This window comes from Puma concolor, chromosome D4 (genome assembly GCF_028749965.1).
Source record: "Puma concolor isolate L17-30 chromosome D4, mPumCon1.1.hap2, whole genome shotgun sequence".
Lineage (NCBI taxonomy): Eukaryota > Metazoa > Chordata > Mammalia > Carnivora > Felidae > Puma > Puma concolor.
Genome location: NC_141679.1, coordinates 2,355,518 through 2,426,256, shown reverse-complemented (window position 1 = coordinate 2,426,256; position 70,739 = coordinate 2,355,518). Strand labels below are relative to the sequence as shown.

The following is a 70,739-nucleotide window of genomic DNA, read 5'->3' as shown; positions in this document are numbered from 1 at the left end:
TTTTAAAGTTTTGTTCATACAGGTCTTCTTCATTTCTTTTTTTTTTTTTTTAATGTTTATTTATTTATTTTGAGAAAGAGAGAGAGAGAGAGAGCACGAGCAGGGGAAGAGCAAAGAAAGAGGGAGAGAATCCCAAGCAGGCTCCCCTCAGCGTGGAGCCTGACGTGGGGCTCGATGCCACCACCGTGAGATCGTGACCTGAGCCAAAATCAAGAGCAGGAGGCTCAACCCACTGAGCCACCCAGGCACCCCTGGGTCTTCTTCATTTCTTGATAAGCACATTTCTAGATGTTTCTAATTAGGTTATAATCAATGGGACATTTTCAAAAGTGGGTGTTGCTGGCAAATAAAGACATCAACGATTCTTATCTTGGCTCCACCACTTACCAGCTGTGGGCAAATTAGTAACTTCTTTGTGCCCCCGTTTCCTGTTCTGTAAAGCCGGGACAGTGAGAACCATGTCTACCTCATAGATTGTTATGACAATGAAACCAGTTCCTATATAAGAAATACTGGGCACGGTGCCTGGCACACGGTTAACAATTACATGACAGTCATGATCCAGCCATCTTGCTGACTTCTTTTTTCCTTGTAATAAAATTTGTATTCTTTAAGGCTTTCTAGGCGTATAATCTTATCACATACAAATAAGCATATTCTTGCCTTCTTCTTTCCTATGATTATATTTTCTTTCTTTTGTCTAACAATTAATAATTTAATAATAAAAATGATATTAAATAATGGAAAAAGTGCATACCATATGTGCCCAATTTTAATGTCACATTTCACCATTAAGTAGTATATATTCATACATTTATCTTATTGAGTGATTGAAATATTCTTCCATTCCTATGCACTTATGACTTCAATCAAGAATAAATTTTGAAATGATCATTTGGTTTTTCTCTTTGACTTTTAATATGGTTATTTACACTGGTAGATTTCCTGATACTGAACCATCTTTGAATCAATGCGTCAATTCTCTACTTGGCTATGGTTTTATAATGTACTGATGAACTCTGCTAACAATTAATATCTTACTAGGACTTTGCATTAATATTTTAGGTGGGATCAGTCTGTTGTTCTCTTGATCCTTTTCAACACCTTCCTCTACTCTCTGCATTTCCCATAGATGACTAGTAAGTAGGATCTAGGGACTTAATTGGATTCTGGCTTGATTATTTGGACAGGCGTGTGTCATAAGGGCGATGCTCCTCCACTGGAAAGCCTATTATCTCTGGCTATCTCTCTCTTCTTGTGGTGTTAGCTGCCACCGATGCCCGCTGCTTAGATCCTCTAATTCATTAGGGATTGCAGAATAGTGATATTCTCTCAGCCTTTATCTTCATTTACTAGCTGGAATACTAGCTTCTCATCTCTATAAAGAAAAGGTGAAATAAAAGCTTGGAAGCCCAATTTTTTTCCCCTTCATCATCTTCCAGAGGTAACCAATGTGCTTTCTGCTTTCTTGATTTCTTTCCTCTTTTTTAGGTGTGGGGGTGGTGTTGGGTGTGTTTAGTATTATCTAGTATTATTATGAACTAACATTTTAAACATATTTGGTGTGCTTCAATCCACTGTGTTATTTTTCTTAACGTTTATTTATTTATTTTGAGAGAGAGAACGTGTGAGGGAGGGGCAGAGAGAGAGAGAATCCCAAGAAGGCTCTATGCTGGGTGTGGGCCCCACGAGGGCACGATCCCGTGACCGTGAGATCATGACCTGAGCTGAAATCAGGAGTCGGATGCTCAACTGACTGAGCCACCCAGGCAGCCCTCCACTGCGTTATTGATCTGGTTGTCCTCTTGCTGGCCAGTGAGAGTTTCCTCAGATTGTCTTCTGAGTCCTTTCGACACAACCTCACTTCTTCGCTATCTGATGTGACAAGACACTTCAGGTCATCCCACCCCTGACGAGGAATCTGCCCTCTGCAGAAGTTCCAGTTCCCCAAGGTGGGAATTGGTCATAGCAACCACAGCCTGGGGGCTGGGGAGGCTCCTTGCTTCTGGCTTGGTCATTGTTTCCAGATTTATCAGTGGACAGAGCTAAGAGATAAGTTTGGTTGTTCTTGTTTCTTAAGAAAACATAAATCATAAGTTTATATTTACAATTCAAATTTGGGGCAATAAAGTTCTCATTTTAACTGCCATCTTAAATCTGTATCTCCTTTCCTCTGTGCTGAAAATTCTTTCGTCTTCAAATACTTCAGAACAACACTGAAATATGGTGGACATCCTTGTCTTGTTTCACCTTATTAACAAACTTTCATTATTTCTCTGCTAACTATGGTATCGGGTTTTAGGTTAATTATTCTTCTTTCCATCTTTTATGAAAAGGTTTTAAGGAATAGATTTTGAAATTTTATCCAATCTTATTCCAACATCTATGGAGATGGTCTTGTTTTTCCAATTTTATCCATACAGGCAATTAATTTTGTTCGTAAGTTTTTCCATATTGAGTCATTCTTGTATATTCCAGTTATGAAAACAATTGATCATGCTCTCAGATGCTGCTTGATTGCATTTGCTAGTATTTTCCTTCGAATTTCTGCATTAGTAATTCTACATGAGATTGCTTGTGATATTTCTTGGTGCTATCCACTTCAGATTTTGGTATCTGCATGATGCCGACTACATAAAACTGTTATAATGTTTTCCCCCCACCTCCCGAATTGAGAAACATTTTCATATCTTTGGTTTATCTGTTCCTTAGGTCTGTAGACTTCACTTGTGACACCATCTCTGCCCTTTTCTCCCCAAGGGATAGCCCCCTGAAACCATCCTCTCATTTTTTCTTGACATTTGAATAGTTTATATTCTCTAAATAGTTTCCATTTATTTATTTTTTTCCTAGGAAACTGAGACATAATGGAAAATGTATACTGGTCTCTGCTCCTGGTTCCTGGCACAGAGTTCCTAAACTCTTGTAATTTCCTAAGTGATAAGAATAGTAGGAACATCTTTTGTTCTAATGTTTGGTCTTTGACCCGGGTTCCTGACACAGGGCTTCTGAAATTCTCGTAATTTCCTGGGTGATTAGAGCATCTTTTGTTCTAATGAGTTGACTTTGGGTGGGCTCCTGGGTGTCTCCTAGGTTGGTCACCATGATCAGAGCTTGGGATCTTCAGTCCTGCCCTCCATTCCCTTGAGAAGGAAAAAGGACTGAAAATGGAGTTAATGATCCATTATGCCTACATGAGAAAGCCTCCATAACACCCCCGTAGTACAGGGTTCAGAGGGCTTCTGGGCTGGTGAACACAGCACTGAAGATCCTGTGCACAGGACCCTCCCAGACCTCACCCTAAGTATCTCTTCATCTGGCTATTCATATGTATCCTTTATCAGAGCCTTTAATAAGCTGGTGAATGCAGGTGTTCCCCTGAGTTGTGAGTCACTCTAGCAAATTAATGGAACCTGAGGAGGGGGTCATGGGAACCTCTGATTTATATCCTGTCGGTCAGAAGTTCAGGTGACAACCTGGACTTACTCTGGCATCTGATGTAGGGGATGGGGACTCAGGGGCGCCTGGGTGGCGCAGTCGGTTAAGCGTCCGACTTCAGCCAGGTCACGATCTTGCGGTCCGTGAGTTCGAGCCCCGCGTCAGGCTCTGGGCTGATGGCTTGGAGCCTGGAGCCTGTTTCTGATTCTGTGTCTCCCTCTCTCTCTGCCCCTCCCCCGTTCATGCTCTGTCTCTCTCTGTCCCAAAAATAAATAAACGTTGAAAAAAAAATTAAAAAAAAAAAAGTCTTGCTGCCCCGAGGCAGCCCTCATCTCTGAAAGGACCCCAGGGTCCCCCCCCCCAGACCATGGGGCATGGCCACCTCTGTGTCCTTGCCTTCCTGGGCTGTGGCCACGTGGACGTGGGGCAGCTCGGCTCACACTCAAGTTAAATTGAATGCCAAAGCCAGTTCATCCTTGGCTTGGGGGTTGGTACCCTCCACTCCCCCTGCTTGGGGATCCCTCACTCTGCCTGCCTTGGCTTCTGGGGTTCACTTCATCCTGGGCTGGGGCTGAACCTCATTCCTGCCAGTGGGGCTCTCTCCTTCTCCCCCATCCCTCCTTCTTCCAGGGAGAAGTCTGGGAGTCTCTCTTTTCTCTTCCCTCCCATTAAGCATCTATTTATTCATGAGACTTCATAGATTTTTGCCTTTTCTCTACTTTTTTCTCAGCTTGAAGACACAAGTGGTTGAGCTTGGAGGCCCCAGGGACCCCTTCCCACCCTCCCCCTGCAGCAGAGCCCAGGCTTCTCTTCTCTTCCCTTCCTTTGTATCTTCCGCTCTTTCACGCCCTTTCTCAACAGCACGTGATGGGAAGAGGGACTTGTTCACCAACCCTCCCCCCTTGTTTGGGGGTGTTCTGAGATTAGAACCTTATTTCTTTCTCTGACCATCACTTCAGAAATGATGGCTTCCAGTGTCCTTTGTCCTCATCATCTGCCTGATGATCATTTTTGCCCTTGTGTTTCTCGCTTACTTGCCATCAGAGGTGACATCGAATCTCTTTTCCAGAAGTGCCATGGTGACGTTCCAGCTCACGGAGGAGGCTCAGTGTAGCACCCACACCCAAGACGTAAAATAAGTCATGTCCTGGGCAGGACCATCCTCATGCCCAACATGAGAGAGAAGCAACATGGTGTGACTTCCTCTCCTTCCCCTCTTCTCCCACTCTCCCGCCTTCCTCACCCCTCCTCAAAGGAAAATTATGCAGAAGGAGACCGTAGGCAAAGTGAGTCAGCACTGCCGCAGAGGGAGGGAGCCCTGCTCGGTAAGACCCCCGGGAGGAAAGTGAGCCACACCAGGAATTGCCTGGGTCACATTTCTTTTTTTCAACGTTTATTTATTTTTGGGACAGAGAGAGACAGAGCATGAACGGGGGAGGGGCAGAGAGAGAGGGAGACACAGAATCGGAAACAGGCTCCAGGCTCTGAGCCATCAGCCCAGAGCCTGACGCGGGGCTCGAACTCACGGACCGCGAGATCGTGACCTGGCTGAAGTCGGACGCTTAACCGACTGCGCCACCCAGGCGCCCCGCCTGGGTCACATTTCTAAGTAGATTTCTCTGCATCTTGCTATCAAATTGGGGTCAGGTAACTCTGAGCTCACTTTAAATATCATTGGGGCTCCTGGGTGGCTCAGTCGGTTAAGCGTCCGACTTGGGCTCAGGTCACGATCTCACGGTTTGTGAGTTCGAGCCCCGTGTCAGGCTCTGTGCCGACAGCTCAGAGCCTGGAGCCTGCTTGGGATTCTGTGTCTCCCTCTCTCTCTGCCCCTCCCCTACTCACACTCTGTCTCTCTCAAAAAGTAAATAATAGGGGCGCCTGGGTGGCGCAGTCGGTTAAGCGTCCGACTTCAGCCAGGTCACGATCTCGCGGTCCGTGAGTTCGAGCCCCGCGTCGGGCTCTGGGCTGATGGCTCAGAGCCTGGAGCCTGCTTCCGATTCTGTGTCTCCCTCTCTCTGCCCCTCCCCCATTCATGCTCTGTCTCTCTCTGTCCCAAAAATAAATAAACGTTGAAAAAAAAAAATTTAAAAAAAAAAAAAGAAAAAAAAAAAAGTAAATAATAAACATTAAAAATATTTTTGTTTTTGGATAGGAAGAACAAATATTGTTAAAATGTCAATACTACCCAAAGCAATCTACATATTCAGCGCAATCCCTATCAAAGTAACACCAGCATTCTTCACAGAGCTAGAACAAATAATCCCAAAATTTGTACGGAACCTGAAAAGACCCCGAATAGCCAAAGCAACCTTGAAAAAGAAAGTCAAAGCAGGAGGCATCACAATCCCAGACTTCAAGCTATACTACAAAGCTGTAATCATCAAGACAGTATGGTACTGGCACAAGAACAGACACTCAGATCAATGGAATAATAAAATAGAGAACTCAGAAATGGACCCACAAACGTATGGGCAACTAATCTTTGACAAAGCAGGAAAGAATATCCAATGGAATAAAGACAGTCTCTTTAGCAAGTGGTGCTGGGAAAACTGGACAGCGACATGCAGAAGAATGAACCTGGACCACTTTCTTACACCATACACAAAAATAAACTCAAAGTGGATGAAAGACCTCAACGTAAGACAGGAAGCCATCAAAATCTTCGAGGAGAAAGCAGGCAAAAACCTCTTTGATCTTGCCTGCAGCAATTTCTTACTCAACACGTCTCCAGAGGCAAGGGAAACAAAAGCAAAAATGTACTACTGGGACCTCATCAAAATAAAAAGCTTCTGCACAGCAAAGGAAACAATCAGCAAAACTAAAAGGCAACCGACAGAATTGGAGAAGATATTTTCAAATGACATATCAGATGAAAGGTTAGTATCCAAAATCTGCAAAGAACTTATCAAACTCAACACCCAAAAAACAATCCAGTGAAGAAATGGGCAAAAGACATGAATAGACACTTCTCCAAAGAAGACATCCAGATGGCCAACCGACACACGAAAAAACGCTCAACATCACTCATCATCAGGGAAGTATAAATCAAAACCACAATGAGATATTACCTTACGTTTGTCAGAATGGCTAACATTAACAACTCAGGCAACAACAGATGTTGGCGAGGATGCAAAGAAAGAGGATCTCTTTTGCATTGTTGGTGGGAATGCAAGCTGGTGCAGCCACTCTGGAAAACAGTATGGAGGTTTCTCAAAAAACTAAAAATAGAACTACCCTACGACCCAGCAACTGCATTACTCAGCATTTATCCAAGGGATACAGGTGTGCTGTTTCAAAGGGACACGTGCACCCCCATGTTTATAGCAGCACTATCAACAATAGCCAAAGTATGGAAAGAGCCCAAATGTCCATCGATGGATGAATGGATAAAGAAGATGTGGCATATCTATACAACGGAGTATAACTCGGGAATCAAAAAGAATGAAATCTTGCCATTTGCAACTACGTGGATGGAACTAGAGGGTATTATGCTAAGTGAAATTAGTCAGAGAAAGACAAAAACCATATGACTTCACTCATATGAGAACTTTAAGAGACAAAACAGATGAATATATAGGAAGGGAAACAAAAATAATATAAAAACAGGGAGGGGGACAAAACAGAAGAGACTCATAAATATGGAGAACAAACTGAGGGTTGCTGGAGGGGTTGTGGGGGGGGATGGGCTAAATGGGGAAGGGGCATTAAGGAATCTACTCCTGAAATCATTGCTTCATTATATACTAATTTGGATGTAAATTTTTAAAAATAAAAAATAAAGTTAAATTAAAAAAATTTTGTTTTTGTTTTAAATTACAGTGCAGTGACTCATGGGATGAGGCACAGCCTTGCTGTGGGTCTTATCAAGGAGGACCCTGATTCTCACACACTACCAGTCCAAAGAAGCAACAGGAAACAAGAACAGAGCTGTGGGCGCCATGCTGTGGTAACAGAAGAAGGCAGTTTCTCTGGAGCCACGCTGCCCTCTGTGGGGCCGAGGCAACCAGCGGAACCACAAGCAAAGATTCGCCAACAGGAACTTGTGTGCGGGGCTGCTGTTGGTGAGATGACGTAAGTTATAATGATGTTGCTAAGCTTTTTTACAATGTGTGCAAAATTGGGAAAAATGATGGGCACACGTTGGAAATGTTGTGGATCTGGTTCCAGTCCATTGGGATAAAGTGAATATTGAAATAAAGAGAGTCAAGTGAACTTTTTGCTTTCCTGGTGCACATAAAGTTATGTTTATACCGTACTGTAGTCTGTGAAATGGGCAATAGCATTATGTCTAACGACACAGTGTTCGTAGCTTAATTTAAAAATATTCCAAAAAACAAGTAAAAGTAAATTTAAAAATAAAAAATAAAAATAATCCATTGTTGGGGCGCCTGGGTGGCTCAGTCGGTTGAGCGTCCGACTTCGGCTCAGGTCGTGATCTCACGGCTCGTGGGTTCGAGCCCCACCTCGGGCTCTGTGCTGCCAGTTCGGAGCCTGGAAACCGCTTCGGATTCTGCGTCTCCCTCTCTCTCTGCCCCTAACCCACTTGCATTCTGTCTCTGTCTCTCTCAAAAATAAATAAACATTTAAAAAAAAAATTTTAAAAACACTTAAAATACTCTATTGTTAGGCCGCCTGGGTGGCTCAGGCGGTTGAGCGTCTGACTCTTGATTTCGTCTCAGGTCATGATCTCACAGTTGTGGGATTGAGCGCCAATTTGGGCTCTGTGCTGACAGGGCAGAGCCTGCTTGGAATTCTCTCTCTGCCTCTCTCTCTCTTTCTCTCTCTCTCTCAAAAATAAATAAATACACTTAAAAAAACAAAAATAAATAAATACTCTACTGTTAAGAAGCATTAGCCATCATCTGTCTGGGTTTTCAGCGAGCCACGATCTTTTTGCTGGTGGGGGGTCTTCCCTCAGGGTTGAAGGCTGCTGACCCCTCAGGGCAGTGGCGGCTGACCCCGCAGGGAGGTGGCGGCTGTGGCCATCTCTGGAAATAAGACGACTGTGACGTTTGCCACGTTGACTGACTCTTCTCTCAAGAACGATTTCTCTGTAGCACGTGATGCTGTTTGGTAGCATTTTACACACAGAACTTCCTTCAAACCCGGAGTCTATCCTGTCACACCCTGTCTGCTGCTCTGTCAGCTAAGTTCGTGTGATATTCTCAATTCCGTGTTGTCATTTTGACACTCTTCACAGCATCGTCACCAGGAGCACACTCCGTCTCAGGAAACCACTTTCTTTGTTCATCCACGGGAAGCAAGTCCCCGTCCGTTGGAGTTTTATCCTGAGGTGGCCCAGATCCCTGCCGTCTTCAGGCCCCCCTTCTGCTTCCGGTTCTCCTGTTGCCACACGTCTGCCGTCAGAACACACACGCATTTATCCACCCTCTTTGCTGTCACACGTGCATACTTTGTGATGCCCCCAAAACACCTGCAGTGATAACATCGAAGATTACTGATCACAGATCCTTACGCCAAATATAGCGATAGCGAGAACCTTTGGGATATTGTGAGAATTACCACGATGTGACCCAGACACACGAAGTGAGCAGATGCTTTTGGAAACAAGTGGTGCCAACGGACTTGCTGGACTCAGGGTTGCCACAAACCCGCAATTTGTAACAAGCACGTGCTCTGCCAAGCACAACAAGGCGAAGCAGTACAACGAGGTGTGCCTGAACGAGCGCGGAGCGTCATCGTCGTGCGATGTTGGAAAATGAGAGCGAATCTGCTCTGTGGCGACTCTGTATTTTGTGAGTATCGGGGTTTCAGGAATGCGGGGTGATGCTCCGGGACACTCAGCAATCGCTTTCAGAAACAAGATTCTAATGAGTATGTTCCCTGGTACCAATTCGTTACACGCTCTGCAAATATTGTTTGGAGTGTAATAAATAAGGCAGGACTTAACAGAAAACTGTGCAAATGACAGGCGACCATATGGAGGTTACAAGACAGAATTTAAAATTTTAAAGGACAAAGCCCTCACGCTTGTGTACAGCAATTAACTGCAGGACTGAGAACCATCTGTCATGACTCACTCGTCTGCCCAGATGCGTATACAATCCTCGATCTCCCCTTGGTTTTTCTCGGTTCCGTATTCCAAGGAGAGGAGCATCTTTTCCATAATTTTCTCATTATGTGTTAATGTTACCATAATGTTCTCACCACGTCGCTGTATTTCCGTATTTGGCTCAAAGATGGTGTGGTGGGTGTGTATGTATCTCAGCCTGCTTTCGGATTCTTTTCCTCTGAGTGTTAGTTTCTCTGTTCGGGCAGGGAGCCAAGTGTCTTTCCCCTTTTGTCTGTTCTAGCATCACTGCATCTCCCTCGGGAGGAGGCCGGGGATGCAAGCAGAACCACGAACCATCTCATGGTCGGCACAGCTTTCTTTGGACACAGGGCACAAGCGCACGTGCCAAAAAGATGCTAGAATTTCTGTCCCCGCCTGGCGCTTCCTGGGCAAGTTGGATGAGTCCCTTCATCTACTGAGAACGGGTCTCAACAAGTCCCAAGCATTTAGCATTTTGTGTTAATGTCCCTAATGCCACATTGTTCTCCTCAGAGGGAGACTTAAGCTAAAAACACTAAGTCAAAGCCAAAAGGGAGTGTGTGGGGGGGGAGAGGGGGGCGGCCAGCAATTACCTAAGACATCTGCTCCCACATAGGAGACCACCCATCGGGCTCACTCAGTGAGGGGAGATGTTCATCTTAACCTCAGCCAACTGAGTGTGGGCTTCTGCTTCATTTTACTTGCACGGCTTAAAACAATTTTCTAAGGCACCACCTTCCTGTGATATTCTAACAAACACAACTGATAAACTTCCACTGACATCTAAAGAAAGGGTTTGAGCTAATTTACATGTCAGGCCACAGACACAAGAAGTCTGGGACCCTGGTTAAGGGTAATTCCAAACGTTTATTTATTTAAAAAAATGGTTTTTCTAATGTTTATTCATTTTTTTGAGAGAGAGTGAGCAGGGGAGGGGCAGAAAGAGAGAGAGAGACACGGAATCCAAAGCAGGCTCCGGGCTCTGAGCCATTAGCACAGAGCCCGATGCAGGACTTGGACTCATGAACCATGAGATCATGACCTGAGCTGAAGTCGGAGGCTTAACCAACTGAGCTACCCAGGTGCTCCAAGGGTAATTCCAGACCATTGTCCATTTCCTGCTGACCAGTGACTGTCCAGCTCACGCTCTGTCCTTGATGCGTGGCCGGGCAGTGCGGCTGCTTGCTGCTACAGCGGCTGAACGGCGGTGAACAGGTGTGGCCGCACAGTCTGGAGCACCTCCTACTTAACCTCCTACAGGACACGTTTGCCACTACTGCCTGTTAGGATCGGTTGAGAAATTTGAAATTCCCTTATTGAGTGAGAACCCCAAGTCCAAGACCCTTTATCTCCTATACGTATTTAAGTTATCTTTCTTAATGTGCCCCAAATATTTCATTTGAATTCAAATTCTCTCACCCTCGTTTGCAGCTAAGGAAACTAAAGTCTGGAGAGACTTTCATGAGACCACCCCTACCAAAAATGATTGTACCTTCTTTTTATGCAGCTTCAGACCTGCAAGAATTAGCCCGTCCAATGAAATTCAGGGCAACATTTCAAACTAATGCCTTAGGACTGGACACCTGCCACCAGGTGGGGAACTAAGATACAGCCCAGCCTGGCAGGACTTTGCCTGTGAGTGTCCTGTCCACTTTAGCACACCATGGCTTCCTCCTCTAGACACGCGAATGACCATTAGTGCCCTGCCTTCATTCGGACATTTGACTATTTCTAATCAATCAGGTGTTATAAATTTTTTTCCAAAATTTTTGATGCTCATGAGAAATAATGTCATTAAGTGGAGCCTGAGATGTTTCTGTAGCACACACACGCACGCCCCCCCCCCCCCCACACGCACATATTTTCAATTAGTGGGCACTATTTTTTAAGGCAGTTGTAAGTTTACCAAAAAAATTGAGCAGAGAGTACAGAGAGTTCCTGTATATTCCCTTTATTCCCTGCCCTCTGTCCGTAGAGTTAGCATCTTGCTCTGGCATGGTACATTTGTTACAACTGATGAGCTAATATTGGCACATTATTATTAAAATCTGCAGTTTACATTAGGGTTTGCTCTTTGTATGGGACACTTCTTTGGGTTCTGCCAAATGTATAATGTCACCATTACATATCACAGGATGGTGTCACTGCCCTAAAAGTCCTCCGCACAATACCTACTCATGCCCACCCCCAAATCCCTGGCGACCACTGATCCTTTCACTGTCTCCATAGTTTTGCCTTTTCCAGAATGTCATAGACTTGGAATTCTACAGTATGTCACCTTTTAAGAGTGATTTCTTTTGGGGCGCCTGGGTGGCTCAGTCAGTTAAGCGTCTGACTTCGACTCAGGTCATGATCTCACCATTCACGAGTTTGAGCCCCAGGTTGGGTTCAGTGCTGACAGCTCAGAGCCTGGAGTCTGCTTCGGATTCTGTGTCTCCCTCTCTCTCTGCCCCTCCCCTACTCACATTCTGTCTCTCTCTCTCTCTCTCTCTCTCAAAAATAAATAAACATTTTTTAAAAAGAGTGGTTTCTTTCACTTAGTAATATGCATTTAAGGTTCCTCCGTGTCCTCTTAACTGTGTCTTTCACAGATCAGAAGGGTTTTTTTTTAATTATTTATTTATTTTTTAATTTACATCCAACTTACTTAGCATATGGTGCAACAATTTCAGGAGTAGATTCCTTAATGCCCCTTACCCATTTAGCCCATCCCCTTACCACAACCCCTCCAGTGACCCTGTTCTCTATATTTAAGAGTCTTTTATGTTTTGTCTCCCTCCCTGTTTTTATATATTCCCTTCCCTTATGTTCATCTGTTTTTTATCTTGAGGTCCTCATATAAGTGAATTCATATGATATTTGTCTTTCTCTGGCTAATTTCACTTAGCATCATACCCTCCAGTTCCATCCACGTAGTTGCAAATGGCAAGATTTCTTTCTTTTTGATTGCCGAGTAATACTCCATTGGATATATAAACCACATCTTCTTTAAAAAAATTTTTTAGCTCTGTCTCTCTCTGTCTCAAAAATAAATAAAAGTTAAAAAAAATTTTTTTTAAAAAGGGGTGCCTGGGTGGCTCAGTCAGTTAAGCGTCCGACTTCAGCTCAGGTCATGATGTCGCAGTCTGTGAGTTCAAGCCCCACGTCGGGCTCTGGGCTGATGGCTCAGAGCCTGGAGCCTGCTTCTGATTCTGTGTCTCCCTCTCTCTCTGCCCCTCCCCCGTTCATGCTCTCTCTCTCTCTCTCTCTCTCTCTCTCTCTCTCTCTCTGTCTCAAAAATAAATAAATGTTAAGAAAAATTTTTTTTAATTTTTTTAATGTTTATTTATTTTTGAGAGAGACAGAGACAGAATGCGAGTGGGTTAGGGGTAGAAAGAGAGGGAGACACAGAAACGGAAGCAGGCTCCAGGCTCTGAGCTGTCAGCACAGAGCCCGACATGGGCTCAAACTCACGAGCCGTGAGATCATGACCTGAGCCAAAGTCGGACACTCAACTGACTGAGCCACCCAGGCACCCCTAAACCACATCTTCTTTATCCATTCATCTTTTGATGGACATTTGGACTCTTTGGAAGGTTTGTTTTCTTAAGTCCTTCTTACCAAATTTTTCCTTCATGGATCGTGCTTTTAATGTCTTAAAACTCATCACCAAATCCATGGGTCCCCAAGATTTTCTCGTATGGTTTCTTTTCCAAGTCTTACAGTTCTGTGTGTTACATTTAGGTCTGCAATCCACCTTGAGTTAGTTTTGTGAAGGGGGTAAGATCTGTGTCTACATTTGTTTTGCATGTGGACGTCCAGTTGTTCCCGTACCGTTTGTTATAATATCTGTGTCTAGGTTCAATTTTTTTAAGGGTTTAAATTTTGTTTTAATGTTTATCTATTTTTGAGAGAGAGGAGAAACAGAGCATGAGTGTGGGAGGGGCAGAGAGAAAGGGAGACACAGAATCTGAAGCAGGATCCAGGCTCCAAGCTGTCAGCACGGAGCCCGATGTGGGACTTGAACCCCCGAACCGTGAGATCATAACCTGAGCTGAAGTTCGCTGTTTAACCGAGTGAGCCACCCAGGTGCCCCTAGGTTCTTTTTTTTTTTTTTTTTTTTTAATGTGGTTCTCCAGTTGTTTGAGTACCATTTGTTAAAAAGACTCTTTTTTCGTCTTCTCCACTGAATTGCCTTTGCTCCCTTGTCCCAGGTCAAATGACTCTGTCTGTGAGGGTCTATTTCTGGTCTCTTTTTCTGTTCCACTGATCTATGTGTCTGTCACAAAGACCACACTGTCTTCATTCCTGCAGCCTTACGGTAACACTTGAAATTGGGGTGATTTCAGCCTTCTGACTTTGTTTTTCTTCTTTAATACTGTTTTGGCTATTCCGGGTCTTTTTGTCTCTTCATATAAACTTTAGAATCAGGAGCTCAGTCGGTTGGGTGGCTCAGTCGGTGGAGCCTCGGACTCTCGATTTGGGCTCAGGTCATGACCCCAGGTCAAGTCCCACATGAAGCCCTGCACTGAGCCTGCATCAAACCCCACATCCAGCGCCATGCGGAGCCTGCTTAAGATTCTCTCTCCCTCCCTCCCTCTGCCCCTCTCCCCAGCTCGAGCACTCTTTCTCTAAAATAAAAAAATAAAATAAAATAAACGTTAGGACCAGTTTGTGGATGACTACAAGGTAGCTTGCTGGAATTTTTATTGAGAATGCATTGCATCCGTAGATCAACTTGGGAAGAACTGACATCTTTCTGATATTGAATGTTCTTGTTCACCAACACGGATTATCTTTCCATTTATTTAAATTTCCTTTGATTTCTTCCACTGGAGATTTGTAGTTTTTCTTGCATAGACCTTGTACAGATTTTGTTAGATATGTATCTAAGTATTTCTCTTTTTTCAGTGCTGATGTTAATGGTGTTGTGGTTCACCTCCTCCCAGCTTTAGTGAGGTATAATTGAAAAAAACAATATATTTAAGGTAAACAACTTGATGTTCTGACATGTTTACATTATGAAGTAATCATCACAAGCTAAATAATATATCCATCACTCGCATAATTACCATTTTCTTTTCTAAAAATGGTTTTGTGGGGTTTTAAAAAAATTTTTTTAACATTTATTCATCTTTGAGAGAGAGAGAGAGAAAGAGAGAGTGTGAGTGGGGGAGGAGCAGAGAGAGAGGGAGGCCCAGAATCCGAAGCAGGCCCCAGGCTCTGAGCTGTCAGCACAGAGCCCGATGCGGGACCTGAACTCACTGGCTGCGAGATCATGACCTGAGCCGAAGTCGGACACTCAACCGACTGAGCCACCCAGGCGCCCCGGTTTTGTGTTTTTAACTTCAAATTCCAATGGTTCGTTGCTGGTATATGGGAGAGCATTGAATCTTATATAGCATCCTTGTATCCTGCAATCTTGCAGCCTTGTTTCATCACCCAACAGCTCCAGAAGTTTGTCATTTTTCTTGGTCAATTCTTTAGAATTTTCTACATAGACAACCATGTCATCGTGAACAGACACAGTTGTATTTCTTCCTTCCGATCTGTATAACTTCCCCCCCCCCACCCCGGCTTTTTTTTGTCTCATTGTCTATGAGATATTTTCAGAACATTATATAACAACAGATAGGATTATAGTTAACAATGTGAATTCTTTATGGCAAGATCTATGCTGTTTGAATATAAGTTCTAAATGCATCTTCTACACATTAGTTACAATTCTTAAAAACAGAATTTCTTAGAATTTATGTATCCCTACAGCCTACCACAGAGCCTGCTAATGGTAAGCACTCAATGAGTGTTTAGTGGGAATGAATTGAGGAATTAAAAATATTGATGTCTATATCCAGGATCCCAGCAGAAAATAGAATTTACATCTGATGGTTCAAATCTAAAGACTTGAACACAGTGGCTCTTGACCATGGCCGTCTATTAGAGTCACCAGGGAGCGTTCACATTCCCGGTGCTTGGGGCAGGGGCCAGGCTTTCCAGGCGATTCCAATGGCCAGTGAAGGCTGAGCATCGGTACAGTAATGACAAGTCTACTTGTGGAAATGTAGGCAGGGCTAAGGAAGCCAAACCAGATATCAACACGCTTATTTTCTAGGTGGAGACACAGAAGCTTGGTGAGAAGTCGCGAGCTCAAGGTGATAGAGGTAGTTTTTAAGTGTTCAAATGGAGATTCAAGCCCGGAGATGTCTTATTCTCAACACACCAAATAAAGTAAATATTTTGCCATCCAAAATGAGTTTTCCTCTGGAACAAAACAAGCCCGAAGTTTAAAAAACCCCTTCAAAGAAAGCACAAGAGCTCCTCCCCTTAAAACCAGACCAAACGGCTTAAGGTCAAAGTTCTCTTTGTGTTCTCAAATGACTTACGGCCTGAAATAAAACCTGTCTAGTTTCTGTGAACGATACAAGACATATGATGCTTTCCCCTCTCCTCCGCAGTTTGCAAATACAATTGTATCTGGACTTTTCTAGAAACAAATTAAATGGAAGTCAGAATGACAGACACTAAATCTGCGGGCTGGTGCTCTGGGAGAGAGGACCCAGTGTGGCTGGGGGAGAGGGTCCGCAGGGTGGGAGAAGACGCTGACCTTCGATTAGAGCAAAAAGCCTGAGCGACACAGACGTGCAAACTTGATTTCTTTCCACACTGCTGGAGATAATCAGTTCACCCTAGCTGTACCTCGTAGCGAAGGACTTAATGCAGATATATTTTCAATTCGTTTGCTACTCATTGTTGATTAGACTACATAACCTCTAAATCTTCTGGGACTGCCAGATGCCTCTTAAAGTGAAGCGGCCTTCTCGGGCGCCTGGGTGGCTCAGTCGTTAGGCATCTGACTTCGGCTCAGGTCATGATCACAGTTCATGAGCTCGAGTCCCGTGTCGGGCTCTGTGCTGACAGCTCGGAGCCTGGAACCTGCTTCAGATTCTGTGTCTCCCTCTCTCTCTGCCCCTTCCCTGCTCGTGTTCTGTCTCTCTCTGTCTCAAAAATAAATAATAAACATTAAAACAAAAAAGTTATAAAGTGAAGAGCCCTTCTGGTTTTGTGTAACAGTGATAGCGTTCGTTTTTAAAATCTTCGCGCTTCTCAGAATTCCCTCTCAACTCCCAAAGTCGTTCCTTTTTGTACACGCTGTGTGTCCCTGAGCTGTTCATGCTGGGGCCTCTTCCCGTGGCAGAAGGAAAGCTACAACTGCTAAGGTTTTAGGTGCAGCGCGCACGCCACAGCTCACACGGCGCCCGTAACTGCCGGCTAACACTTGGTCTAGTTGGGTTACCCGCCTGGATGCCACAGGCATCTGAGTGGACATGTCCTGTCCTGCCTCAGCCAGCTCCCGGGGACAGAGAACGGAAGCAGAAGTGTTTGCGGGCACACGTGTGCTTTGGCTGGGGGTTTGTCGTTTTGTCTTCCATGCAAAATATTTTCTAAAAATGACTCTGAATATTTGTACTTTTATAAGCATAGCTTTAAAGCCCAGTCCTTACCCTCTAGATTGTGTGGTTAAATATTATAATATTTCATAATCATAAATGAAATTCAAGTGTGACACTTTATATGGAAAATTCTAAAATGTACCTAAATTAGATGGGTTGGGACAGTTTAGTATGTGGGAAATATCATACAGTTACATAGATTGAAAACTAAAGCTCATCAGTCGGTTAAGCATCCGACTTTAGCTCGGGTCATGATCTCGCAGTTCATGGGTTCAAGCCCCTCGTCGGGCTCTGTGCCGATGGCTCAGAGCCCGGAGCCTGCTTCCGATTCTGTGTCTCCCTCTCTCTCTGTCCCTCCCCCACTTGTGCTCTCTCTCTGTTCTGAAAAATAAACATTAAAAAATTTTTTTTATTTATTTTAATTTTTTTTTAACGTTTATTTATTTTTGAGACAGAGAGAGACAGAGCATGAATGGGGGAGGGGCAGAGAGAGAGGGAGACACAGAATCGGAAGCAGGCTCCGGGCTCTGAGCCATCGGCCCAGAGCCCGACGCGGGGCTCGAACTCACGAACCGTGAGATCATGACCTGAGCTGAAGTCGGACGCTTAACCGACTGCGCCACCCAGGCGCCCCTAAAAAATTTTTAATAAAAAAAGCTACATCGCAGATACTAAAAGTGCTTATTTAACTTTGATCAATAGATGGACCAAAATCAAATGGAAAAGAAATGTATTTCACATTAAAGCAGCATCCAGGCTGAAGATAAGGAAAACTTTTTTTCAGTACCATGCAATTGGTGAAGGAACCAAGTTAAATATATATATGCCTTCCCGGCCTCAAATTATTTATTAAGAAAATATATCCAAGTACTGATCTACATCCTGTTATGTTATGTGAGTTTAAATTGAATAAAATTCAGGATACAACTTAGTAGAGAAAAGTAGACTATGATTTAAAAGCACTGAAGAGGGGCGCCTGGGTGGCTCAGTTGGTTAAGCGGCCGACTTCGGCTCAGGTCATGATCTTACGGTCCGTGAGTTCGAGCCCCGCGTTGGGCTCTGTGCCGATGGCTCAGAGCCTGGAACCTGTTTCAGATTCTGTGTCTCCCTCTCTCTGACCCTCCCCCATTCATGCTCTGTCTCTCTCTGTCTCAAAAATAAATAAACATTAAAAAAAATTAAAAAAAATAAATAAAAGCACTGAAGAAATGTGTGGAGACAAAAAAGAAGGAAGGAAGGGAGGGTTGCATGAAAGAAGGAGGGAAGGGGCACCTGGGTGGCTGAGTTAAGCCAACTCTTGATTTCGGCTTAGGTCATGACCTCACAGTTTGTGAATTTGACCCCCACATCACTCTCTGCACAGACAGTGCAGAGCCTGCTTGAGCTTCTCCGCCTCCCTCTCTCTCTCTACCCCTCCCCTGCTCGCTCTCTCTGCCAAAGTAAATGAATGAACATTTTTTTTTAAGTTTAAAAAAAAAGAAAGTGGGAAGGTGGGGAGGGAGGGAGGGAGGGAGGAATGAGGGAGGGAAGGAGTGTGATGGCTAATTTTGTGTGTCAACTTGGCTGGGCCAAAGGGTGCCTAGATATTGGGGCAAACATTACCCTGGGTATTTCTGTGAGGGTGTTTTTGGATGAGATTAACATTTAAATTTATAGGTGAAGAAAGACTCCTTAGCATGGGTGGGCCTTATCTAATCAGTTGAAGGCCTGAATAGAACAAAAAAACCAGCCTCCCCTGAGCAAGAGGGAATTTTCCAGTAGATGGCCTTCCACGTCACTGGCACCACTAGCTCTCCTGGGAGTCCAGCCTGCCGGCCCCCAGTGCAGATGGAGACTTGTCAGACTCCATAATCGCCTGAGCCATGTCCTTATAATAACTCTCCGCACACACATCCTGTTGGTTCTGTTTCTCTGAGAACCCTAATACCCCATCATTCTCATTTGGAAAAAAACACACAAAGTCGTCCTGAGATCCTCGAAAGCGAAGCTTTTGCAAAAACCTCGTCCCAAACACACATGCCTTCACTTTACCCCTGAGAGAGGCAGCCATAAAAAGAGAAGTTTTTATTAATTGGTTTTTTTTTTCAACGTTTTTTATTTATTTTTGGGACAGAGAGAGACAGAGCATGAACGGGGGAGGGGCAGAGAGAGAGGGAGACACAGAATCGGAAACAGGCTCCAGGCTCCGAGCCATCAGCCCAGAGCCCGACGCGGGGCTCGAACCCACGGACCGCGAGATCGTGACCTGGCTGAAGCCGGATGCTCAACCGACTGCGCCACCCAGGCGCCCCAAAAAGAGAAGTTTTAAAAACCGAATGGAGGGGCACCTGGGTGGCGCACTCGGTTAAGCATCCGACTTCAGCTCAGGTCATGATCTCGCGGTCTGTGAGTTGGAGCCCTGCGTTGGGCTCTGTGCCGACAGCTCAAGCCTGTTTCAGATTCTGTGTGTCCCTCTCTCTCTCTGACCCTCCCCCATTCATGCTCTCTCTCTCTCTCTGTCTCAAAAATTAATAAATGTTAATTTTTTTTAAAAAATTAATAAATAAAATAAATAAAAACCGAATAAGACGTTAGGAAATGACTCTAAGACGCTAAGCTGTACGGAAGCCTGCGCCACCCGCTCCCTGTGCCCCTGGCCCCACACAGGCCTTGCAGGGTGCCCAAGGCAGCCGCCTCGAACGTGCTGGATCTCTCCTGACAGAGCACCCGGGCCAGGAGGTGGGTGATGCCCGGAGCGTCCCCCGTCTCCCCGCGGCTGGCACCTGCTTCTCGGCCGCCCTGGGCACCGGCACCCCACCTTCCGCGAGGATTTCCTGCGGGTCTGAGCCCGGAGACAGAGGCTGAGCGTGGCCCAACAGCAGGCACCCCTTGCTTTTCACGAACCCGCAGTCCGTCCAGACTCTCAGTTGTGTCCGGCATGTGGTCATCCTCCTTTCTGTTTTGTTCTGTAATTAATAAACTATTTTTTAGAGCAGTTTTGGGTTCACACAGCGCCCTCTGCTGCCGCCTCCAAGCACTGCGCCCCCTTGTATTTGCCGGGCCCACACCTGGCGGCGATGGGGGAGGGGCAGGGAAGGGTAAAGGCCTTGTCTCGGTAAAGCAGGTATGAAGCGAGATCTACTCTACATCAGGCACTCTTCAGGCACTGCGGAAATCGCAAAGTTAAACAGAAAAGGATTTTTTGACCCTATATTCTCGTTTAACAATCTATAATAAATAATGTCAGGGATGATAGCAAAGAAAAATAGAGCAGAAAAAAGTGATAGCGACTGAGGGCCCAGCTGGTCACCAAGGGCCTCTCTCTGTTAGTGTGTTTCTGAAGCTGGTGTCGGCACTGGCCCCCGTTGATGTCGAACAGATCAGAGGGAACAGCATATGCCTCAGAGGGTCCTGAGGCAGAGGCACAGGATAGTGAGTGAGTGAGGCCTGGGTGAAGGAGTCTCGGGGAAGGCCGGGCCCCCTCAAGAGCACTGTGCTGCCCACAGGGAGGCCCCGCTTGATTCTGGGTGGGGCGGGAAGCGTGGGCTTCCACACGGTCCCCTCACTGCGTCTCCGGAGCCTCAGCTCCCTTCCCTAGGGTTTGTGGGTGTCCTGGGACATTTGCGAGGCCGGGATGGGTGAGGCCGCCATGCCTGAGCGAAGCCTCTGTTTCCGGAACATGTTTCCTTCCTTCTTGGTTCCCTCAGGGCCTTCTACCGCACCAACTGAAACTCTAATTCTCCCTAATTGTAAAAGACTTTCTATGACCTATGAAATCCACTTCCATTCTTCTGGGTGGTGGCAAAGACTTTATTTTCTCATCCTCCCAGGATGCAAGAGAAAATATTTACATTCCCTTTTTGCTGAAGCAGCAAAGCCATCAGGTTTCCCAATCTGGAAAGTCCCGATGTGCACGTTTGGGCCTATGCTGGAGACGCCAAAGTGAGAAGCGTGGCCTGCGTCGGAGCAGAGTTTCCAGTGCCACGGCCGGTGTGGCGCGTCTGGGACATGTCTGAGCCCCGGCCGCCCTGGCTCTGAAAGGCCTAGAAGGACCTGGAGGCGGCTCAGGAATGCTGAGATCCGGAGCTCCTCTGCACACTCACTGACCTGTTGCTACGGTGACGGTGACGTGCAGAAGCAGTGACGCCCGCCTGAGCTGCAGCCCTGTCCACAGAAGGCAGAGAAGAGAGAGCTCAGCCCCGAGAGCCAAGAGCCGGATGGGAAGTCACCTCGTGTCCATGGACAGGTAAGAGGATGGAGATGATGTGGGATCTTCGTGCAGCACAGTGTTGTTCGGCCTTGAAAAATCAGGAAATCCTGTCATATGCTGTAGCATTTAAGAACGAGGTTTTCACTGGGAAATTTACACCACGTGTTACTGGTCCCACATATGCCCCAGTGCACAGAGGCCTGAGTGCCCCCAGACCCCTTGTGTTCTGAGCCTCCGAGCCCAGAGTCTGTGTCCCCATCAGACACATGGACGCCAAGATAAGCTCCCCGATATGACACTTGGGTTACTTTAGTCTAAAAGCCAACCAATTTCTAGGCCAGCAGGTTGAATTTTTAAAATTTATTTGTTCAGTTGACCGGTTGTCTCTTCACCTAACTTTTAGAATTTAGTGATGGCGACAACTTCATCTCTTCTGAGGCAAATTACGTGTTTTTTGTCATTTGGTAATGAGAACAGTGTGGCTTATAACACTTCTGGCCCAAATGCTTACCAGAAGGATACAAACTAAGTTCAGCCCCAGTAATTAGGTCAGCCTTTACGGTTGCTGCGTTTGCCTGCTCCTCTTTGCTCGGCTCGATTTGATACTTTCGAATTTGTCTACGTTATTCAACATACGTTTTAAAAAAGCCATCCGTGTGTTCCTAAATTTTTTTTAATGCTTATTTTTGAGAGAAAGAGAGACAGAGTCTGAGCGGGGAGGGGCAGAGAGAGAGAGGGAGACACAGAACCTGAAGCAGGCTCTGAGCTGTCAGCACAGAGCCGGATGCGGGGCTTGAACCCATGAACCCCAAGATCATGACCTGAGGGGAAGTCTGACACTCAACCAACTGAGCCACCCAGACGCCCCAAGGCTGTAATCTTTTAAACCAGTTCTTGAAATCATCCACTCTTGTTTTATCTGTAGGTTCAAATCTTCCAATAAAAAGTGTAGAATTTAGGGGCGCCTGGGTGGCTCAGTCGGTTGAGCGTCCGACTTCAGCTCAGGTCATGATCTCACAGTCTGTGAGTTCGAGCCCGGCGTCGGGCTCTGTGCTGACAGCTCAGAGCCTGGAGCCTGTTTCAGATTCTGTGTGTGTGTGTCTCTCTCTCTCTGACCCTCCCCCACTCATGCTCTGTGTCTCTCTCTCTCTCTCTGTCAAAAATAAAATAAAATAAACATTTAAAGAAAGTGTAGAATTTATATTCTTTTTATTACAGGAATATGGGGCCCAGAGTCCTTGGAAGCCTGTATCTGAGAACCATCTGGATCATATTATACATTGATTTGTTCTTGGCTTTGAAAATGGTTTTAATGTTGATGCAACCTCATTAAAAGTATCTGCTAAAACACTCTGGTACAGTCTACGTGCCTGGCTTTTGAAACCCGCCCCAGCAACAAAAATGCCCTTTGCATAATGCCCCCATCAGCTTATGGTGCACAAAAATGTAATCACAGGCTCGAGTCGCAAATCAGTCATTGTAGCACCTGAAATCTTGTAAAGAGATGAAGAAAATAAGAATGTTTACTTCCTTGGCTATTTAAACTCACTGGTCCTTTCGAATGGATTTCCCCAACAGGACTCAGGGGACCGCAGCCCACCGGTTTGCTTGGTGATGTGAAGGGGAGAGTTCCTGCCTAGCTCTGGCCCTTCGGGGGTGGGGGGGACGACCCAGCTGACAGACTGCGTCCCAGAGCCGGGCTCCTACGTTAGCTTCAGTGGCCAGTGCCCCGTTACCCCGAATGCCCTTGTAAAGGGAGGCTCCCCAAGTGCATGTAACACAAGTCTTCACAGCAAGGCGGCGTGCAAGAGTTCGTCTCATCGGAGGATCTTCGCGCTGTCCTTCCGGAGTAAAAGAGCTGAAGGCGCTTGGGTGGCAATTAAGCACGAACGCGCTCGTTTCCCGACGTTTCCCGACGGGCCGAGCGTGCGACTCTCACCCAGGGAAATCTCGCCCGGCGTCAGCGCTGCCCGGACAGGCCATCGGCGCTTCCGCGGCGCCGATGCGGGCCGGCTCTTCCAGGGCGAGAGGAAGCCCGCCGTGGCCTTGACCGGCAGGCACGTTTCTCGGGAGGATGAGGACGAAAGGCCGCCGGCCCCAGCCCGACGTTTTGCCGGTCAGGGTAACAGGTTCCACTTCGAGCAGTTCGGAGGTTTCCAATCGGTGGAAGCGCTGAGAAAGGGTAGGTGTTGGGGGTGCGAGGGGAGGAGAGTCCATTCTTCACCGAGTCTTGTTTGCCGCCTCCCGACATTCCCCGCGCCTGGCCGCCCCGCGGGCCCCGGACCGGAAGTGAGGTTGCCGGGCGGGCCCTCGAGGCTCCAGACGCCCACGTGGGGAGAGGGGTCCCCTCTGCGAGGTCCCTGTCGGTGAGCGTCCCCGTCTGGGAGGGTCTCTGTTGGTAAAAGTTTCGTCACCCGAGCCCGGGAATGATGGTGAAAGTATTTTGCACACATGTAAACAGGAGGCCATCCGCCTGCTTGCCTGCTTTCTCCTGTCCCCGTGGAACCCGCAACAGGAACCTCTGAGGCCTGTGCAAGCCCGCGGAAGCAGTTGTTCCACGCAGGGGCCTCACGGACCTTCCCTGGTTTACACTTGCACAGGTTGGGGTTGTACGAACCACCCCTCTGCCTGAACCACCTGTTTCTTTGAAGCCACATGAAGAAGCCCATCCCGTGAGGAGTGTGCCCAGTAGCACGGCTGGTGTCCCTCTCTGTCATTTTTCCAGCCCACCTGGGTTCCGCGCCTGTCCCGCGTCTGGCGGACACCGCGAAGGCGGCACCTTCCTTCTGAGCCGTGTCGACTACACTGCCAACCAGAGGCTACCAGGAGCGCGTATGTTGAAGCCTGAGGCCCAAAAGTAGCCTCAGGCTTTTTTTTTTTTTTTTTTTTTTTTTGGCCCACACCCTGCTTTCAAAGAAAATGTAAATAGTTCTAACGTGTAAAATTTGAGAGATGTTCACATTAAAAACGTCTGGATTCTGGCTTCTCCAGAAGGAAAATCAGTAGCTCCAGCCCTCCGGCATGGCAGGAGCTGCCTGGGCCGAAAAATGATGACCTGATGGGTTGGTCATGAGCTCTCTGTGCACCCAGGCCTTTCCAGGCCCGTCCACGGGCTCACCACCCAGGTCGCAGGAGGCGGGCACGTGGCCACCCTGCTCTAGAGAAACGAGGTGGCCTGGTTCTCAGAGCAACGCCCGAGTCTTGGTGAACCTGGACCACTGTGCTGCCTGAGCGTGGAGCTCCCACTCTTCCATGAGTCCCCAAGCTTCACAGACAGAGCCTTTGGCTCCCTATTGTTTTCTTAATTTAAAAGATCAGTGTTGGAGGAATTTCTCCCAGAGGCGAGCCCAGCCAAGGATACAAGACAACAGAGAGGCGGGGCCTGGGACAGGAGACGCAACAACTTCAGGGTCGTGTTGTCTGGGGTAATAGATGTCAGCTTCTAGAAAGTTCTCCCATAAATTTAATGGGGGGCATGCGCGTTTAGAGAAAACAGTATTTACTGACATCACTTCAGCTAAGCGTTAGGAAAAAGTAAGAAATACAGTTTCTTATAAGATATTCGTACATTGAGCAACGGGCTTGAATATTATAAGAATTTAGAATTAAAGTTATTCCTTGGGTGTAAAGTAATATAAATGATGACCATTAAAAAAAATTAGAGGCATTGATTAAATTATGTTATTTTACAGGATTTATTCAGCGCGTTAAAGGGTTTGAAAGTCCAATATATTTTTGCTGTTGACCTAAAGAGAAAAGACAAACGTTAATAGTGATTCACTTTTTGAAATGAATCTGTTTTGTTCTTTTTTTTTTTTTCAAATTTTTATTTAAATTCCATTTAGTTGGCATACAGTGTGATAACTGGTTTCAGGAGTAGAATTCAGTGATTCATCACTTACATACAACACCCAGTGCTCATCTCAACAAGTGCCCTCCTTAGTACCTATCCCCCATCCATCCCACCCCCCCCCACCCTCCTCCCTCCCATCAACCCTCAGTTTCTTCTCTATCTTTAAGAGTCTCTCATGGTTTGTGTCTGTTTTGTTCTTAATTAAAATTTTTTCCTTCGTGACACCAAAAACAGGTAACAAAAGCAAAATTTTTTAAAGAGTGGGATTATAGCAAACTACAGATCTTCGGCACAGCAAAGGAAACTGTCGACAAAATGAAAAGGCAACCTATTGAATGGGAGAAAATAGTTGCAAATCATACAAGGATTTAATATACAAAATATATGAAGAACCATACAACCCAGTAGAAAAAAAATCCAATTAAAAAATGAGCAAAGGACCTGAATAAACATTTTTCTCTGTAAAAAAAAAATTTTTTAATGTTTATTCATTTTGAGAGTGTGAGTGGGGGAGGAACAGAGAAAGCGGGAGACACAGAATCCAAGGCAGGTTCCAGGTTCTGAGCTGTCAGCACAGAGCCTGACATGGGATTCGAGCCCATGAACAGTGAGATCATGACTTGAGCCAAAGTCAGATGCTTAACCCACTGAGCCACCCAGAAGTCCTCACCGGGAAGATGGGCTCTGCCAGAACCCTGTGTGGACCTCCTTGTCCCAGGGTTTCCCGCCTTCCCTTTCCATATGACTATCCATATTCAAGAAGAGAAAATAAGCAATTTAATAACTGCTTTGGTGGACGCTGGTGTACCGCGCAATCTCCCTCCCAATCTGGCCATCACTCCCCAGCTGCTGAGAGTACCTCCCTGCTGTCCACGGCTCCCAGACAGGTCCCTCCTCAGGAACTGCCCTCTGCAAAGGACACTTCCCCATCTGAGGTCACCACCACTCCTCCCTGGAAGGTGCAAGCCCCAGATCACTTACCTCATGGCATGTCGTCTCAGAAAGGCCATCCCTGCTCAGAACTGGGCTCACTGAGGCTGCTGCTGCACCAGCATCACAGCCAACTCTCCCCTCACTCTCCTAAAAGGTGTCTCCCCAGAGGGCACCTTAAAAGATCTCACCGGCAAATCTCCCTTCGGACTCTGTTCTCTATGGAATCCCAACAACAGCTTGGCATCTGCCACCTCATTTTTTATAAGAGTGATGCAAATCTATCAAAATGTCTTGTCATAAACACTCATGTGATGGTGGCGAGATTTTCTCTTACAGGGTGGTATTAACTGACATTGACAGAGGGAAGCTATTTTTGTTCAACGGTGACAAAATTCACGAGATATCCAAACAGCAGTCAATTTACTGGAAACAAAAATTATAAAATTAATTATTTTGAAGCATAATTGTCTGCTTTTGTCAGGTTCTTAATTACTTGAAATTTATGGCCATTAAATTCAAGGGGCTTGATTTTGACAAGTCACGTTTCCCTTTCCAGGGTGCTCAGAATGAAGAGCAATCTTGCCCTCACGCGCACTGTGAGTGGTCTTCGTCCAAGCCAGGCTGTGTCCACAAGCTTCCAGCTGACATTTGGAAGAAAGATACGCTCCTTCTGAGCTGATTTTGGAGGTAAGGCATTCTGGGTGCATCTGAGCGGCCCGGGCAGGGAGTGGGGTGAGGGAAGGATGCAGAGACAACCTGGTCCCCATCTGCGCCTGACGACATCCTCCATGCCGCACTCATTCTAGAATCCATTTCAAAGTAGTGCCACTGGAGATCCAAAGGCAAGCTCGGGGAATGAGTCAAAGTGCAGTGATTTGGTGAAGAAGATGCATTTTCTATTTCTTCTGGCTGGCCAAAGCTTCACACCCTTGCAAAGCTGTGTCCCCAGGGCCCCGAGGGGAGTGTGCTCCCTTCTCAGAGTGGCACCTGCTGAACTAGAGACAGAGGTGATCGTCACCACTGGTCTGACAGGCACTTCTCCAGACCAGACTTTCCTGACCTCCACTAGTCTAAGTAGATGATTCGGGTCACAGTAAGGGTTTCCAACGGTGCGTGGGCTTCCTCCAGGAATGTGGCAGGGAGTTCGGCATTTCTTTACCCCGAACCCCTTGAAGAAAGTCACCAGTGGGTCAGCGAGAGCCATGTGACCCGCTCACACTCTGCAAAAGAAGCCAGGAGGGCAGAAAGCAAGCCATGTATCAGTGGCACAGAGTCACAGTGAGTGGAGACAGGCTGTTGTGTGAGCCAGTCCAGATCAGCAGAACTCTGCTGTGAAAGAAGGAGGGAGGCAGGGACGGCTGAAGGAAGGAAGGAAGAAGGAGGGAAGGAAGGAAGGAAGAGAGAGAAGGAGGGAGGGAGGGCAGAAGGAAGGAAGGAAGAAGGAGGGAAGGAAGGAAGGAAGGAAGGGAGGGAGGGAGGGAAGGAGGGAGAGAAGGGAAGAAAGGGCAAACCATTGCCAGTATTTAAAAAAAAAATCCTGCAGGGGCGCCTGGGTGGCGCAGTCAGTTAAGCGTCCGACTTCAGCCAGGTCACGATCTCGCGGTCCGTGAGTTCGAGCCCCGCGTCAGGCTCTGGGCTGATGGCTCAGAGCCTGGAGCCTGTTTCCGATTCTGTGTGTCTCCCTCTCTCTCTGCCCCTCCCCTGTTCATGCTCTGTCTCTCTCTGTCCCAAAAATAAATAAATGTTGAAAAAAAAAAATTTTTTTTTAAAAAAATCCTGCATTTTGCCACCTATAGGAGTCATACTTGAAATAAAAATTGTAAGTGTAAGAGAACAAACTGAGGGTTGCTGGAGGGGACGCTGGGGGAGGGGATTGGCTAAAGGGGGGAAGGGCACTAAGGAGGACACTTGCTGGGATGAGCACTGGGTGTTGTATGGAAGTGGTGAATCACTAAATTCTGTTCCTGAAACCATTATTACACTATATGTTAACTAACTTGGATGTAAATTTAAAAAATAATCATTAAAAAAAAATTGTAAGTGTAGGGGCACCTGGATGGCTCCGTCGCTTAAGCGTCCCACTCTTGATTTCAGCTCAGGACATGATTTCACAGTTCGTGAGTTCGAGCCCCACGTCAGTCTCTGTGCTGAGTGTGCAGAGCCTGCTTGGGACTCTCCTTCTCTCCCTCTCTCTGCCTCTCCCCTGCTCATGCGCGCACACGCACTCTCTGTCTCCCTCTCCCTCCCTCCCTCTCCCTCCCTCTCCCTCCCTCTCCCTCCCTCTCCCTCCCTCTCCCTCCCTCTCCCTCCCTCTCCCTCCCTCCCTCTCCCTCCCTCTCCCTCCCTCTCCCTCCCTCTCCCTCCCTCCCTCTCCCTCTCTCTCCCTCCCTCTCCCTCCCCCTCCCTCCCTCTCCCTCCCTCTCTCTCCGTCTCCCTCTCTCTCCCTCTCTCTCCCTCCCTCTCCCTCCCTCTCTCTCCCTTTCTCTCTCTCTCCCTCAAATAAAGAAATAAACTTCAAAAAATTTGTAAGTGTAATAGAAAGGAAATGTGCCCTGCGGGTGCTGATGGAAAGCGCCAGGGAAGATGTATTCTTACAAGGGTCCCTGAGAGACGATAGGCATCCGTGAACATGCAGACGGATGGAATACTTGAAATGATACTGAATTCTTTCGGCCTCAGAGACACGAACAGGCCACTGAATAACGATGGTGCCTGTCGTACCGTCCCGATGACAGGAGACCCAGCCTTGGTGCGGAGGTGATCCCCCAGAATAAGCCCATAAGCCAAGGTAGAGTTTAGTGTCAGGCCAAGGACGCTGGTGGGAATCCGAGACGTGCGGGTCTCACGGGAGGCTGGCAAGCTTCACCCTGCCTGACCCAGCCTCTGGGCATAAGCTTAACTTGCAACAGGCCCGGACATTCCGCAGATGGGAACGGAAACGCTTCCCGTGGTGTGTTATCTACTTTACCAAGCGTGCCGACGGCCGGGTGCACACAGCGAGGTGCGTCCGTGATGGGCTTCCTCTTTCTCCCCGTGCCCGCTCTTGTCCCCTCCCTGATTTAGCCCCGGCTCAATACAGACATTCCCTCTGAGGATTGATTTTTAAACTGATACTATTATGTCCCCAAAAGACAACTGCAGAAAGATCAGCAGTATACCGAGAATAAACTGGCAGATTCCCTGATGACAGCTAGCTTCCATGATACAAAAAGTAAAGATATCGCTACGTAAGGTAAATTGTCCACACAACTTAGAGATGAGGTCTCCTTCTAAAAGTGCCATTGTAACCCCCCTAACCCATCACCTGTAACCGCGTAGCTGTAGGCATTCGGGAATGTCCAGGTGTGTCCAAACGGCATAAATCCCGTGGAGGAGAAGCAGATGGCTTGGGCTCAAAGGTGACTGTCACTCAGGGACGCTGAAATCACATGTATGTTGCATCCTGTCTGAAGAGCCAGGATTAGGCAACGAGAAATAACTACCAGAACTGTGGACGGAGGGCCAACAAAGTCAGAACTTGCCCAAGTTCCAACCACATACGGAGCGAGGCTGTGCTGCCGGCGGGCACTTGAGGGCCCGGCACAGGAATGACGTACGCATCAGCCTCCGCAGGGCAGGGCTCTCAGCTTCTGGTTCAGAGTTGCGTCCTAAGCTGCTTGCCACCTGGCAATATGCCATCCGAGCGTCCTACATGCATTTGTCTGCTACCCAAAACAGTCTACTAAGAATAACTGGGCTTCCAGTACTGAAGGGCGAATGTGTTGAAGAGAAGAACTGAACTTCTGTCCCTTACTCACTGGGACAGTAATAAACTGGTGTTTTGGTTTATACATCAGTCTCGAGAGTTTGGTTAACTTGAGTTTAACTATAGATGCCATCCTGGAGTAGAGGCCCTACCAGGGAGCCAGTTCCTAGGAGAACACTGTCTGCACTCACCTTCTTTGGCATCAGAGAGGGGCTGAGACTTTAACACTGATGAAAATGACAGAAAATTCAGAATCAGCCCTCCGTCAATACCCCGAAGATCCTCCCTGTATATCATTTTCCATCAGAAACCGTTTTCTCCAAGGAAGAAAGTTCCTACACGTTTTGTTTTCTGGGTCACCCTCAGCACAAGCCTCTCCTTCAGAACTAGATATCCCGGAGGGAGGATTTAGTAATACACAGAGGCCCTCATTCCCCTTGAAAAAAACTGTCACTTATTTTATTGTAAATTATCTAAATCATAGTTTAATTCATTTCAAGTCGCCAGTAGCAATATTGCAAACTATTCTGCCTGAGCGAGTATACACAAAGTATGGATTCATGAGTTCATCAAGATAAGCTTCAGGATCAGTAATAATACCAGAAATAAGGAACTTATTTTAAATAATGACCATAGTTTCTGGAACTCTCCTCACCTTGTATTTGTCTAAAAAGCTTTTATTTCCACCCACTGAATTTTCAATACTCAACATTGGTACAAAACAGTTCTTCCAGATATGGTTCTTTCAAAATGATTTTATTATACATTTAGTTCTCCTAAAATGTGCCCAACTGACAAACTACAGATGTCTCAACTCTAAATGTGTAAAGTTGAAAGTTTATTAGAAAATTAAGTTTGGGGGCACCTGGGTGGCTCAGTCAGTTAAGTGTCTGACTCCAGCTCAGGTCATGATCTCGTGGTTCATGAGTTCGAGCCCTGCATCTGGCTCTGTGCTGACAGCTCAGAACCTGGAGCCTGCTTCGGATTCTGTGTGTGTGTCTCTCTCTCTCTCTGTCTCTCTCTCTGTCTCTCTCTCTCTCTCTCTCTTTCAAAAATCAATTAACATTAAAAACTTAAAAAATAAAAATAAATAGGGGTACCTGGATGGCTCAGTCAGTTAAGCATCCGACTTCAGCTCAGGTGGTTAAGCCTCAGACTTGGGCTGAGATCATGATCTTGCGGTTCATGGGTTCGAGCGCCGCACTGGGCTCTGTGCTGACAGCTCAGAGCCTGAAACCCGCTTCGGATTCTGTGTCTCCCTCTCTCTCTGCCCCTCCCCAGCTCGAGTTCTGTCTCCCACCCCCTTAAAAATAAATAAACATTTAAAAATAAAGGGAAAAAAAGGAGATAGGTTTAGGCAGATCATTAGCCCTGAGGGCCTGGGTCAGAGCTACAAGCCTTGGAAGGACTGTGAAACCATGAGATTTGAAAAAAGGAAGGAAAAAAAATGTGCATTCCAGAGCTTATCTGTTCAACTGTTTACAAATATAGCCTTGGATCATGAACTGGACTGCAGCTTTGTCTGGTAGAGTTGTATGCCCTCAACAAATGTTCATTGGGCGTCTGGGGGGTGGGGGGCCCACAGGCCAGTCTCAGTCCTTGCCTTCCACACCCTTTAACTTTAGGGGAAGAGACAAAAAATGACAAACATGAAGTCGTATAAGGCCAGAGCTGTGAACAGAAATCTGGCAGGTAGGAAAACCCAGGAGTCAGGCGGAGGTGACCTCTGGCAGAGAGCTAAGTGAGGAGCGCCCCCACATCGAGCAGAAGAGGAACAAATCACAGACGTAATTCTAGATTTTCTAGTTACTACATTATGAAACTAAAAAGAAACAGGTGGGCTTAGTTTTAATACTGTAGAGACACCTGTGGGGGGCTCAGTGGGTTAAGCAGCCAACTCTTGATTTCGGCTCAGGTCATGATTTCACGCGGGATTGAGCCCCATATCGGGTTCTGCGCTGACAACGTGGAGCCTGCTTGGGATTTTCTTTCTCCCCCCACCCCTCTCCTCCCCTCCCCCACTCACTTTTTCTCTCTCAAAATAAATACATAAAACTTAAAATTTTTTTATTTAATTTTTTTATTTAATATATTTAACCCAATATACCAAAATGTTGTTGTTTTAACATGTAATTGACATAGACAATTTTATTGAGATTTTTGCTAAGTGAACATGATTGCAACTGATCGAAATGGACCACAGCATAGCATTAATCCAGGGGAAGTGGGTTTTATCGGTGCTTTTGGTCAGTTAGGATTTGGAGAAACCATTCATCTTTCTTTTGAGACTCTTTTCCTAAGGTACAGGGCAGAAGGATTCCTGATTAGGATATTTGGGAATATCTTGCATGAATTATTTTAGAATTACTTTTTTGGAAACTTGTAATTTCTAGTATTAATAAACAAAGCCTGCGTTATGTCCCTCCCCCCCCCCCCCGAGAATTTGTGCTCGTAAAATATGTGTACACTGGAAAGGAAGTAGGAAGCAGAAAGTTAGATGCTGTGGGACAGATGGGCCGTGTACAACTAACAATACACACAGGTCCCGTCTTCTGTGAATGCCCATCAATAGTTCAACAGAGCATCTTCAGAAGAGGTGCCTGATGGACTTGGTGGCTGCCACTAACCGTGGACACAGAGGACCATAGCACGTGTGCTAAATGGCACTAAGTCACACTCTGGCAAGAGACCAGGTAGCCCATCTCCCTGGGAATCCACCCTGTGACAGACGAGTAAGTGACACACAGGAGCACTAGAAGGCACTGTTTCCCAAATAGAAGGAGACAAATGACCTGGACCCTTGCTGAAATTACAGATTTGGGGCCGAAGCCAGCGAAATCTTGCTTGAGCAGCCACTGTGGATTGAAGTGAAAATTTTAGTGCCAAGAAGGAAGAGAAGAAACCTGGGGTTCTAGGTGCTGCTCTCCCCTCCCTCCTCCCTCTGCCCCTTGCACCTTCCAGCTGCTTCCCTGCCCATTTACAGCATGGGAGACATGGGGACATTTTGGCCAGGGCAGATGCTTCTTCTGTTTCTTGGCTACAAGGGATCCTGACCCCAGATTTCAGAGTCCACCTTCTGTTGACAAAGAAAACTACTTTCTCACTGGCTGTATGTCAGCGATTATCAAAGTGAGTGCCTTGGGACACTGTGAAATGCTTCAACAGGAAAAGTTGCCATAGCTCTCAGTTTCTGTGAGATGGTCATCTATGTAGCAGGCTCTCTGGGATCCAGGACGTGCTGCACTCCTCTGTCTCATGTGTTGAAACATGGTGTAATTAGAAAATGGAAAAGACACGAGCAGACACGTCCTGAGGATGAAAGCAAGATGACAAATAAGCCCAACACCATCCATCATGAGGGAAATGCAAATTAATACCATGTGGGCTATCACTACAGACCTAACAGAGAGGCTGAAAGGACAAACACCACCGACACCAAATGCTGGTAAAGATGCAGAGAATCACTTGTATATGCTGGGGGGATGTGAATTTATGCAGTCTCTCTGGAAAAGCGTGGGAGCTTTTACATAACTAAACACACAATCCCCACATGACCCAAGTGAGCAAACCCTTGGACATTTATCCCAGAGAAATGCAGGTTTATGTCCACACAGAATTCTTTATGTAAATGTTCAGAGCAGCTTTATTCATAACAGCCAAAAAGTATAAACACACCAAATGTCCTTCGGTGGGTGTCAAGTCACACAGACTCTGGGAGGTCCATACCATGAAATTATACTCAGCGATCAAAAGAACTATTTATTTATGCAACAGATTACAAGGAGTTCTGAGTGGGAAAACATCCATTCCCAAAAGGTTACTGTTAAAAGACAACTGAGTAAATTTTAAAGATCTTATTGGCTTTATTCAGTGATTCATGAATTGACCAGCATCCCATTGAGCAGATACAAAGGAGATCCATGGCAGATGGGGTACAAAATGGAAGACTTTTACAAACAAGTTATTAGCAGAGTGGACTGTTTTAGGCAAGGCCACCTTCCTTTGGGGGAAGCCTGAGGGTCTATCAGGCAGATGACCTCACTAGTGCTGACCAGGTAATCCCAGACTGACTGGTTAAGATTACACTCCTGGGGGCTGCCAGGGTGGCTCAGTCAGTTAAGCCTCCAACTCTTGGTTTTGGCCCAGGTCATGATCTTATGGTTTTGGGAGTTCAAGCCCCATGTCAGTCTCTGCGCTGATAGCATGGACCCTGCTTGGGATTCTTTCCCCCTCTCTCTCTGCCCCTTCCTCACTTGCATTGTCTCTGTCTCTCTCAAATAAATAAATAAACTTAAAAAAAAAAAAAAGATTACACCCCTGGGAGAGGCTGAAACCTGTTATGTTAGGTATTAAGTCTTGGTTTGGTGACTCCATTTTGGGCCTGTTTTCTCTTTTTAATAATACCTTATGATTCCATTTGTATATCATTCTTAAAATGTCTAAACTATAGGGACAGAGAAAAGACTGGTGAAGAGGAGTGATTGCCCAGGTTAGGGATGGGGTGGGGAGGACGGGGAGGACCCAAGAGGGTCTTGTGGTGATGCAAACGCTATGTCCTGACTATCAATGTCAGTGTTCTGGTTAACATTGTCCTGTACTTTTGGATGATGTTACCCCCTGGGGAAATTGGGTGGTGGGTGCTCAAGATGTCTCTGTACTATTTCATACAACTGCATGTGTAGAGTTTTCTTTACTTTAATGAGATGCTGTGTAACTGTAGATGTCTTATGCACCCCAGCCCGTCCACACACGTGTCTGCTTACCCTCATAGACATTCCAATTTCTGAACTCTTCTACATGACAATTAAATGACCCAATGATTAATTCACCACTTAAAAGTTGTTATTAACTGCTGTTTGTCAAAAAATCTATCATTTTTATTCATTCCCGCTTATACATGTCACCAAGGGCACACAGCCAAAAGTTCTGTCTAACCTATTTTAGTTCTATCTAAGCAACATTTATGGTGGGAAATGAGGATTCTGAGATGGCTTTGCTGAAACGTGTAGGATACAATAAGTAGAAGACGTAGGTGGTGCTGTGGGCAAAGAGACTCAGAGGCTGGGAAATGGTTGCCCCCAAAGCAATGACAGTAAATGAGATATTTCAAGTAGGCAAGATTGCTTCAGTGACAGTGTCTACAATTTGCAAGCCAGTGCAACCAGGGAACCAAGGATTGAGCAGTCTGGAGGCTCATGCATGTGAGCGATAAAGAATAAGGCCCCCATGTGTAAGCGAGGAGAACCACAGCATAAATGCTATCTTCCACTTCATCTTTCCCGGAAACACAAAAGACCCAAGTCAAAAACGAATGTACAGCCAGTGCACTGAGCAAGCTGTCTCCGCAGCTGAACAGGCCGTAGGTGCTCCCGGTGAGTCACAAATGAATAATGGAACACTTGAAAGGCTAAGACATTTGTATAATTATGGAGCCTGCTGAGGAAGGAGCAGCTGTAATGAAAGCCACAGGGAAAATGCAAAACACAGCATTCTGGGTAATCCTCTAATCACATTTTTTAACAAGAGAAAAGCCCTTTCAGGCATGTACGTTTCATTCCCCTAGAAGCTCATCCCTGGATTTCCAAAGAACAAAATTAAATCCAATGAATATTCTTTAGAATTTTTCTTTACTCATTTAGAAAAACAAACAAAGAATAAATATTCCAGAAAAAAAAACAAAAACAAAAAAAACATCAAGTTCTACAGTTTCCCGTAAAAGACTCTTTTCTTCATCCTGAGCTCAGAGCTTTCTGATCTAGAAACCAGTATGATTGTCCTCTCCAAGGCAGACCAGGCCCAGTGGCCTTGGACACCCACTGCTCTGGGACAGCGTACCCCACGCTTGCTCCATGGCCACCATTTCTACTCAGCACTAGCTGGGCAGAGTCACTCCATTCACAACTTCAGATAATATTCAAATCATGTGTCACTTAATGCAAAGCACAGTATGGGCTCCTGATTTCTCACATTCATTCTCGACATCCTGTGGAAACAATTTTAACTGAAAGGAACAACATTGCAAACATGCACCATCTTCTCCGTAAGTTACCCCAGTACTTCCCCCATCTTTCTCCTTGACCCACTTATGGATTACTGCAAAACTTACTGTGATAAAACAACATCCTCTCTATTATGCCCCTTGGATTCTGCACTCAAGAATTTAGCCAGACCCCAACAGGATGGTTTGATTGCTCCCTGGAGTCTGGAATCCCCAGCTAAGAGGACCGAAACGACAGAGGCTTCTTTCCTAACTTATCCGGCACCTAACCTGGGATGACCCAAAGGCAGGCTCACCCAGGCCTGGGGCTCTTGCACGTGGCTTCTCTGTGAGGCTTGAGTTTTCTCCCAGCATGGCTGCTTCAGGTTGGGTAATCTTCCTACCCAGGATCCCCCTTTCAGCGGGGTGGTCTACGTTCCCCCTTTGCTCATGGCTGCTTTGACCAACAGAATGTGGTGGAAGAGACCCTGTGTGACAGGAGGCCATCCTGCCTCAGCCAGCTTCCACACTACCCTCTAACTGACCACCCATACAGAGACCAAACAAGCTGGCCCAGACTGGATGGCCAGTCCAGATGATGCAGTAATCAGATGTATGATAATCAGGTGGTTGTGGTTTGAAGCCACCATTCGCTGGTGGAAGCTAATGGATATGCATATGTGTGGGTCGGTACTTTATGGTGTCGATGGCTTTTCCAGAGTTTAAGCATCATGCAGGCAGGCACCAGGTGCACTGTGCTCGCCATCTTGTTGCTGGTGTTTAAAACAGCACCTGACACAAGTGGATTCTCAGTAATGATTTACTGTTGAGTGAATTAAGTAAACAGTCATGAGTCTGCACCGGGCCCGTCCCTATACTGTCGTAATCATGGCTGTGTGTGGTGTATTGACCTGACTTCTAGATGAAACCCAGAAAATTCATATATGGCCAGGGGACCAAACTCAATGACATTTACTTTGACAATATAAAAATAAGTGCATACTTATGTTGGGAATGTTCTGGAACAGAGCTAGTGGATCTTACACAGCTATAGATTTATAAACATCAGTGAGTTGTACCCTGGAAGTGGGTGAGTTTTATGGTATGTAAACCATACCAGCTGTTAAAAATGGGGCAAAAAATCTATCACTAAAAAAATAAATGCTATTTGGAAGAATGTGGGACACACAAGGCCGGGAGAAAGATGGAGGGAAAGGCAGGGTTTGGAGACGTGCTTGTCTCAGCAATTCCTCCCATCTAAAGTTGATCCAATAAGAAATTCAAGTTCAAGCAACCACTTAAAGCTAAATGTGAACCTATAAGAGCACTGACTGTGATAATGTACCTAAAATAATCCAGAGGAAGGAGAGAGGAGTACATGTTAGCCAAACCTCCATCTTCCATAACAGAAGGTCATCACAAAACAAATCAAGGTCGAAAAATGGAGAAACTTTATAATTTGAAATTTTGTTTAAAAAAATTTTTTTAATGTTTATTCATTTTTGAGAGAGAGAGAGAGAGAGACAGAGCACAGCAGGGGAGGGGCAGAGAGAGAGGGAGATTCAGAATCCAAAGCAGGTTCCAGCTTCTGAGCTGTCAGCACAGAGCCTGACACGAGGCTCGAACTCATGAAGGGCGAGATTATGACCTGAGCCTAAGTCAGACGCTTAACCACTGAGCCACCCAGCTCCCCAATATAGTTTGGAATTTAGAAGTAACCACCGAGAAACTAAAAACAGTAATGCTTAAATTTCTGCCTTTAGGAAATTTCCCACAATTCCCGGACTAAATAATATTTGGTACTTTTGTGGCAGAAAAGATGCTGAAAATTCTATATCACAGAGGTGCCTGGGTGGCTCAGTCAGTGAAGCGTACGACTTCAGCTCAGGTCATGATCTCACAGATCATGGGTTCGAGCCCCGTGTCAGGCTCTGTGCTGACAGCTCAGAGCCTGGAGCCTGCTTCGGATTCTGTGTCTCCTTCTCTCTCTGCCCCTGCCCTGCTGGCGCTCTCTCTCTCTCTCTCTCTCTCTCTCTCTCTTAAAAATAAACACTAAATAAAGGAAGAAGATGACGCATCCTATTCTTACTGCCCTGTGTGTGCACATGCTTGTCCGTGTGTGCTTGATGTTTTAAGTAATTCGTAATATCAAAAGGAAAACTCGCCTTGAGGAAAAAACCACAAAGAACCCCCTCATATATTTATTGTGACCCATTAATTCTCAGCATCAAAATTCAAAACTAAAACATTTGTCACAAGCAAGTTTTCCACCAGGACAGTGGGCCCTTTCCAGGAGGCAAGTTGTCGTAAAAAGTACAGCACTTAAAAAAAAAAAACAAAAAAAACAGTACAACCACTACATCTGCAGGTGCGTGTATGGCCAGCTTCACACACAGACTCAAGAAGAAGTCTAGGAGTTAGGATGTGTTCAAGAAAAAATATTGACTTTTCCATCTGTCTAGGAATCTGGAATTGTATTGGCTGAATAACAAGTATCTAGTCTCAGGAAAACGAAAGCCATGTTGCTGCACTGTTTAAAATGTGTCCCGCTCAACCCAGGTGTCTCTGGTCCTCGAAATATTACCAAGACCAGACCTGATGGCAAGGCATCTGGTGAGAAAAGATAGATGGCTTGAATTTAATTCCAAACATGGGGAATCCCCAAGGGTCCCCGTATAAAAGAAAGCAGTAGTGTTACAAAATCTAATAAAATGATTTGGTTTCAGGAAACGTGCAAAAATGTGAATTGTGCCTAAGATAGCCTTCCTCAGCAGTGTCCTAGAAGATGAGACACCCTGGAATACTCTTTATTTTATTTTATTTTATGTTTTTTTTAATGTTTATTTATTTATTTTTTTTTTTTTTGAGAGGGAGAGACAGAATGCGAGCAGGAGAGGAGCAGAGAGAGAGAGACACACACAGAATCCGAAGCAGGCTCCAGGCTCTGAGCTATCAGCATAGAGCCCAACGTGGGGCTTGAACTCACGAACTGTGAGATCATGACCTGAGCCAAAGTTGGACGTTTAACCAACCGAGCCACCAGGTGCCCCCCTGGAATACTCTTTAAAGACAGCCCTTCCATAAGACAGTGGCCCCAGGATGTGTAAATCATTCCTCCACGGGTCACACCTTAAACTCAAATTTCTGGGCCTTCAGTGTCAATTTTATGTTAATGAGCTGGGAAGTAAGATTTCAAGCCCTTCAAGTATATATAAAATGCATTGCGATTGTATACGTGTTGCAATAAAGATGCCCTGATTTAAAAAAAAAAAAAAGTCCACCTGCCCTTGCCTGGTACCCAAGGGAAGCAGAGGTATGGAGCTGCCGACCTGGGAGCAAGAGGTCAGCCGATCCGTACTTGCCTCTTGGGTTCAAATCCCCCGTCCTTTGCCTGCTGTGTGGCGTTGGATGGGTTACGTGGCCTCTCTGCCCTTCACCTTCCCCGTCTGTAAAGAAGAACGACAGCCCTTCTTGCAGCCGTGGTAGGGAGGAATGAGATGCGGGCATAGTACTGGGTTCACAGGACGCGCCGTGAGCAGAGCTACGGTCATTAAAGCAGTGGCTCCTGGGGGCCCAAAGCTCTCTCCCTCATCACCTCTGATGCCCAGTACCCTCCGTGCAGCACAAAGGAGCGAGGTCATTCAGAGTATTTGCTGATGTCCCGGGGAAGGTCTCCACAGGCCCGCACCGTGTGCAGAACCGAGCCAGTAAGCAGCCAGTGGACGCTCCTTTTGAAAGATCACCCTGCGTCTCTGCCTTCAATGGCCTTAATTATTATTTTTTTTTCACTATAAGGAGTGTGATAGTTAATTTTATCTGTCAGTTCCACTGGAGTGTCCAGATACTTGCTTAAACATGATTCTGGGCATTTTCTGGGTGAGATAAACATTTAAATCAACAGACTAATAAGGCAGAGTGCCTTCCCCACTGAGGGCATCCAGTCGACGGAGGCCCGAATAGAGCACAGGGCCAAGGAAGGGAGAATTCCATATCTCTGCCCATCTTCCAGCTGGACACGGTCTTCTGCCTTCAGATGTGGACTCAGATGGGCAGCAGCACCATCAGCTCCTGGGCCTCCAGTGTGCCAGTCACAGATCTGGGGACTTCTCAGCCTCCACAGTCATGTGAGCCAAATCCTTATAATAAATCTCTATTTGTATATCCTGTTGACCCTGTTTCTCTGGAGAACCCCGAGTAATACAGAGAAATAATACATATTAATGTTAAATATTTAACGTATCAAAAAAAGCTATGGAAAAAAACCCCTGTAATCTCAATTCTCACAAATCACTAGGGACCTTTTGAGGTACTCTTTCCCAGCCCTTCTCCTATACAATGTCATGATACACGCTTTGTGATCCCTTTTTTTTGCACATTGTTACATTTTTGAGAGTATGCTTTTTATTTATTTATTTATTTTTAATTTTTTTTTCAAGGTTTATTTTTGAGAGACAGAGCACGAGCAGGGGAGGGGCAGAGAGAGAGGGAGACACAGAATCCAAAGCAGGTTCCAGTCTCAGCTGTCAGCACAGAGACCAACGTGGGGCTAGAATTCATGAACCGTGAGATCATGACCTGAGCCGAAGTCAAATGCTCAACCGACTGAGCCACCCAGGTGCCCCATGAGAATATGCTTTTTAAAACATTATTTTTTCCAAATGGTAACTGATTCTTGTTATTTAAAAAAGTGATACAGGGGCGCCTGGGTGGCGCAGTCGGTTGGGCGTCCGACTTCAGCCAGGTCACGATCTCACGGTCCGTGAGTTCGAGCCCCGCATCAGGCTCTGGGCTGATGGCTCAGGGCCTGGAGCCTGTTTCCGATTCTGTGTCTCCCTCTCTCTCTGCCCCTCCCCCGTTCATGCTCTGTCTCTCTCTGTCCGAAAAATAAATAAAAAACGTTGAAAAAAAAAAATAAAAATAAATGCCAAGACCCTAAGGGGTAAGGAGGAGGTCTGAGGACAGGATTAATTGCAGCCAGGTTCTAGCCAGGCCTTCCCCTGGTCCCTGACGGTGTCCAGAGCTCTTGACTTTCACCCATTAGCTCATTTGCTTCTAAAAAAAAAAATAATAAAAAAATAAATAAATAAATAAAAAAGTGATACAGAAAAAAAAAAAAAAGAATATAAATATCATCCTGACTCCAATCAGCTCAAAGCAACACTAGGCAGCACCTAGAGAGTAACTTTCTACATGTGCCGAAAGGTAAACCAAAGGATGGGGAAAGAATTACAAACGTGGCATTATATTATACATGTAGGGGCGCCTGGGTGGCTCAGTCGGTTAAGCTTCCGATTTCAGCTCAGGTCGTGATCTCACGGTTCGTGAGTTCGAGCCCCTCGTCGGGCTCTGTGCTGGCAGCTCGGAGCCTGGAGCCTGCTTCAGATCCTGTGTCTCCCTCTCTCTCTGCCCCTCCCCTGCTCGCACTCTCTCTCTCTCTCTCTGTTTCTCTCTCTCTCTCATAATAAATAAACATTAAACAAAATATTACGCATGCAATTTTTAAGTAAAGTTGTCAAACTAAGTTTTCTGGAGTTTAATGGAAGAAGATGAAACTGAAGTCAGGAGTTTCTGTGGGTTGAATAAATTTTCTTCATAAGAGAAATTTATTTCTTTTTTTTAATTTTTTTAATGTTTATTTTTGTGAGAGAGAGAGCATGAACGGGGGAGGGTCAGAGAGAGGGGGAGACACAGATTTCGAAGCAGGTTCCAGGCTCTGAGCTGTCAGCACAGAGTCCGATGCGGGGGTCAAACCCACGGACCATGAGATCATGACCTGAGCCAAAATTGGACGCTCAACCGAATGAGCCACCCAGGGGCCCCTTATGGATTTTTTAAAAACTTGTTTTCAATGTTTAATTTTTTGATAGAGAGACAGAGACAGAGTGTGAGCAGAGAAGGGGCAGAGAGAGGGAGACACAGAATCCAAAACAGGCTCCTGGCTCCGAGCTGTCAGCACAGAGCCTGATGTGGGGTTCGAACCCACTAAGGAGCTGAGGGAAGCCCTCACCTGGGGCTCCAGTCACAGCAAGGGGGACGGGGGCGGGGGGGGATGCGGGAAGGCCACGGGAACTGCCACAGACAGCAGGTCAGTGTCCTCTTGTTTCCTCTGTCACTGCAGAGAAGCCTACTCTCCGGGGAGGCGCTCTTGCAAGGTGTCTGGTCCCCTTGGCACCCAGCTGGCCACCTCATCCCGTGGCCAGGAGAGGCCCCGGCCCCCCGGGAGAGCTCAAGGAGCAGGCTCACGGTTGGGGAGGGTGCGGGGAGCGCACAGCAGCTCTCATCCACTTGCTCCACTTCCTGCTCATCATGCTGCCTCGAGATGCGCTTTGTGAAGGGAGCTAGAAATAGAAGCCTCTGAGAAAACCCGCTGGGCTCCTGACAGGAGAGGCCCCAAGTGACTGCAGACCCCACAGACACCAGCAGGTGGGCCTCGTTCACACCCCCTTTCTGGAGATTTCTCTTCAGGGCCTCTGAACCAGCCACTCTGTAATCCTTGAGGAGGTTCCCAGTACACCCTGGGCTTTGGGCTCCCATTCCTTTTTTTTTTTTTTTTATGTTTAGTTTTGAGAGAAAGAGAGACCGAGTGCGAGCAGAGGAGGGGCAGAGAGAGAGGAAGACACAGGATCCGAAGCGGGCTCCAGGCTCCGAGCTGTCAGCGCAGAGCCCGACATGGGGCTCGAACTCACGGACCGCGAGATCGTGACCTGAACTGAAGGCGGACGCTCAACCGACTGAGCCCCCCAAGGCGCCCCTGGGCTCCCATCCCGAAGCCGTGTGCCTTTTGCGGCAGCCAAACGGCAGTCGTCTTGTGCTCTATTCTAAGCGCTGAATGGCAACTGCTCACAAATTGGGTCCAAAGAAAACACTGTAGAAGTTCCTGGAAAATTTTGCATTACTTCTGGTACAGGGGAGCCTAGGTGGCTCAGTCGAGTGTCTGACTCTTGATTTTGGTTCAAGTCATGATCCCAAGGTTGTGGGATTGAGCCCTGAGTAGGACTGTGTGCTGAGTATGGAGCCCGCTTGAAATTCTCTCTCTCTCTCTCTCTCTCTCTCTCTCTCTCTCTCTCTCTCTCTCTTCTTCTGCCCTTCTCCCTTCCTCTCCCCTGCTCACACACTCTCTCTCTAAAATAAGAACAACAAAATAAATAAATAAATAATCTCTAAAATAAAATAATAACAACAAATTAAATAAATAAATAAAACTAGCAGACTTCAAAGTAGATGGCCCTCCATAATGTGGGTGGGCCTCGTCTGATCAGTTTTAGGTCTTAAAAACTAAAGTTCCCCAAGGAAGAGGGAACTCTGCCTTCAGACTCAAGATTGCAGCAGTCTTCCCCGGGTCTCCAGCCTGCCACTGCCCCGCAGATCTTAGACCTGCCAGCCAATTCCTCAAATACATCTCTTCCACTCTCTCCCTCCTCACCTCACTCCCTGTCGTTTTACGTATACACACAGTGTTGCTTCTGTTTCTCTGGAGAACCTCAGCTAACACCGCTTTCCTCAGCCAACTCATCTGAACACAGTGGCCGACACAGAGGTCTTTGCAGATGTCCTCCTGGGACGTTTCCATGGCCCGGGTCTCAGCGTGCACGTGCTCCCAACTGGCCCAGGGCCGGAGCTGGGGCAGGATCAGGGGGCTCCGGGAGGCGGGGGCCCAGGCGGGCGTTTACAGCCCCCAGGGCAAGCACAGAACGCCTGCCAGGCAGAAGGCGGGTGACATATTCTTTTTCCAACCACACATCCACTCTGAGGTAATACGATTTTAAAGCATAATAATATTTGGAAGTTAATTCCCACATGACTGTTTTGGGGAACTTGAGCAGGAGTTACGGGAACCATCTCGTGAATAATTGAGAACTCCTGCCATCAGTCATCAATGCATTAAAAACTATGACATGAAAACCTTGTAAACGACTGGAGTTACTGCTTGGAATCAAGCCCCAGCAGCACCGCCCGTGCTGTCTATCCTGCCTTGCCAACCTCACCGGCCGCCCCTCCTGGCTCTGCGCACCCACACCCCATCTGCAGCCACACTGGAGGGGTCCGCCTGTTTGTCCAGATGCTGAGTCTACGTGGTGGAAATCAGCGCACAGCGATGGCGTCGACTATGTGAGAAGGACCCCAGAGCGGGGATCATCGAGTGTCCGTGTCATGACAGGGACATCGCCCCCTGTTTGGCAACAGGGCTGAAATCTCAGTTGTTCAGATCCTGGAATGATCTTTTGTGACTACAACTCCGGTCGATACTAAGGCCACACAGGCAGTCACCAGCCTAAGCTGTCCCGACCTCACTGCCGCAGTTCAAACCCACCTGATAGAAACATGTGAACAGCCTGTGTCTCGACTACCACATGCCCTCTTCCTAAGTATAAAATGCACTGTTTTCTTGCTATACTGAATCGTTGGGCAAATCTGCTCGAGGAAAAGAAAACCCAATGTTAAAAAGCTTCCATCAACGCTGGGGGCTGCAACTTTCTGTCTGTAATCACGTGTCACCACCAAGAGTGACATATTTACCTCCGTTTCTTGAACGCATTTGCCAAATATTATTATATGACCTTCCTAGGCTCTCAGCCGACAAACACCCTGCATTCAACCAGCCCTGGTTGGTCAGTTACTGTCTGTCATAAACAACAGCACGTGCTGTATTAAAGGATTTGCCTTTTTTTTTTTTTTCAACGTTTTTTTATTTATTTTTGGGACAGAGAGAGACAGAGCATGAACGGGGAAGGGGCAGAGAGAGAGGGAGACACAGAATCAGAAACAGGCTCCAGGCTCCGAGCCATCAGCCCAGAGCCTGACGCGGGGCTCGAACTCACGGACCGCGAGATCGTGACCTGGCTGAAGTCGGACGCTTAACCGACTGCGCCACCCAGGCGCCCCAGGATTTGTCTTTTAACTATCAATAGCTCCATACAGCTCAGTGTCCAACCCAGAATCAAAACCAGAGCTCCATCTACAATGATTTTCAAGAATGGTGTTCTCTTGGGGTGCCTGGGTGGCTCAGTCGGTTAAGCATCCAACTTTGGCTCAGGTCACGATCTCACAGTTCATGGATTCAAGCCCCATGTTGGGCTCTGCATTAACAGCGTGGAACCTGCTTGGGACTCTCTCCTCTCTGCCCCTCCCCCACGTGTGTGCTCACTCGCTCTCAAAAATAAATAAACACTTAGGAAAAAAAAAACATGGGGTTCTCTTTTCCTTTACATTTAATGGCTGTGACCTAGTAACATGCACGTGTGGAGGCACGAGCCAGATGCAGAACAAGGACATGACTTCTGAGGGTCTTACGAACGCACTTGTGGATTGGGCAGGTGTGCTGGTCAGAGGGTGCACAGTCTAACCCCTTTCCAGTTAGCCACAAGCCACAAACACCATGTAGTAGGTCCATGCAGTTTGGGCGGGGGGGAGGGTGACATTTAAAAACCATCCCTGGGGCGCCTGGGTGGCGCAGTCGGTTAAGCGTCCGACTTCAGCTCAGGTCACGATCTCGCGGTCCGTGGGTTCGAGCCCCGCGTCGGGCTCTGGGCTGATGGCTCAGAGCCTGGAGCCTGTTTCCGATTCTGTGTCTCCCTCTCTCTCTGCCCCTCCCCCGTTCATGCTGTGTCTCTCTCTGTCCCAAAAATAAATAAATGTTGAAAAAAAAATTAAAAAAATAAAAATAAAAACCATCCGTAACCAAACTGAGGAGCAAAAGACAGAGGAAACGAGGGAGAGAACAGAGAATCAGACATGAAGGGAAGAGGGACAGGTACCCAGGGCGACAAATGTGGGGACAGAAGGCTCTTCAGCTGTCTGAAACAGAGCTATGTGGTCAGTAACTGTGATGTGTCCGCCTTCCAGAGTTCTACAAATACTCCTCATGGCCCCGGTCTCGGACCTCTGACCCCACTCCCACGTGAGGGCCAGGACGGATCAGCGCAGCCCTGTGTGTGGTTCACGTCTTCCAAGGTTCACATCAGCTCCTCCAAGAGCTTCATACCTCCGTGACGACGAATGTCACTTGGACATAAAGGGGGTGAGTGTATGATGCTTGGCCGCCATTCCCGTATTCCCGAAACGTGCTGTTTCATGGACTGTCTGGTGCGTTTCGACAAGAATGATCTGGGAGAGGACTATGCACCTGATGTTCCTGCTCTCTCTGGAGAAGCCTGGGGGGGAGGAGGTGGGGTCGGGGGAGGCCCTCGAATCTACAGTGGGAGCAAACGGTAAGGCTGTCGGGTAACCGTGCAAATATCAGAACAAATCTTAATGCGACCTGTAAGCGTAAGGGCAGAGATGAGGAGGAGCCGAGGGCAGTTCCGCCTGGCGCGGCTGCTGGGGTCACGTCCTTCTCCCCAGTAATGACTACATTCCAAGTCCCTTGTGGTGAAAACGAAAATACGATCACATTCTGGGTGTCTGCTTGGCTTGGATAAGCTAGACCCAGGTTCAGGAAAAGAAGCCTGTAGAACATGGAGTCATTAGTTACAAAAGGAGCAGAGAAAGATAAAAGTCAGGAGGAATCTGATGAAAACCCGTTGAAGTTCATCATGGAAAGTGCCAGATCAGGGCAAATCTCTATACCAGTGATTCCCAAACTTTAGCATCGGAATCTCCTGGGGTTTGAGCTGCCAGAGGAAAGGCAGAAGCCCAATGAAATCTGTATTTCAGAGAAACAATGAATCAATTTTAGTATAAGTATGTCCCATGAAAAAATCGGGTTTCTCTAAAATTCAAATTTAACTGTGTGCCTTTATTTTATTCACCGTGCCTGGCAGCCTTACCTAGACCGCCTGTTCAGACGCTGGTTTCTGGGCTACACACTCGGAGGTCGTGGCTCAGCAGATCCGGGTGGGGCCCAGGAATCTGCATTTCCAACCCTCTCGCTGGGGATGCTGACCCTGCTGGTCCGAGGATACACTTGGAGAATCACAGCCCCCAAAGCCCTCCCCGTGTGATGACGGCTGTGCACGTCTCTGGCCACCAGCTACAGGAGGGACGCTCTGGGGACATGGGCTGTGCATCCTCTGGTGCGTCATCTCCCACCTCCCCGGGAAGTGTGCGGCCCTCCGTGTTCAGGCAGGAGCGCTGGGCGCTCCCGTGAACCAAGAGGCAGGCCGGTTTTCTTACACTGGGCCTCGGCCCATCCACGCCTGCTCTGCTTGGAGTGCTCAGTAGAGAAGCACGGGGCAGGCAGGGTGACTGTCCGAGTCGTGGCCAGCAAGACACTGGATCCGCGTGCACCACGGGCGATGGTTCTCTCCCGCTGCCTTCCGCGGGGTTTACCACAAGCCAGCCGTTCTCATGTTGCAGGAAACACACTGTGCTTTTGACTGAGAGGCATTAGTACCTCGTCCACAGGGTGATTTAGTTATTGCTGAACATTTTATAATTTTTTTTTAAGTTTATCTATTTATTTTGAGAGAGAGACAGAGAGCATACGCCGGGGAGGGGCAGAAAGAGAGGAGAGAGAGGGAGACAGAGAATCCCAAACAGGCTTCACGTTCAGCAGTGAGCCCAACTCGGGGCTCAAACTCATGACCGCAAGATCGTGACCTGAGCTGATATTGAGTGGGACGCTTACCCGACTGAGCCACCCAGGTGCCCCTTACTGCTGAACATTTTAAATTGCAGCATGAAATTATGAAATTAAAATTTCATTTTAAATGTATCGACATCTTGCTTGTTGGAAGTAGGAGTTGACCACCAGACCCCCATTGCCCTCAGTAACCACGGCACGCCACGCGGTGGTTAGGAACTGGGTGGAATCTGTGCCCTTTGGAGCGGGACTCACCTGGTAGAGTTGCTGAGCCATGGGCTCACTTCTGACAAGGCTTCTCTAGGGTCTCCCGTCCAGAAGCCAACTGCCGCCATAACACTCTGTGCTCAGGGCTCCCAAAATTCATGATAGGGTTCTGATCCCCGGTGCGCCAGAATGAGACTGTGTATGCACAGACGGCCTTTATATTTTAGAGTAAAATGAAGTCATTAAGGTAGCCATCATCCAACGTGACTTGTGTCCTTATAAACGGAGGAGATCAGGACACAGACACACAGAGAGGGACAAGCACGTGCAGACGTGGGGAGAGGATGGTGTCTACACGCCAGGAGAGAAGCCTCGGAAAGAATCGAGCCTGCTGGCACGCTGATCTCAGCCTTCCAGGCTCCAGGATGGAGAGAAAGAAATGTCTGCTGTTTAGGCCGCCTGGCCGTGGTGTTTGCGCCACTGCCCAAGCTGACTGAGACACCATGTGAGCACAGATTTTCCTTTACAAGGAAGAAGAATGGACAGAGAACACACCCTCAGATGTGACGATTAAACTGTAGGATTCCATCTGAAATTCACCTTGAACTGACCTGTGATTGAGGATCTCACAGTCCCCTCCCAGCAGATTGTACTGTCTTATCCTTCAATCCCTCGGCGCCCCCGACCAGAGGCCTAAAACGTGCACACATCTGAGGGGTGGGCCCGGGGCACTTCGTGTCCGCAGACTGACTTACCCCTTGCTTCTTCCGGCTCTAACTGTGCCAAGAATCATCATTAAAGATGATCTACTTACTACTTCTCTTTGCAACATGCAAATCTTGGCCTTGATAAAGGCAATATTCTTTGCTAATTTGAAGTACGGTGGAGGCATACAGAAAAAGAAAAAAGATTTCTGACACCCTCTGTTAATCAAGTGTTCAGAAACCTGCTTGTACTAAAATAACTTGACATTCTTCCCATGTCTTTTATTTCCTCTAATAGAATTTGGGGTTTTTTTCTTTCCCCCTCCACAAGGGTGCATTCTTGATAATTACTTTCTCCTATCATTTGGAAAACTGCTAGAAATCATAGATCTAGTTCATAGTGTAATTGGATATAGCTTGCACTGAACACTTAAGACCCTTGAACACAAAGTCAGAGTCTGCACATAACCAGGCTGAGTACAACCTTCTGACGACTTGGATCTTGCAGTCTCCCTGTAGTTAATAAATATCTTATTTCTTCATGAGTTTTGTTTTTAATCATCATGCTGACTTGTACCACTCAAAATGACAATTTCATTACAGTACTTTGCTCTCATATATACATGATTAGGCACATATTTAATTAGCTTCCCTTCACCCCAAATACTAATCACTTCCTTGATTGACTGTCTGAGTCATACAAACACTTGTGATTTCCTTGCTGTTGACTGCACGCACAGTTTAAACAGGAATAGCTCACGTTGCAAGTTAGGCTGAAGGGTAGCAGATGGTCAGGAAATTAACTTCACAAGTAAGTGCAGCCCATTGACTCTGACGAACCAAATGTAAGAACAAAAGACAGTAAAAGCAGAAGACCCTTCCCTTCATCCTCCTCAGCTCGATTTTGCATATGCTGATTGTGCAGCATGAAAAGTCCTGTATTGAAAAAGACTTCTAGCGCCTTACTGCTTTATTCATTACCAGTTTGTGTCATTTAAATTGCTGTTACTCTTGGGGCACCTGGGTGGCGCATTCGGTTAAGCCTCAGACTTCAGCTCAGGTCATGATCTCGCGGTTCGTGGGTTCGAGGCCTACCTCAGGCTCTGTGCTGACCGCTCGGAGCCTGAAGCCTGCTTCGGATTCTGTGTCTCCCTCTGTCTCTCTGCCCCTCTCCTGCCCGTGCTCTCTTTCTCTCTCAAAAATAAATAAACATTAAAAATAAATAAAATTTTTTAAAAATGTTATTACTTTTGAGGTCTGAAATGCCACAGCTGAAGCTGGGTCGCAACAATTTAGGGTAAAAGTCCTACAGGGGTGAGGGGACCCGTGGCCTGTGCGGAGGGTCCCTGGTGCACAGGGGCCAACCGCCCACCTGGAGGGCCCGCTGGCCGTGATGGCCTGTCTGGAGGTGCTCCCACTGCGCCACCTGGTGGACCATGTCTGGAACACATGGGTGAGCACCCCAGCGGGGTTAGGAGGGCATGTCAGAAATGCAAATCCTCAGGCCCCACCAGACCCCCTGGGTCAGACACTCCGGGGGTGGAGCCCAGTGATCTGTTTTTAGCAAGCCCTCTGGGCGATTCTGATGACACTTGATGTGCTAAACACAGGCCAAAAATCGAACTCTGGGCACAACGAATACGTATAAATATAGTCACAAAATTCAAACTACCCATAAGGGAAAGCATGGTGGTCTTTTTAAAGAAAAAACTCTCTGAACACAGGTCTGAAAGCCGATCTTTGGGAGTGTGGGTCCTACGCCGTGTCCTCATAAGAAGACGTGAGGACGCAGACATGCACAGAGGGACACAGGGAGGAAGTGGCCATCTCCCAGGGCAGGGGAGAGGCTTCACGGGAACCAGCCCTGCCCATGCTGGATCTCAGGCTTCCAGACTCCAGACTGGGAGACAATCCCTGTTGTTAGGTGTGTCTGTGGTCCTTGGCCACAGACAGCTGGAGCAGATAATGCATTCAGTCGAGAGCAACTCTCAACAAATGAAATCGTGATTTAAATGAGAGTTCATTAACCTCTCCTGGATATAGAGAGAGGCCACAGTATCTATGCATTAACTGATGATGAATGCAGTCTGTTGGGGGTGGGAGGGCACCAACTTCAAGCAAGTGGTTGCTGCAAGACCGTCTCTCCATTCCACACGTCCCTGTTCCAAAGGTGCGTACGGTGGAGTTCGAGTTCGGGCAAGAGAGAAGGGCCCCCTCCTTCATGTCACAGACCGATGGTGCCACTGGTTTTAGCAAGTACGGCGCAGCTCGCAATACGCTACTCCGAATAGCTGTGATTCGGCCGTGTCCTTGTGCGGTAGTGAGTCTCCCCCGGACGCTGACCCGTGACCGCCGGGGGAACGCCCGTGGAGAACCGGCTCACAGACGCTGACACGTGATCACGGGTGGACCAGCCGGAGGAGAACTGGCCCGCGGACGCTGACCCGTGATGGCGGGGGGCGGGGACCGGCCTGCAGAGAACCGGCCCCACCGATTAGGTGTGGTTGCATACTAAATAGATGAAGGATATGAGACTGTCAAGGTGACCGTGAACTCTGAAGGCAGAACAGCAGCTTCCGGCGGGAGTGGGGGCTGGCCAGGTGCCTGAGGCCTGGCCCTCCGCAGGCACACTCCAGCTCCCTCCCAGGACTCCCCCGCCAGCTTTTGTTCCTTCCCTGGCGGCAGCCTGACCCTGGTGACTGTCACTCGTGGGATACAAAGGGGCAGTTCTGCAGCGCCACATCAGCCTCAGATCTCCCGAGGGATCAGATGACGCCTCTATGGCCACTGCCTTTTCCGCTGGCTCCCACATCCCTCCCACATGTGGCTCCTGCCAGGGCTCCCGACAAGCCCCCTGCAGGCAAATCTCACTCGGAATCCATTTCCAGAAGGACGCGGTCTCGACAACTAGCCGTGAAGAAGGGGACACCAGGTTGGGGAACACCGGATGTCCTTGCAGGATGCTGCGTGCTAGTGCCAGGACTCGGGGGCTGTGGCCATGCGGTAAGAGACCCCACAGTGTGTGCCCACACTCTGCTGCTGTTTTCATAGCATCTTGCAGGACACGTGTGGTCTGCTTTGGGGACAGAGAAAGAGATGCAGGTTACTTCTTCGACGACTGACACCGGTGTGATTCTGTCACGAGCTAACAGGTGCCAGACCGAATGTAGGAAAGCTGGAGAATCTTAACAATTTTCTTTCCCTTCCGATGTGGATCAGTTCCAATTAGACCTTCCTACTCCCCACGTGTGTGTCTTCTCCCATACAGAGGGACCTGGAAATAACTGGTGTTAGGAAGGAAGACGGTTCACAGGGAAGATGGTAAACGGTAGAGTAAACGTTTGGTAGACAGATGTGGGACACGGAGGAGTTAACAGGCAGACAGGTGCCTCCCAGTCCCCCTCCTGCGGTCCTGGGGTCACTGACGGCGACAGCTGCGCCCCGAAGCGGCTTCTCTGCCTACATTCTTCAGGCACCTGGGGGAGGTCAGGGTTCTTCCCGAGCCTTCTGTTTCATGAAAATAATCAGCCCAGAATAGACACACATGCCAGAGAGGACACATTTGGGGATGACTGCTTTTCTCCCTTGCAGCTCCACCACACAACCCACGGCGGCCCCTTACCTGTCCCCAGGCGGCTGTCCCCTCACCCCACACGTGACCACAGCTCTCCGTGTGCCTCCCACATCTCTACTGAACCTTTCTCGGAAAGTCAGAGACACAGAAGGGTCTTCCCAGGAAAGTGCCCAGCAGAAGAGAAACAACGCTTAGATGTGTGTCTGAAGTGGAGAACCCCTCACACCAGCCCCCACCCAAGCTTCCAGTCAGATGTTCTCTGCCTCGGTCTTAAACTCGAATGAATATTTGAGGATCTCCAAGTGTTGGGAAGAAGGCTGTAACACAAAAGACAGAGACCAACACAAATAAGGGGAAGAAAAGTGCAAGAGGGGAGCATTGTGGGAAAGCTGGTCAGATGTCAGCTTCAGTTCCAGGAAGCCCGTACCTTCAGGCCACACCAGATGGCGGGCAGGGCCAGTCAGGCGTCGTCTTTGCACGTGTCCCGTGGATCCGAGAGCCTGTTCCCTGGACTGTGGCCGCACTTGCCGGCGAGGTTGAAGAGAGTCTTTCTGGAGGCATCTTTTCCGACAGACGAAGTCTCCGGGTTGCCAGGGGTGATGCAGGACGGCGTGTCCCGGGAGCACGCCGCGCAAAGCTTGCTCTACCAAACCATGGTTATTTTTATAGGAGCAGCGAGCCTTGATGCTACGGAAGGAACCTCCCTTTACGGACTGTGGGTCGAGGAGGCAGGGCCAAGCGGGCCGGACGTCCTGTGACTGTCTCAAAGGGTGAGGGTCCAGGAGTTCCCCGGAGAATGGATCTGAGATTTAGAAGGACCAGTGGCAGTCTCCACAAGTTTTTCCAGCTGAGACTTCACGATGCCGCGAGTGAGTGTGACAACTCTGAGGACTGAGCGTGGCGTGTGCACAGTGCAAGTGTGGTAACATCACACGGCCGAACAGTGCACGCCTAACTAACAAAGCACCTGAATGGTGAAGTGGGTTTCCCGACCACCATGATGTGTGAGAGGGGCCCCCAGGTAGGAGTAATCTTCTTTAACAGAATTTTAGCCACAGAAGAAGCATTGGCCTGTCTACAAGAGGAAGCTTCGGTCCGGTGGCAAAACATACAGACCACGACAAGAACATGTTTCTTTCCCTGAGGTAGGGAAGCCGTATGAGATCCATTTGCCAAACCTCAAATGGTCCGTCGGACGGTTCAGAGTCTGGGAGAAGTGCGGTTTTCCCTGGATTATGCCTTGGATGTGGGACGAGCGAAGTAGGCACCCTGTTACCTTTTCCGCACCTGTATTGGTCCACGAATGCCATCACCGTGTCAGGAGACCAGTGGTTGAAAGCACGTACAGTGGTGAGCAGTGGGGATTTTGGAACTTCTGTGGGCAGATTGTTATTTGGTCCACACCAGAGTTCTCTCTTACTATCAAACCAACAATGACTAGATTTCTAATACTGTTTTTCCTTTTCTGGGGCCAATTTTTGGGGTCTCTGGTCAATTTTTCCAAATTATCATTTGAGAGAACATCCCTTTGGACCAGGGCAGAGGTCTGGCTGTTGGCCTCCGAGAGAACAGCATTTGGGGCAGAAATGTCAGTGAGGTGGTTTCCTTTGGCCTCCAGGGACTCACGTCTGGAATGCCCAGGAACCTTGGTAATGGCCAGAGCAGCCCTTAAAAATATGGCACGTAATATATTTAGATACAGCCATTTAAAATTTTATCTCCATTGGAGGTAACCCTCGCTGTTGCCATGCTATTTCAAAGTCCTGAGTTACTTACTGGAAGGGGTACCAGCTCTCGGTATAAATGCCTGTGGTTTTACCCTTGGCCAGGGTATCCAGCTCGCGTCCGGGCATGTAACTCAGCCTGTCTGGCTGAAGTAGGCAGAGGTAAAGGTGCCCCCTTAGTGACTTCAAAAGGGGTTCCAGTAGCACTCCCAGCACGATACTTACCATTTTCATCCTTTAGATAAGAACCATCAGTGAACCATTAAAAGTCTGTATTTCATCTGCAGAGAAATTCCTGTAACTTGTCACAGGGCGTCAAAAGGTGATGTGTCAACATCGAGCAGTCGTGAGGGTCTTGTCAACGAGGGAGGAGAGAGGAATAGTGGGGTGAAGGCTGTTGCAAAAAGGAAGAGTCACATGAGGAGCAGTTAGCAGGAGGATGGTAAGTGAGGCGACTGGCTGACGAGTATTGAGTGTGGGGAGAGTTCAGGAGGGCTTCCACTGCATGGGGCACAAGGATGGTTAGAGGGGACCCCGTGACTATTTCCGCAGTGGCCTCAACCGAGAAGGCAGTGGCAGGAATGGCTGGGAGGCAAGGGGGCCGGGGGGACATCCCTGAGCCACAGGTTCAAGTTGTTGGCTATAATGCCCTACGGGACAGCAGTGGTGCCCGTGATCTTGGGGTGAGCGCCCCAAGGGCATTCCCTTCCCTCCCACATACCAAGAGGGAAAAGGGGAATTGAAAGGACGTCCAAAGGCAGGGGTCGTATTAGGCTTTTCCCTAAAGTCCCAAAAGCTGTGTCATCCTGATCTTTCCAAATAACAGGGTCAGGTTGGTTGATTTTCAGGAAAGCATGAGGAGGTTGAGCTGTAAGAGAGTTTGGAGTCCAGTTTTGACGCAGTCAGCTAGGCCAAGAAAACCTCGTAATTGGTGCTGGTTTTAGGTTTAGGGATGTTCAGGGTGCCCTGAAGTCGGCCTGGGTCCAAATTCTAGCCCTGGTTCTGAGGTCAGGGGCCCTAAGTATCGAACCTGAGTTTGAGCAAACGGCAGTTTTCCTTTGGTGACTTTATGTCCGTTTAAGGCCAAAGGTTTGAACGGGTGAACGTTGCCTTCCTGTGAGAGATCTGAGAAGAGGGGCAGAAGGGCGAATCCTCTGCGTATTGGAACGAAGTAGAGCCTGCAGAACACTTTCTATCGTCCGAATCGGCTTTTAAGGTTTGTGGAAAGTAAGAAGGATTCTCAGTGTGTATAACTTCTGAATTGGTGGGGAGGGAGGATGGAATTTCGAGGAAAAGTTGGACAATGCAAAGGGAGGCAGCAAAAGGGAGGGAGGAGGAACATCAGAGCAAGTAGGAAGCACAAAATAGAGCGGCAGAAATAAACGCGGATATATCCCCACATGTCCTGAAGACACAAAGTGCAGTTACGTGTTGTTTAGAGATATGCCTGCGGCACACAAAGGAAAGACGTGGAAGATGGGCAGACGCACCCAACACACCCGGCCCCACCATTCCTATCAGACGTGCTATCATTTTAAGGCAAAAAGTATCAATAGCAGTTAAAAATTCAAACTGTCAGGAAAATATAACAATTTTAGAAGGTTTGTGCCCAGTAACACATAAAATCTCAAAAAAAAAAATATAAAGCAGAAACTCCTAGAAATCCAAGGAGAAACTGAAAGATCTATGACCATGGTAAGATATTTCTCAACAACTCAGGAATTGAGTAACAGAAACTGGTAAATATTTGAACAACAAACCTGATCTCTGTATAGACGTATATAGAACACTGCACCCTTAAATTAGAAAATGCACATTAAGGGGCACCTGGGTGGCTCAGTCAGTTGAGCATCTGACTTTGGTTCAGGTCATGATCTCAGAGCCTGTGGGTTCAAGCCCTGCATCGGGTTCTGTGTTGACAGTTTGGAGCCTGGAACCCGCTTCAGATTCTGTGTCTTCCCCTCTCTCTCTGACCCTTCCCCTCTGCTCACACTCAGTCTCTCTCTCCCTCTCTCAAAAGTAACATTAAAAAAAATACACATTATTTCCCAAACATTTAAGGGAAAACATACAAACATTGGCCATATCCTGGACCATAAAGCTAGCTTCAACAAATTTCAAAGAATTGGTTCACCTAGACTGCATCCTTTGACTATAACTCAATTAAAATAGGAACCAGCGGGGTGCCTGGGTGGCTGAGTCGGTCAAGCACCCGACTTCGGCTCAGGTTATGATCTCATGGTTCGTGAGTTCGAGTCCCGCATCGGGCTCACTGCTGTCAGCGCAGAGCCTGCTTTGGATCCTCTGTCCCCCTGTCTCTCTGCCCCTTCCATGCTCACACTCTCTCTCTCTCAAAAATGAATACATGTTTATTTAAAAAATAAAATAAAATAGGAAACAGTAATAAAAGAAGATAGCATTAAGCGGGGAAAATGCCCATTTGCATAGAAATTAACCAGTCAACGATTCTAAGTAACTCATGGACTAAAGAAGAAATCATGATAGAAGTTGGGAAATACTGACCTTGAATCTCAGTGTATACTAGAGCTACATACTAAAAGCACCATATAGGTGTAAATATCCAACAAAAAAAATATATTCCCCCAAAAAGCAGAAGGCAGAACATAATAAAAATAATAGCAGAAGTGGATTAAAAAGGAAATATACCTAAAGGGGCCCCCAAAAAGTCTAAAATTGGTTCTTTTATATATAGATAGATTCTTTTAACATTTTATTTAGTTTTGAGACACAGAGACAGAGTGCAAGTAGGGGAGGGACGGAGAGAGAGGGAGACACAGAATCCAAAGCAGGCTCCAGGCTCTGAGCTGTCAGCACAGAGCCTGATGTGGGGCTCGAACCCACGAACAGTGAGATCATGACCTGAGCTGAAGTCGGACACTTAACTGAGCCACCCAGGTGCCCCTAAAATTGGTTCTTTGTGGGAGAACCAAAGAGATAAGTAAAATCAACCAGCTGACCTCTGGCACAATTGTTCACGAGGAGAGGTAAGATACTGTAGGAGGTAAGACACTGCACTCTTACCACAGTAGGAGCCAAGAAGGAAGCAAGAATGAAGTTACCGAGATTCTTTCGTCATCATAGAAATAGTTAAAACAGAGGGCTGGCGCGCCTGGGTGGCTCAGTCAGCTAAGCGTCCACCTTCAGCTCAGGTCATGATCTCACAGTTTGTGGGTTCGAGCCCCACGTTGGGCTCTGTGCTGACAGCTCAGAGCCTGGAACCTGCTTCAGATCCTGTGTCTCCCTCTCTCTCTGCCCCTCCGCAGCTTGCTTGCTCTGTCTCTCTCTCTCTCTCTCTAAAATAAATAAAACATTAAAAAAATCTTTTTTCATAAAAATAAAAAATAAAACAGAGGGCTTACCATGCACCAGATGTAACTCAAGATGCTCTGTGAATGTTGTACAGCAACAGTCCTATCGTTATCCTCCTATTTCAAATGAGAAAACTAAAGCACAGAGGCCAGTGACGCCCAAATTCAAACATCGTCTCGGTGTTGCAGTTGTGACTGACTGAACCCATCAGTCTACCCACACACTTTCAGCCACCAAAGTGTCAAAATCACGGTGAGAAGAGCACGTGAGGTTGGAGATACTGTGGTCATCATCTTTGGGGAATAAAACATGTCCTCAACAGCAAACCAGAAGACAGAAAGCACCTTTGGAAGCTGGAAAAAATCAAGAGCAATAATTGGTCTAGCCAACCCCAGAAAGCTGAATTCAAAGCCCCAAGGGACTTCATCTGAGAACCAAGCCAAGTTTAAGAAGCAGCTGGCTCACTAGACCCCTTTCCCCAGCCCACGGGGCTTCATGACAGCCAACAGCCCCATCTGTTCTCTGGAGAGGAGCTCTGGGCTGAGGACTGACTTCAGCAGTGGTGCGTGAGGACAAGATCATCTCACAGTGAAGGGCAAGGTCAGCAAGCCACACCCACTCATAGGGCTTCCGGTAAGCTTTTCCATTCCATACCGTTAACCATGAGCAGACAACCACGGATTACCAGACCCGCCTCTAAGAGGGAAAATAAGACCAAAACAAGCAAAAACAATCAACACGGAGGAACGAAACTATGTATAAAATAGAAAAAAACCTTCAAAGTTATCATTATATCCACAAATACATAATCTCCAAGGATATTATGCATATACATGTGTCTTTAGAGGAAATAAGAATATGGCTATGGGTGCCTTTAAAAGGAGCATTCAGGGGCACCTGGGTGGCGCAGTCGGTTGAGCGTCTGACTTCAGCCAGGTCACGATCTCGCGGTCCGTGAGTTCGAGCCCCGCGTCAGGCTCTGGGCTGATGGCTCGGAGCCTGGAGCCTGTTTCCGATTCTGTGTCTCCCTCTCTCTCTGCCCCTCCCCCGTTCATGCTCTGTCTCTCTCTGTCCCCAAAATAAATAAACGTTGAAAAAAAAAAAAAAGCCAACAGAACGGTTGGAAGAGAGAGTCAAGGAAATGTCACAAAGGAGAGTAAAGCTACACAGAAAAAGTTAAGGAAATCGGGGATTAGTTTCAGGAATCCCAATATCAAAGATGAGGATTTCCAGAGAGAACGGGCAGCCAAGTGTCGAGAAGAAGGGACAATGTAATGCGAGTACTTGCAAGATATGGTTGTGGAGTTTGTATTAGCAACAATTATCTTTTGTTGGTGATATTATCCAAACTTTCTAAGTTCTTGTAAAATAGGGCCAGCGGGTTGTCCCCAAACACCTGCCCAGGGTGCTCCGCTCCACGGAGACCCCTGCAGTGAAAATAGCACAAAATTGATTTAGCTCCTCAAAATCTGAGACGGCATGCGAGCCCTGTCACCCATCCCGTGCATCCCAAGGCCTTTGGGACAGGCCGGGCAGAGACTCGGGTCTCAGGGGAGGATGGACAGTGCGGCGACCCATCCACCACTCTGGCCACCCATCCCAGGTCCTGTCTCCCCAGACCTCCGTGGGCGAGGCGGGACAATGGGGACTGGAATCCTGGGAGGGTTTGTCTTTACTCAGAAGACACGGGGGTTAGGAGAGAAGGGAGAAAGAAAAATCCCCCTTTTCTGGAAGATAAATAAAGGAGAAAAGGCAGAGAAGAATTTAAAAAGACAAGGGAGATGGGGCGCCTGGGTGGCTCAGTCGGTTGAGCGTCCAACTTCGGCTCAGGTCATGATCTCGCGGTCCGTGAGTTCGAGCCCCGCGTCGGGCTCTGTGCTGACAGCTCAGAGCCTGGAGCCTGTTTCGGATTCTGTGTCTCCCTCTCTCTCTCTGCCCCTCCCCCGTTCATGCTCTGTCTCTGTCTCAAAAATAAATAAACGTTAAAAAAAATTTAAAAAGACAAGGGAGGACCCTCCAGCTGCTTCTCCACAGCCCAACGCCACAGAGGGACCTGGATCCCTGGCAGGTGAGAGGTAGGCCAACTCACACTTGCAGTCTGGGTTGCGCAGGTAGAGGGGGCTGGGGTCAGCCTGGTTTGTCGCTGGCACAGGGGCTGCCCCGCTGCCGCCTTCCGTTTGCTGATGCCCGCACACCGACAGTTCTGCATGGGCCTTCTCAGCCCCAGCAAAACCGCGGGTGTCCCCCCTGCCTTTGTAGAGCGACTGCCCCTGCTCCTTCCACACTCTCCTCTGTGGGGCAGGGGGGCACCTGCACCCGTTAGACCCGACGTGCAAACGCAGGCTTCAGGTGGAGCACAGGGCGGTGGTGCCCCCTCCCGGCACCGTGCTCCCTGGACCGCCCGTGGGAGTCACGCTCAGTGTCCTGGGGCCGGTTCTCAGCTTCTGTCCCCTGCCCCATCTCCAGTGTCCTCCAGAACCTGACCGTGCGCAGGCGTGAGTGAGGCCCCCTGCCACCTCCTGCCTCTGCTCCTCAATCCCCTCACCCCCACCTTCTGGAAGGGGGGCTGCCCGGGGCACTGGCTGCTGCGAGGCCGAATGAGTAAAGGAGACCCCAGAGGGGGGGATGCATCCTGGGGCCTGGGACACGTTCCCTGGGGGTCTGAGAGGGGAAGGCTCCCCAGGACTTGATGCTCAGCCCACTGAACCCAAAGGCCACATTGCTTAGCAAATGTCTTTTCCCCCATCTCTGCCCTGGACACGCCGAGCTGGGGTGGATGATTCTGCACGTGGTGGGCCAGACCAGGGCCAGGACCAGAACCAGGAGCATTTCGGAAGTTTCAAGTGGTTCACCTGAATGGTGCTGGTGTGCCTTTAAAGGCATTTATAATTAGGTGGAGAGATTTAATAAAAAAGAGAAGGAAGGAGGTTGAATTTGGCTAATTATCTGCTCAGATTCTTTCCTGTAGAGGATTTAATTAGCTGAATGGTTCTCGCCCAGATGTTGAAAACAAGACTATATGTTGTTAAATATTCATTTAGAACGTGGTTTGAAATGGGTGCATAATAGTTCATGTTCTAGAAGATCTGTATAATTATCCATTCTACGGTCCTTTAACCTTGCAAATTTCTCCCAACTTTCTTTTTTGTTTCCTTTTTTTTTTTCTTTTAGAGGGCTAGCACAAGAGGGGGAGGGGCAGAGGGAGAGGAAGAAAGAGAAGCTTTGTCACAGGGCTTGATCCCATGACCCTGGGATCATGATTGGAGCTGAAATCAAGAGTCAGACGCTCAACTGACTGAGCCACCCCAGTGCCCCTCAATTTTTACTATTACAAGCTCTTATGCATTTCCTCAAATATTGCACTATGTGTGACGAATATTTTCATTTTTAATCCAATATACTGTGTAAAAAGTAGCATGGCACTATTTTAAGTTGCATTACTTTTTAAATTTTAGAATGATAACTTTTAAAATAGGTTCATTGCCCATCTATAGGTACTTCCATTTTGGGAGGTGATAGTCGTCCTTATCTGGTGTTATTAGTTTCTCTGCTATTATAATTGCTCGTTTGGGGGCACCCGGGTGACTCAGTCGGTTCAGCATCTGACCTCAGCTCAGGTCATGACCTCACAGTTCACGAGTTTGAGCCCCGCATCCGGCTCTATGCTGACAGCTCGGAGCCTGGAGCCTGCTTTGGATTCTGTGTCTCCCTATCTGGCCCTCCCCCGCTCGTTCTCTCTCTCTCTCTCTCTCTCTTTCTCTCTCAAAAATAAACATTAAAAATTTTTTTTCTAATAAATTTTTTTTTAATCCTTAAAAAATAAATAAATAAATCCTCATGTTCCTCTCAGTTTGTCGTTCACCTTCTGAGTCTTGTCTGCGGTGACTCTCTCCTGAACTAACGCAGAGCCATCTCTTACACGTTTATGTTTATGCTTGGAACCGCTCTTGGCCCAAACGAGCTCTCAAATGCTCCCCTGTAATTAAGGAAACTAGGTTGTAAGAGAAGAAATCGTGCCCAGACTCTACACCTAGAAGGAGTGGGGGCAGAACCGAACCCCGATCCTTCCTCAGACTCCTCCCGCTACTCCTCAGGCTCTCTCTGACCAGCTGCCTGGCAGATACGCACCTGAGCCGGGTGGAGAGGGAGGCAGGCAGCTGAGCAGCGAGCGGTGATCCGAGGAGACCTAGGGCCTCGGTGAGCCTGGCTTCCCCTCGTATATCCCCAAGCATTTCCTAACAAATACCAATCTTCTAAAGGCCTTCCTCCCGTGAAGCCAGATTCCTTGCTAATAATAGAAGACAGAGAGAAAGCAAGAGACAGCTGACTCCTTTGGATCTTTCGCAGCTACGGGAAGGTAGGAATCGCCAAGGCCTCACTTCAGCGAAGGAACATCGCTCCCCGAGCTGCTCAGCACAGTTTCTGGGCCCGGCATCACCCTGGGTGTTTAAGAAACGGTTGGCAGGCATCTTGTCTCTCATCCCTACCAACGCCTGGCACGTGGTAAAGGGCCAGCTAATATTTGTGGATCATTCCGTGTGGACTCGCACGCTGCAGGTTGTTCTAGATACAAAGGGCGTCAGAGGGAGAACCCACCCTGAGGTCAGCAATCAGCGCCATCCCAACAGGACAGCCGCTGGGTCCCCTGGCACGCAGCCCAGCTCTGGTCCCTTCTGGCTCCAGCCCTGGGAAATCCAGAACATTCTTCACGAGCAGATACGCAGGGCAGGTCCCCGACAGGGACGACATCGTACCAGGCAGCTGGGGCTCTGCCTGCCAGAGTCACACCCCATCAGCTGGGACTGTCATCTGGGGAAGGGTAATGGGGGATGGGGACACCGGGACTGCTGGCTAGAAAGATGTCTACGTATCCACACACCTGAGTTGGCCTGGCTTGAGACCCAGGGTGCTGATGTAGACCCGGTTCTAGAGTGTTCGGCTGAAGCGGGAGGCCCCCCGGGCCTCAGCTGGAAAAGGAGGACAAGCAGGTGGACGTGGTGACACAGAGGCCACGGCAACATCACTCACAGAAGCCCTGGAGATCTGTGTGTCCGCCTTTCCTCAGAGACATGAAGTGTGTGCCCGACAAGCCGCTGGGCTCAGCTCCTGCTTTCTCAGGGCCGCAGGGTGGTCGATCTCTGGCGTCCGTCTGACTTAACACCTGCCCCTACTTGTAAGTTGGGCACAACTAATGTTTCCTTCTGTGTAACCTCGAAGGTGTGGTTCCGGTGACCAAGAGAGGTCTTCATGACTTCCCCATCCTTGAAGGCAGGACCACCGGCTGTCCAGGCGAGGTGAGCACCCTCCCCCACACCCCTTCTCAGTGCAGATGGGTGGGTGTTGGGGGGCCCACACTACACTGTGGACCGGAGAGAAGGGACGCAGCTCAGGCATCCTCCCTGCTTCTCTCTGCTGAGATCCGGCCATTTTATGCCGCATTTTGCATTAGACCCATAGGGCTCGTTTTCAAGAAATTTGCCCAGCACCAGGGACACGTCCAGTGTCCAGGAGGAAGCCACACTTGGCTGGACGTGGGGATGGGGGAGCGGTGGGGGAGGAATGAGTGTGGGACCCTTGTGAAGGCCAAGGCCAGGTGGAAGGAAGCAGACGCTGTGCATGCGAAGAGGGACGAGGTGCTCCTCTTTATTGACCCTTGTACAAGGCAGCCCCGCCCTGTCCCCAAGCCCCCTCTAAGAGTCTACAGGACATTGTAAGTGCTCTGAGTTTACCAATGACTTGAAGGCAGGTCACATGGGTGGTAAAAACAAAAAACTCCCTTTCCTCCCATCTGAGAACATCCCCCTGGATCCTCCGCTTGCCTGTCCCTCTGCACTTTATGACAGACCCCACTCCTGAGGGGTATGTCCGGGACACCTCTCCACGCAAAGGACGCAAACCTTCATTCCCTTTTAATTTCGCGTAGCATTAAGCGTGCAGGGGAACCGCTGCTCACTCACTATCTCCTACCGTTGGAGCTGAAGTCATTTCAACGTTTCGCTGTAGCAGCAGCTCCCAGCATGGCCCCACAGCTGCGGGATTGGGGGCCGGGGTGTGTGGGGGCCCCGGGGCCTCCCTCAAGCATCCCGTGTCCCAGGGGGGTGGGGAAACTTCTCCCGACGCCCATGGGCACCTGCTCCAGTGAGGGCTGGGGCCAGGGCTCTGTGGGAGGCAGGGGCCATGCTGGCTGCTCCCAGGGCCCCGGGGGCGGGGGCTGGGGCTGTGGGGGCAACACGTCCGGCTCCAGTGAGGGCGAAGGCTGCCAGCCCCACCACGGCTGCGGCTGCGGCTCACTGGAGGCAGGAGGCTGTTCCCAGCCCTGCAGGGCACAGTCCCCGTAGGGCAGGAGCTGTCCCAGGTCCCCCCACTGAGCTCCGGTTTCTTCCGGCTGGGAGAGGGGCTGCAGGGAAGCAGGAAGCGGACACAGGGCTTCGGGGCTGAAGCCCAAGGGAGAGAGATAGAAATCTCCGGAAGGCTCGCCCAGTGCGCTGCCTGGAGTCTCCAGGTCACGCAAGGCCACGTTCTCGTCCACGACAGCAGCGTGCCCCGATGGGATGGCCTGACCAGAAGTGCCCTCCGACGCCAAGAAGTGGCCAGCGGTGCTCGGGGCCCCCACAAAGCTTGGCTGGCAGGCGCGGTGGGGGGCGCCCCGGCCGTGCTGACCGGACCCCGGCGCCTGGGCACCTGCCTCCACGCCTGGCCTCCTCTGGTTGCTCTTGGGGATTCGGGCTCTCCGGTTCTGAAACCAGACCTGCAGGGGCAAGGATGGTCACGGGAGGGGAGACGAAGAGGAGACACCGTGTAATAAAGCCAGTACAATCATCATCACCACGTAGCCGAGGTTAGACGGTCACCAAATGAAACTTTCAGAGTTTAGAACGAAAGCAAACTCCTTGGCTCGGCTCATCAAACCATTCCCTGTGTGGCCCTCCCTAGCTTCCAGGCACCTCTCCCCAAGGCACCCACCTGGTACCCGTGCACACGTGCACACTGACAGACACTCATGGACACGCCAGTGCTACGGGAAGGCTGCCTCGGGGAAACACCGGGCTCTCTCCTGCCCGTGCTAGGGTAGGCGGTTATTATTAGGCCTTAACATGATGCCTGGAGGCTGGCAAAGGGGAGTCACTGCCACGGAGGGGGCAGTTAGAGACCTGTCCTGGGAGCATTCCAAGGCAAAGCCAAGGGAAGCTGGAAGAAACCAGCCCCTCCCACGACAAAGGCCAGAGACCCTGCCCAAATAAGGGAAAAAAGGCACAAAACCCTAGTCCCCTCCCCTAGTAATTAATATTCCACCCCCGGTTAACAACTATCAATATAAGACAGAGCCCCAAACCCCGTACATCCTGGAGCTCTCTCACATCTCCAGAGTTCGCTCTTTTTTTTTAATTTTTTTTTAACGTTTATTTATTTTTGAGACAGAGAGAGACAGAGCATGAGCAGGGGAGGGGCAGAGAGAGGGAGACACAGAATCTGAAACAGGCTCCAGGCTCCGAGCAGTCGGCACAGAGCCCGACGCGGGGCTCGAACTCACGGACCGCGATATCATGACCTGAGCCGAAGTCGGATGCTTAACCGACTGAGCCACCCAGGCGCCCCTCAGAGTTTGCTCTTAAACAAACTTTCCTACTAGCACCGTTCAACCACTGTCTGGTCTGTCCTTGAATTCTTTATGGGGACGAGACCAGAGCGTGTGGTGTCGTCCAGGGGTCTCCACGGTCCACCGGGCAACACTTACACTCCGGCTCCTGCGCCCTCTCCCCGATCCTCCATTATCCGATAACCATGGGGGTGCTGGTCAGAGCGCACAAACTTGCAGTCTTGAGATGAACAAGTTCTGGAGGCCTCACAGAGCAGGGGGGCTATAGCTAATGATATTGTATCACAGGGGCGCCTGGGTGGCTCAGTCAGTTAAGAGTCCGACTTTGGCTCAGGTCATGATCTCATAGATCGTGGGTTTGAGCCTCCCAGCTGGGTTTGGGTCTCCCAGCTGTCTGTGCTGACAGCTCGGAGCCTGGAGCGGGCTTCGGGTTCTGTGTCTCCCTCTCTCTGCCCCTCCTCCACTCACCCTCTGTCTCTCAACAATAAATGAACACTAAAAAATTTTTAATGTATTGGAAAACAGTGAAGGGCTGAACATACAAAGGCCAGATCACCTGCGACCAGATCACAACAGAACCCCTACAGCCATCAGCTTCGACCATGCCCACCCAGGACCTGCTTTCAGCTCGGGACCAGCAGCCCAGTCTGCTCCCCAGACCAGTACACAGGTGCCCCTCCGGCTGACCGCGCTGGCGTCCGAGTACCCACACCTTGCACTGGCAGCTCTCCATCCCTGCCTGCCTCTGAGGCTCTGCTGAACCAGCGACGGGGCTGCACCCCGCCAAGATCACCCCGCAGCCTTCACTTGCTCTGTCTGGGTGGTCCCCCCTCCACCACACAAGGAGTAAGATGGACGCCTGTGAGTAAAGCCTCTTTCTGCCCAGGTTCAATGTCCGGTTCCTCTGGGGGTCACCTGGGTCAGGTGGTTCCATGCCCCTCCCAGCAGCGGTCAGCCAGGCCTCCCCTCCACTCTTGGAAAACACAACAGAGGCCTCTTTTGGGGCCAGCCACCAAGCGAGGCCTGAAGATCCCACAGAAAGATGGGACGTAAATAGGCAAAACAACTCCCAGGATTTGCTTGCCCCAGGGGGAGAAAAAAAAAAAAAATCCTCCGCACAAACTGCAAGACAAAAGCCCAATCCTCCAGCAGGCCTTTCCCAGAACCGCCACCTGGCACCCTCCCTCACACACCCTGGCCCGGGGCCAGGCCCAGGTGCCGGCCGGCAGGGTGCTGGTGCAGCCTGTGGGAGCCAGAGCCTCTGCGAATCCTGATCACAGCTGCCCCAGCACACTTGGCCCCGGGAACTCACTCGCCACCCAGGCGCCAGCCGGACCGAGAACGTCAGGGTTTTCCTCCCGGATCCGGGAGCTGCTTGAGCTGAAACCTGGAACCCACCCACCTCACCCCAAGTACTGAACTGTGGCCAATTCTTTCTCCTGGGGAAGGTCAAGTTGTACTTGGCATGGAGGGCTGTTTGGGCTGACGGGTTCTGGGAAGGTGATCTAGTCCTGAAGGGCTGTCTGCCCCTCCCTGAGTGAGGTTTCCAGGCCCGCTGATAAAAGGCCACTAAATCTAACGTCACAGGCTTGGGGCTTTCACTAAGCTTTTCTGTATCCTGGTTCTCTTTGTAAGGTTTGGGCCAGCAGGGGGCTTCTAGGACAGATACTGACGGCCCAGGCTATCTATTGCTTCTAGAAATAGGAAGCCCCAAGGCTTATCTCTCAGCCCCTGTAGGGTGTTTTTGGTAACCCTTCTCCCCTCTGGGCTGTGGTTTAATTATCTCTGGGGTTAGGTCAAAATTTTTTAAAATTAGCAAACCCTTGGGGCACCTGGGTGGCTCAGTCGTAGAGTGTCGACTCTTGATTGCGGCTCAGGTCACGGTCTGTGGGATCAGGCCCGCGTCAGTGCGGAGCCTGCTTGGGATTCTGTCTCTCTGTCTCTGCCCCTCCCCCAGTCATGCTCTGTCTCTTTCAAAATAAACAAACATTAGAAAAAAATTAGCAAACCCTTAAGCATTGTTCGTTCTCATGCAGCAGCCTGTGATCTGTCCCACCACCCTCATCAAGGACCTCGAAAGCGGCTGGTAAGAAATGGGGGTGGTGGGCCCTGGAGGCCAGTGGGGTGACCCTGAGTCTGCTGCACCTGCGAACCACCTGGGGAGATTTCGGAACTCCAGGGCCCAGCTCGAACCCAGACTCAGTAGATGGTCGGCTCTCCGGGAGGGCTGGGCCCACAGCACGCGGGAGGGCAAGGGTCAAAGGGTAGGGGTCGGCATGCTGGAGTCACCTGGCAGTTTTAAAAACTTCTGCACATCCGTTCACTCCCAGAGATCCTGATCACAGTCTGGGATGAGACCCTGATGGTCTCAGATTGAAAGGCACCTACACAGCAGAATCACCTGGGAGGGGCTTCCCAAACAACCTTCGGTATCTGGGCTCCACTCTCGACGACTTGGGTTTCATGCAGGGCAGCGTCCCTCAAACCCAGGCTGCACCCAGCAGCCTTCCTGGAGGCGGGGCCCGGTGCCCCCAACACTGAGACCCAGAGGACCCCGTGACCCGGGACCCCCAGGATCCCTGACGTCCTTTCGGGATCGCTGTTAGCTCACAACGCTTTCCTTTACAGCACCCACTGTAATCCGCCTCTGCCTACCTCACACCCCACTTTCTCAAGGGTTTCTCGGAGCCCTCGGCAGAGGGGAGCCCCACGCCTGCTCTTCCCGCCTCCTCTGGCATCCTCTCTGAGTAAATTTTCTGGCTATGACAATACGGTTGCTTATCTTGAAAAATAAGTTTCGGTTTACACGTAATGGGTTTATTATGTTGTTGTTTTTTTTAATTAGTAAATATTTGAAGATTTCTCTTCATTGCTAACATGGTAACTGTTTGGCAGATGCAACTCTCAGATCACCAGTTCAGGCTCTACCCCTTGCCAGAGCTGTAACCTGTCACCAAACCTCCGTCATCATTGTCCCAGCCCAGCTAAAGGGCATAATTAACGCCTACTCACAGGGGAACCGTGAGGCTTAACGCAAAGCGGGTTGTTAAGCCCGAGCTAGAACAGGCGCTTAGTACAAGGTTCCTCGCCCCCCTCACCCTCCCGTCAGGGAGCAACCGGTCTGTAGTCACCTGGATTCTGGGCTCAGGGATCTGGGTTCGTCGAGCCAGTTCTTCTCTGGCAGTGATATCAGGGTATGAGTCCCTCTCGAAGGCCTCGATGAGCACCTGGTACTGGGTCTTGCTGAACTTGGTCCTTTTGCGTCTCCGACCTCCCTGGGGCGCTGGGACAGATTCGCACCCAGAAAGAGGAGGTGTTAGTCTGACCCCACGTTTAGGTCCGTTTTGAGACTCGCTCCCCGTCCAAGTCAGCGTGCAGCCTCCCCAAGACGAGGTGTCTGCCTGCAGACACGGGACTCCGGCCCCTCTGAAAAAGCCTCCCAGTCGTCCCGAGCTGCTGCCCCTGGCCGGTGCCCTGGGCGGACATGCTGGGGACCCTCCCTGAGCTCCCGCACCGACGGCTGCACCTGCTCTCCCCACATGAGCTGACCCCCCCCCCGCCCCCAATCCCCGGCTGCGGGCTGCGGGCTGTGAGGGCATCTCGGAGGGCTCGGCCGCTCCGGGATGGGCACGACTGGGTCTCCCAGCCTCCGACTGGCCACTACCTCTGCTTGTGCCCAAGACACACGAGTAGGGAGAGAGGCCAAAAACCACAAGATAAGGAGACTTCATGTGCAAAAGCCCAGCCCAGGGGATTTCTGTCTGTCAACACGGGTTTTTGTCCCCCCGTGACCTGGGGAAGCTTGCTGGTCCCCAATCCCGGGCCGGGCAGAGCGGGCTCCCCTCTGACAGGATTCAGGTCAACACAGAATCCGCTGTGGAGAAAAGCCCGCAGAATACACGGTCCGGGGGAAGCCGGGCTCCCTTCCCTCCTGTCCTCCTCAGGCCCCACAGTGCCAGCCAGCACCCCCCACCAGAGGGGACTTGTGGACTGAAAAATGGTGTCACCCGTGCTCCTCGAGGGGGCCTTTCCGGGTTTGGTCCGGGGTGTTGGTCTCTCCTCCCAGGTCCCCAAACCAGACGTCACGGTGAGCAACGCCTGAGACCTGCCTGGACCCCACTGCCCGGCCTCTCCGGCCACCACCCCCACCCCCAGGACCCCCCTCTAGGACTCACGGTCTGAAGACATGACCAAGCTGGAGACTGAAGCAGGTCAGAGGGATCTCGGTAAGAACTGCCTCCCTCTCTCCCACCCGCCCCAGGTCTTATAGAAAAGGCTGAGGGTCCCACCCAGTTAAGCCCCTGGTTAGCACTTTGCAAGACCCACCTCCCTTAATACTATCTTCTCGGGAAGCGATGATCCCAGAGTGCTGCCAGACCACCCATCCCTCAACTGCTCTGGGCCCTGCAGGGCTGCGCAGGGCGAGCGCACCCGCTTGCGTCCGGGCTTAAGACAGGACTTCAGGCTGCCAAGTGCAGGCTCTGCCGACCACGTGCATTGCCAGTGGGTGCTGTTTTGAGGGGCTTGGCCACCAGTGAATTAAGCAAAAAGAATGTCAGTGAGCACCTGCCGTGCAGCACAAATACGCGCCCCCTGCCCAGACCCGCGCCCAGAGCAGACCGGGACCCACACTCCTTGCTCAGCTGCCATGGAACCCTCCACTGCTGCTTCCTCATCTGTACCCTCCGAATCGTAACGGGCAAAGTGTGACCACGAAACGAGCTTCTCGTAAGGCAGCTGCCTCTGTGCCTGCCCGGCCCCCAGAAGGTTCGGATTTAGGTTGGTGCCGTACGTCCGAGCCCCCTTCTCTTGAACCTGGGTGGACGGATCAAGTCCCAAGGGTTTTAGTAATTTGCGACGGTCCCCAAGCTTCAGGTCCCAGGAGAGGCCGGGAAGAGCAGAGGCTGCAGTGTCTTCGGTGGAAGGCTTATCTCACTTTGGAGATTAGCAGGGCGGGGAGTTACTTGCAACCCCGTTTTAATGGATGTCAAGTATTGCCTTTCAAACTGTGTCGGGTTTTGCTCTGTTTTGTTTCTGGCTGGATTAATTTGCAAGTGAAAAGTTCTGGGACGTCCTCGTGAGGTTGACTCAGACGAGCAAAGAAAGAGAAAGAAATTATTTTCACCCAAGTCTGTGCTGAACTGATAGACGTCAAGTGTCCGAGGGGGCAGCTCTGAGGAGATGGAGGAGCTGAGAAGCTGCGTGGGACTGTCCTGGGGGCTGCTGAGAGCCACTGGAAATGCCACATTCGACTTCCCAGAGAGTCCCGGGAAGCCTGGTCCTCGAGCTGCAGGCCGCGAAGCTCGGGGGCATAGGAGCACTGCCCTCCTGGCCTGCTTCGGGGGCCCAGCTGCTGTCCGCCCCCCGACAGGGAAGAAGCAGGCGACGAGTCCAGAGTGCTTCCAGTCGTAAAAGGCACCCCCGTTCTGGTCAGAAATGATCCCCAAAGCTGTGTGTCCTTGAAGGACGTGCGCAGGGTCTCTGAGTGTGCTCGACATCGGAGAGCCAGCCTGGGAGGAACAGAGCCGCCCGACAGTTACTAACATCTCCGCTCCTCCCCTGGGGGACGGACACACCAGCTACAAGCTACCTCGGTCCCCCCACGTAGCCCCGTGTTGCCCCATGCCGCCCTGAAGCCACCACACACCACACACCACCCCACAATGATCCCAAAGCTTCACATAAGCCACTGCAGCTCTACAGGCCTACGAGGCCCCCCAGCACTCCACACGACCCCCCGCGCCCACTGCCGGCCTTTCCACCCTTGAAAGCTCTCCCTTCTTCTCTGGCCTCCCACGGTCCCATTGAAGACCTGCTAAGTCTGAGGAGCCCCACCGCCCGTGCAGGGGCGAGTGGAAGAGAGAGGGGGGTCCCGAGGCGCAGGCGTAAGAAGGGCCGGGATACGTGACCCGAGCAGGTTGGCACAGGAGCAGAAGTTCTAGAAAGGTGTTCCGGGAGTTGGTGGTAGGAAAGGTTGGATCCAGAGACTGAGGGAGCTGTTCCGCAGAGGGACTCTGGGGTCTGGACCCCCTGCTTGGGGCCAAGCCCTGGCAAAGCCCTGTAGCAAGCGGTCCTCACCTCTGCTCGCATCCCCGTTCCTTCCAGAGCAGAGGTCAGGCCCGGGCCCGCGACAGACGCAGCCCTGGATTCAAGCCAGCCTTGGCCCTGACTGTGGCCAGGCTCCTCCCCTGCCACAGGCCGTGAGGGCGTTTCTGTCCGGCAACCCACACGTGGCGACTCCAAGCTGGGATGTGCCGTGAGCGGGTACGCACTCTGCTTTGTGAACACTCGAGACACACAACGTGAAGCAGCTCAGTGATGTCTGTATTCGTAATATGGCCAAAGCAATGACACGTTTGACACACTGGGTAAACTAAAATGTATTACCAAAATCCGTGTCACCTGTGTTCTGTTGCTGCAGAAGGGAGCCCCGGACAGTGGACACTGAAGCTGCCGGCAGACCTC

At 49.0% G+C, this 70,739-nt stretch overlaps 1 protein-coding gene, 2 long non-coding RNA genes and 1 other non-coding gene across 4 annotated transcripts; 3 read left to right on the top strand and 1 right to left on the bottom strand.

Moving 5' to 3' along the window:
- Positions 1–7,824: 7,824 nt before the first annotated feature.
- Positions 7,825–7,909, top strand: TRNAR-UCG (transfer RNA arginine (anticodon UCG)). The gene has a single exon. It is a non-coding gene; the product is annotated as a tRNA-Arg (tRNA).
- Positions 7,910–20,693: 12,784 nt separating this feature from the next.
- LOC147574652 (uncharacterized) lies at positions 20,694–49,014 on the top strand. Its single transcript, XR_015243380.1, has 4 exons — positions 20,694–21,145; positions 22,688–23,291; positions 26,452–26,582; positions 45,461–49,014. It is a non-coding gene; the product is annotated as an uncharacterized LOC147574652 (long non-coding RNA).
- Positions 49,015–50,742: 1,728 nt separating this feature from the next.
- Positions 50,743–56,618, top strand: LOC147574651 (uncharacterized). Its single transcript, XR_015243379.1, has 3 exons — positions 50,743–52,973; positions 53,635–53,789; positions 54,430–56,618. It is a non-coding gene; the product is annotated as an uncharacterized LOC147574651 (long non-coding RNA).
- A 5,676-nt stretch (positions 56,619–62,294) lies between these two features.
- On the bottom strand, positions 62,295–70,364 carry LOC147574650 (uncharacterized). The gene is made up of 4 exons (XM_086684725.1): positions 70,353–70,364; positions 68,905–69,089; positions 67,406–67,700; positions 62,295–63,425 (listed from the first exon to the last, which is right to left on the bottom strand). Exons 1-4 carry the CDS (start codon positions 70,362–70,364, stop codon positions 62,664–62,666), a joined length of 1,254 nt encoding a protein of 417 aa, XP_086540851.1. The 3' UTR covers positions 62,295–62,663.
- Between the last annotated feature and the right edge of the window lie 375 nt (positions 70,365–70,739).

Bases quoted from the DNA above. Each gene is read 5' to 3' on its own strand.
- LOC147574650 (XM_086684725.1), bottom strand. The intron at 67,701-68,904 runs GTGGGTCCCGGT...AGGCTTTTTCAG, and splicing joins ATGGCAGCTGAGCAAGGAGT to AGGGGCCGGAGTCCCGTGTC. The intron at 63,426-67,405 runs GTGACTACAGAC...TTGCCCCTGCAG, and splicing joins TCCCTGAGCCCAGAATCCAG to GTCTGGTTTCAGAACCGGAG.